This window comes from Zophobas morio, unplaced genomic scaffold (assembly GCF_036711695.1).
Source record: "Zophobas morio isolate AGI-343-1 ecotype UQ-CSIRO unplaced genomic scaffold, CSIRO_AGI_Zmor_V1 ptg000029l, whole genome shotgun sequence".
NCBI lineage: Eukaryota > Metazoa > Arthropoda > Insecta > Coleoptera > Tenebrionidae > Zophobas > Zophobas morio.
In genome coordinates, this window is record NW_026972134.1 from 1,049,409 (window position 1) to 1,121,497 (window position 72,089).

General features: G+C 34.2%; 3 protein-coding genes and 3 long non-coding RNA genes across 14 annotated transcripts; 3 read left to right on the top strand and 3 right to left on the bottom strand.

Annotated features, from left to right (window-relative positions):
* The first annotated feature begins 7,344 nt into the window (after window positions 1-7,344).
* On the top strand, window positions 7,345-10,564 carry LOC135137754 (uncharacterized). Its single transcript, XM_064067485.1, has 2 exons — window positions 7,345-7,720; window positions 10,267-10,564. Exons 1-2 carry the CDS (start codon window positions 7,357-7,359, stop codon window positions 10,509-10,511), a joined length of 609 nt encoding a protein of 202 aa, XP_063923555.1. The 5' UTR covers window positions 7,345-7,356; the 3' UTR covers window positions 10,512-10,564.
* Window positions 10,565-22,449: 11,885 nt separating this feature from the next.
* Window positions 22,450-27,645, bottom strand: LOC135137755 (uncharacterized). Of its 9 annotated transcripts, XR_010281924.1 has the most exons (5): window positions 27,543-27,645; window positions 26,116-26,905; window positions 24,922-25,518; window positions 24,795-24,839; window positions 22,450-24,730 (listed from the first exon to the last, which is right to left on the bottom strand). XR_010281924.1 is itself a non-coding variant. In XM_064067487.1 (3 exons), the coding sequence occupies exon 2, from the start codon at window positions 26,619-26,621 to the stop codon at window positions 26,133-26,135; it is 489 nt and encodes a 162-aa protein (XP_063923557.1). In that variant the 5' UTR covers window positions 26,622-26,905; window positions 27,543-27,645; the 3' UTR covers window positions 22,450-25,527; window positions 26,116-26,132. The 9 variants fall into 9 exon arrangements, 1 of the variants encoding a protein (XP_063923557.1); XR_010281928.1 differs by having other exon boundaries at window positions 22,450-25,006; window positions 25,253-25,518; XR_010281927.1 differs by having other exon boundaries at window positions 22,450-25,011; window positions 25,253-25,518.
* A 23-nt stretch (window positions 27,646-27,668) lies between these two features.
* Window positions 27,669-28,180, top strand: LOC135137758 (uncharacterized). Its single transcript, XR_010281931.1, has 2 exons — window positions 27,669-27,837; window positions 27,913-28,180. It is a non-coding gene; the product is annotated as an uncharacterized LOC135137758 (long non-coding RNA).
* Window positions 28,181-40,714: 12,534 nt separating this feature from the next.
* On the bottom strand, window positions 40,715-41,240 carry LOC135137756 (uncharacterized). Its single transcript, XR_010281929.1, has 2 exons — window positions 41,095-41,240; window positions 40,715-41,027 (listed from the first exon to the last, which is right to left on the bottom strand). It is a non-coding gene; the product is annotated as an uncharacterized LOC135137756 (long non-coding RNA).
* A 9,436-nt stretch (window positions 41,241-50,676) lies between these two features.
* On the bottom strand, window positions 50,677-51,186 carry LOC135137757 (uncharacterized). Its single transcript, XR_010281930.1, has 2 exons — window positions 51,057-51,186; window positions 50,677-50,990 (listed from the first exon to the last, which is right to left on the bottom strand). It is a non-coding gene; the product is annotated as an uncharacterized LOC135137757 (long non-coding RNA).
* Window positions 51,187-66,330: 15,144 nt separating this feature from the next.
* LOC135137753 (chondroitin proteoglycan-2-like) lies at window positions 66,331-68,822 on the top strand. Its single transcript, XM_064067484.1, has 7 exons — window positions 66,331-66,454; window positions 66,505-66,822; window positions 66,880-67,221; window positions 67,285-67,626; window positions 67,690-68,031; window positions 68,095-68,460; window positions 68,510-68,822. The coding sequence occupies exons 1-7, from the start codon at window positions 66,400-66,402 to the stop codon at window positions 68,719-68,721; spliced, it is 1,977 nt and encodes a 658-aa protein (XP_063923554.1). The 5' UTR covers window positions 66,331-66,399; the 3' UTR covers window positions 68,722-68,822.
* Window positions 68,823-72,089: the final 3,267 nt, after the last annotated feature.

A 72,089-nucleotide genomic window follows, 5' to 3' on the forward strand; every position in this document is an offset into this window, starting at 1 on the left:
AGGAAGATGACTTAGTGTGGCTGTATAACCCCCGACGGAAGAAGGGACGTTGCCCAAAACTGGCTCCTGACTGGGAAGGTCCATACACTATCGTCACTAGAATAAATGACGTAGTTTATCGGATCCAACGTGGACCAAAGACGAAGATGAAGATCGTTCATCTCGATCGACTAAAACGGTACGAAGGAAACAACGAAGACGCTTCCGATCGGGACGATCGGATTTGAAGAGGGGGGCAGTGTTACGAAATACGCCCTTACGCCGCCCCAGTACGACGCCTATGGCGGTCGAGAGCCTTCTGGACGTACGCACGGCGCTGATGGGTGAATCATCGCTGTTGTCGACGGCCGAGAGGCGGGCGCATAAAGACAGGTCTGGAGCGTCTCGAAGCGGCGTCCAGGGGAGTCTCGAAGCGGAGTCGCGATGGATGTTCGTGAAGGATCTCGATCAGAGACTATGGGTTTAAATAGAGGCGACCGTAGGTAATGGATTCATTCATCCAGTGAAGACAGTCGAGAGCGCCGGAATAATTTCTGTACATATTCGTCGCAATAGATAGTGTTGTAATTCGACCTGAAGAAATAAATTTTTTGAGTTTTACCAACACCCGATTTATTCGTCCGTCAATCGTAACAATATAAATAAGCGTGCTACGCCTATGTTTCAAACGAGTTTTTATTACTTTACAAAATTTTGTGTCCATCAAATTGGGTTGGTGCAATGTAACACTAATAATAACAGTGTTGTATCTCCAAATTTTCGGAAAAATGGGGTGAGTTATTCCTGATTTAATCAAGAAAATAAATTGACACCTTAGATCATATAATAAATAGATACCACCATGCCGTGTTCTTTCCCTAGGACAGCCTGAGACGACATCCTCCCGTCACACATCTCTCTCGTGCATGGAGGGATTACAATGAAGCTATCCTTGCCTGATCACTATTTGAATTTTGCGCGCCTAAATTTTAGGAAGTATGTCTGAACTAACTTCGGATGAAAGATGTTGACAGCTTGATTTTATAAATAATTCACAGTAGATAATGAAAGGAAAAGTAAATTATTGGGCAGCAATTGTGATCCTTTATGACTACATCACTTAAAATAGGATCTTTGTTCTAAATTCTAAAATTGTTTTTTGTACAACAACTCGAAAGAGGGGTTAGAAGAAACATCTGTCAAAAGCGATTTGTTGCGCTGGTGCGGTACAAGGATGGAAGTGAAATAGACATATACAGATGAAATGCATATAACAAAGATGAAGATGTGGTGATCACACAAGGATAGCATTATACTACTCCCCTTGGCGTAGAAAATGACAACAGATAGCTTCATGTCTAGTCACACTTTCAGTTTGAGTATTGGTATATATTTATTATATGATCTAAGATTGACACATTCATTAATTTTTATGAGCCACCTGTTAAGCAAATCTAAAAAATATGAATGGAATGATAAACCAGAATCACAATTGCAGAGTCATTATATTTTGTACATTTTAGATAGGACTTTTTCAGCAAAATTTTGGGGTGACGTCATCAATTTTTAGAGGGGATGCGCAAATACATTTTGATTAAACATTTACCATGCTTATGATAACTGTGTGGGGATGATTAGAAAAATTTTGGTTAGCATTTTACCATCTACATGATATTCCTAATATAAATACAAAATTTGACAATAATTGGCCCAGTACTTTCGGAGATTATCTGTCTAATATAAATCCGGGACGGCAGACAGACGGACAGACAGACAGACAGGCAGACGGACAGACAGACGGAAACGGGGGATCTATTTCTTCGCCCTTTAGGGGTCATCAAAGGTCGAGAAAATGTAAAAGTAGAGAGTCGGCCGACGGAGTCGATTACAGTACTTCCTTTGCTTACGCTCGGGAAGGAAAAATGTACAGCAAATTTTACAGCTTTTCTCAGAATCTACGAAACGAATTTTGTAGGAATGTGGACAAGATATTAACACTGATTTAATTATTACTGAACAATGATTAATAGTGTTATTTATTATATAAGCGGTTAAACTGAATGTTTAATGAGCAGTCAGTTTAAGGCGAGAGCTCATTAAACAGTCACTTTAACCGCTTTTATAATAAATAACTATTATTCAACCTATCTACAAAGTATTAACTTTGGTAGGTTGAATACTAGTTATTTATTATAAACACGGTTGAATAGGTTGAAAAGGATACTTTATTGCAAAAATGTATTAAGTAAATGTTTGAAAAGAATGTTTCGAGATGTAATGGAGTGTAATGAACAAACACCAAGAGGAAGGTCAGTGATTTATTCTCGATTGTTTACAAACTGTCATAAAACGATTTTGATTAGGTGAGATAAACAGGTGAACATAATTATCAATGTAGGTATAAAGAATGTTTGTTAAAAATATATTTGAAAAGTTTGACAGTGTGGATGTTTAAAAACATAAACATAAATCAGTTCCCGTTTCTAGAAAGAGATTAATTCTAGCTTTTTTTTTGCAAAACTTATGAAAAGCATGGGTTTTCGAAACAAGATAATGACAGCAACTCAGGCCAGACAGCTACATAAACTGTTATACAGTTTGTAATAAAGATGGATACTATTTACTATTTTGTTCAACATTTTCCCATAAGAATTACATGCTTCAGTGCCTATCTATTTAAATTTTTAATACATTATTACTCTTATAAATTTTTTAAAGTGAATAAAGTACACACTGTTTCTCGTTCTGATCCATTTGCATCTAGGGTAATTCCTTATTTTAATTATTTGTTTAAAATTAGGAGAAAGTAATGGCAAACAATTTCATCGGAGAACAGCGAAGAAATGAAGATAATAATAATAATTTTCTCCATACCTATCATGCAAATTGCCTTTTTAAAACGAAATTTAAAAAGTAGTAGGGTTTACAAATAATGTGCCGTTTCTATGGTTACGTCGGGGCTGTAGTATTACTTACACGACCTAGAAATTAAAATTTTGAAATTTTACAGCATTTTACTTATGGAAATATAAAACGTACAATTTGACATGTTATTAACATTTAAAATGTTAGGAAACATAGATGGAGTGCGTGTTCGGCGGTAGTCTGCGCGACTGCGCCAGCGATGACGTAGCCATGACGAAGACGAACGTCACACTAATGGCTGGTAGGTTGTCCGCGCGCGGGTGTCTAAGTTCACTGTAATGTATATTTACTTGTGTTTGTATAATAAATATGTTAACTGTTGTTCGTGTTTTCGTTCCACGTGCCTCATATAACTAACATAAAACTGAAGAAAGGTTTTTGTCATTCAGATCCTTGGTCCCGTTATTTCCAATTAGTGGTTCTTTTTCCATGATGTTGTTACGAAAATTTTCTGCTGTATGAGCTAAACTGACGTCTTGAGTTTTGTGGTATAAAATTTTACTGGCTATGTCTATCTTATTCGCCAAAGATTCTGTTACATTTGATTTGGCAGTTGATGAGGAGTGCTACCCTCGGTATCTTTTTAGCTCAAGAACGTTCACTCCAGTGTCAGCCAGAAGAGTAGCTCAGGTTCTACGAAATGAGTGTCCTGTACAGGGTGAGTAAATAGCGGGACCCTGACCAAATTTCAATGCAACACAAAGTGCATATCTCATATGTAACTCTTTTTATATTTTATTTTTCCAAAATGTACTGTAGGAACAACCGTTTCCACAAAATTAGGTGTTCTATCTGAGCCCATTCATAATCTTTGTACAAATGTAAATACGTGCTATCTTTCGTCTACCTGACCTACGCTCCTACATACTTTCTCTTCCAGTTTCTAGAATTTTCTAAACTCTTTTTTTACCTACTTCCACCTCTTTGAAACCGAGCCTACCTGTCGACCATTCAAACACCTTTCGATCTTCTTCTCCCTGGCACTCTCAAACAGTAAGGAACTAAATAAAATCTGAAAACCGTAACCGTCGCTTTTTCTAAAAATCACCAACGATACCCACAGTACAAACATAATTACCTAGTAGTTAATTTTGACTTTTTAACTCTATTTGTCAATTTTGAGCTTCGATAAGTTTTTAGTCTTCGCGAGAAGATGAGGGTTAAATACGCGAACGATGAAAAGGTTGATAAGATTTATAGCACGACAGGTAGGAATCTCTCAATCTTCCGTTTCAAAAATTTTGAGAGCGAATAAGTTCCACCCCTACCACACATAGTAGATCTTGTACTAATGTCACAACATTAGTACAAGATCTAAAGGAAGAAGACTTTCCCAGAAGAATACAATTTTGCAATTTTATGCAACATCAACTCGAGTTGGACAACAATTTTTTATTCAAAGTTTTGTTCAGCCATGAATCAAGATTTGGCAATAACTGGGTTGCTAATCGGCACAACTGTCACTATTACTCCAAAAATAACCCACACTGGATCAGAACAGCTCATTTTCAAAATGTTTATTCCATAAATGTGTGGGCTGGTATTATTGCAGATTACGTAATTGGCCCATACTTCTTCGAAGGCAAGTTAACAGGACACAGGTATAGACAATTTTTGGAAAATGATTTTCCGGTGTTATTAGAAAATGTTCTTCTCAACCTCCGACAAGAGCTGTGCAGGACGGGGCACCACCTCATTATCACAGAGTCGTTAAGGACTATCTTAATGAGACGTTTGCAAATAGGTGGATTGGCAGAGGTGGTGTGAATGCTTGTAGTCCCGACTAACACCTTTAGATTTCTTCCTTTGGGGGTTTGTAAAAGAACAAGTTTACCAAAGTCCTATTCGTAATTGTGAAGATTTAAAAACCAGCATTATAAATGCATGTGCTGCTGAAGTTAGGCTTTTTGAACAGTACTTACTCGTGTACTTATAAATAATTATACCAGAAAAAGTGTATTGTTACTAATTACGTACCTTTTTCATCAGGTTAAGTATGGTCAGATGCTTCAGTTTTCTTTGGATGATGTCCCGTATTTTTACGTTTTAGGAATGCTTTTAATTTTGGATATTTAGAAATGTCGATATCTTCATTTAAACAAATAGTTGATTGTAACATGGAATATTCGCACCATAGACTTGCTGACGACTGATATTTCTTTGTTTAATCCAGAAAATACGCCAGGGGGACCGTTTCGGTACTTGAAATGTCCCCTTGTTTCGAATTACATAATTCCTGGACTGTCTTGTAAGCTGTTTCATACCGTTTTTTTTATTTCTCCGGAATAACCGAAGCACAAGCAAGATTCTATTTCCACATCCGTTGTAGACGATGGTACTTCAAAAAATACGGCGCACAATATGGGTTTAGAAAATTTCAAAGTTTTGATATTCAATTTGTGTCCATAGTAACAAAAAAAAAGCTTACTTGCTTTATTCGAAGATCCAATCGCGCAATTATTCTTGAAGGATTTGTTATTTTTTTTTTAAATTAGCTGCTTCAGGTATGGCAAAAAATACTGTATGCACCGTGGAATATTTAGTGTCTTTCGTGGTCTCGAAACGTTTAGAAAATCTCGGGCTTTGCGGCCCTTGATTTCCCAAATTTCATTTCTCGACCATAAAAGTGACACGTGGTATGTACATGATATACTTACTATGTAACGGTAATTCAAGGTAATAATAGTAACTACTACTTATACACCAGTTTTCTGTTAGTTTATATTTTTTGTTTTCTTATTTCCCAGTTATGATTTAGTCAATTAACTTATATCTTTAATTAAATTTTACTTTAATCTCTTGTGGATTATGTTTTTGATGAAATAAGCTCCTAAAAAATTCCACTTAATAAGCTGTTTATAATTTTCGAAGAATCGGTTTCTGTGGTAATATTGCTGGTAACTTTAAACCGCTTGTAACAATATGACGTTTGTTGTTTAGTTTTGCCAATTTAATTAAATACATATGAAGGGATCAAGTAAAGCTTATTTAATAATATGATTTACCCACAAAGCGAAACGTGCTTCCCTTCTGTGCTGTCATCATCAATCATGATATTCATAATCTTAAGAAAAGGGATTACGATTTTTTTAACTAGGTATTGCTTTCCCTATATATTGTTCCGTGCACCAGTATTAAAAAGATTAGTCACAAAAGTGATTTGTTAATGTCAAAATGAAAACAATTATTCTGACGAGTGTTGTGCTTTGTCTGTGTAGTACCATTTGGGTAACTATATCAGGTAATAAAACTAAAAGTATATTTGAATAAGCCAGATTGCATTTCAATATTGTAGAACCCGTGTCTGACTGTCCCGCAGTAGAAGGCCAATTTCCTACTTTCATCACTGATCGAAGTAACTGTAGTGTATTTTACATGTGTGCACATGGAATTCCCGTCTTGAAGGTGTGTCCTAATGGACTATTCTTTAATCCAGCGCTGGAGGTTTGTGATTGGCCTCAGAACGCAGGATGTGAACCAGAACTAGAAGAGTGTTTGGCAGGTTAACATGGATCTATATTTTCACTCTGTTTCTGCATCTTAAGCTTGTATTCGGTTAAACTTTTTGATTAAATATGATAACTTGTTAGAATATTCAAAAAAATAGGTTGTTTCACTAAAAATATCTCTCTGTCTGTGTGTCTGCTCCCTTAACATTGACTTATGCTCTAGGATTCGTAAATTTCGGCCGATTTAACAGAATATGATTAATGGTAAGTGGACAGTTACATTTTGAACACGTGAAGGAGTTGACCTCTCAAGAAGATAATTATTGTGCGTTACAACAGTGCGCCTAGTACTGCTACTCGGTGGGTTAGATTGGAGAAGATCTTTTGTTGTTATAGCAGCAGCAGTATGGAATTTGATAGTATGATGATATCCAAGTGTAGCTATATCTTTTCAATACTGCGAATGACACAGTGCGAAAGTACTCATATCGTAGAGGTAACTGTTTTCCTTAATTCTTGACGTTCGTAGAGAATTATTTGGAGTTCACATAGCACGTGATTTTTTGAGGTGATGTGTGTTGTATAGCTCGACGAGAACTGAGAAAATCAGTGCAAAAGAGGAGGGCATATACTTATTTCGGCATTGAAGGCGAAACTGTGTTATCACTGTGATGGTTGTAGGGGAGTAATGCGTATCTATTGGGCCGTATGAATAAAAAGAAGCAGTTGCTCGTGAGCATGAGTACGAAGTATGAGCACATGCTTAGAGTAAAAAGTACGAGTATGAGCACATACTTCAATCAGTATGAATAAACTAAACCTTTTACTTAAGAGCATTTGCTTCTTACTCTGGAGCAAACGCTCATATTCGTTATCTTCATAAAAACACTCATCGATAGCTTATTTCCTATAAGAACGACGACCATGAAGAGATTATTTAAAAAACCACAATTCGCTATCCATGATTTTCATTTAGTTCGGTTATAATCAGTGCATTGTATAGATGAGTTCGTCAAGTGGCTGTGAATCGCCGGGGTCCGGTGCTGGGAAAACTGCAAATTCCCAATTATTTATAGTCCGAGAAATCGAAAAACGACCTGAATTACTATCAAAATCTCAGTTACCAAATGAAAAAGCAAAAAAAGAAAAATCCTTACTGGAGGTGGTGGAATTGTATGAAGTCCACTTAGGGCTTCGCATCAGCCAACAACAGTTGAAGAAAAAAATTAACAATATGAAATCGCGGCTCAAGAAAAAGACCGACAAACAGAAGACCGGAAACAAACGCATTACTTTGCATGAGTGGGAGAAGATCTTGTATAAGATACTTGAAGGAGATGATAATCCAACAATCAACAAAATTCCGGGTAGGTACCTATCGCATCTGTGTTTAATACACAATATCTGGTTGACCGAGTTTCACTCGGCTCGTTTGGTAGTATTAGATCAGATTAGGACAGATAAATATGCGTATAGTATGCATTTTGAAGTACACGCGCTACTTAAAAATACACATTAAAAAAGAAATTCCATAAGCAGAAGCAGTCTTTGTTTTAAACACTGATAAGTGACATGTAGAGATTAAAGAACAGAAAACTGGAATTATTGTTTGACATCTCATTTGTTACCCAAATTTTCTCTGTCGTTTTTTTTTCCTAGTTCTCTCTCGACTCTAGAAAAAGGTCACAACCACATTCTTACTGCCAGAAGAGTTTCGCCTCTGGTGTGGTTAATATACTGAGTTACCGTGCTCTTTTGTGTTATTCCTAATTTCTCAATCTCAACCCTGCTCCCGAAGATGCCATTTACGAAAGTGTGCGAAACGTTGAGCCCAAAAACTCAAATAACACGGTCCCATCCCCGAAAACGATCACATGTTGACACTGACCGTGGAACCTCTGAAATGAATGCTTGACAAAATAATCTCAATTCAACACACTTTCGTGTGCCTTTTATCCGCTCACTGTTTAGTTTTTGGTAAATTTTCTCACCTCAGGAGGTGAATTTCAACGTCCTCTATACAGTGGAGTATGTTTCGGTACGTACAATTGAAGATAAAAAGGTACGTCAAACGTACTGTCAGACTGTCACCCAAACTTCTCATATAAAACAATCTCGTGTTCGTGTAGTGTCATCTGATGTTGCCTAGCAACAAATATAATTCATTGCCTGAAAATTGCTGAAAATGCATGAAGCTGTAATTTTCAGAAGTTAAAACTATGATCAATCGATTTCTTGACCCAAAAAACCCCTAACCTGTAAATTTCATCGAAATCGTTAGAGCCGTTTTCGAGAAACCCATTACATATATATATATATATATAAATATATACCGGGCATTTTTTTTTAAACTGAACATAGGCCTATGTTCAGTTTTAAAACGACGCTGTCAATGCAGGAACATTGTTGGTTGCATAACCACGAGAAATCATTTGAGTAAAGCAGAGCTTTTTCACCGAAACTACAGCGTGTTATGCACATGTTCAACAATAAACAAAACCATAAATACGACAAAAATTTTATAAAACAAAAACTAAATTTTATAACAAATATTCGAAATGACCGCCTCCCTGTTCCAAGCAATAACCAAGTCTGTGATGGAATCCTTGCACTGCATTTCGTACGAAATTTGGATTCAACTCTTGGCAAGCTCTGACTATTCGTTCCTGTAACTCCTGAATTGTTTGAATTTCTACGTGATCATAAATTGTATTATGTAGGTGTCCCCAGAGAAAAAAATCATTTGGCGAAAGATCTGGTGATCGTGCAGGCCAAGCTACAGGACCAAATCTGCCTATCCACCGTTCACCAAATACGTCATTTAAATAATTCGTAACTATTCTACACGAATGTGCTGGTGCACCATCCATCTGGAACCAAATATTCTCAATATTTAGTGGTTCAATTTCAGGAATAATATGGTCCCTTAAAAGTCTAAGAAATTTATTTGCATTTAAATTGCCATCAATAAAAAATGGTCCAATGAGCCTATTGTTTATTAAGCCAGCCCACACATTTAGTCTTTCTTGTACTTGATGGCGAATTAAATTTTGCACATGAGGATTTGTGCGGGCCCAGTATCTGTAATAAGAACATTTTGGCATAAATAGCATTGAATAATAAAATTGTAGAAAACTGACCGATAATTTTGTGAATTAACTTCGCCATTCCTACTAAATGATGCCTCGTCTGTAAACATAATGTTTTCTAAAAGTTGTTCATTAGTGTTCAGTGAGTAACATCAATTCACAAAAATCCGTCCTCCTAATTTTATCCTCTTCAGTGAGGTATTGATGATTCCTAAATTTATATGGTTTAAATCGACATTCCTTCAACACTTTTCGAATTGAGAATCTGGAAATACCGAAGTAGTTACTCATTTGCGTTATGGTTGATATTGGTTCCTCTTCAGCGTAGCATAATACGTTTAATTTCATCTCTTCGGTTAAAATGTGTCATCTCCTATTTCTTTGATGATGGCTATTGACGACACATCCTCTTGCATTAAAATTTTTAATTATGTTCCAAATTGTTGCCAGAGACGGAATTGGCCTTGTAGGGTACTGTATGGAAAATAAGTCCCTTACATTGCGCATGCTACTACCAGCTTGGTACCATTGCAGTATTTGAATTTTTTCTTGTGTTGAATACATTTTGTGTAAGCAGTTTTGACATTTTAGAAAACATTTCAAAGCATTCTATTTAATTCTACTTTTTTAAACGATGGAGTTGTTGTAATGTTGGTTGCATTACAGTTGCAATTGACTGCGTCGTTTTAAAACTGAACATAGGCATATGTTCAGTTTTAAAAAAAATGCCCGGTATATACAAACTTTGCTCGTTTAATAGTATTAGATAATATACCCTTTTACATAATAAACTCTATAATTCTATAAAATAACACTTTTTGTAGAACCTGCTGTAGCAGGTATGGCGAAAAGGGCACAAGAATGTGAGCCCAAACACAGAGAGGAAAAGAATTGTGAAAAGAGTAGACGTTCTCCCGAGCCCAAGAAGTCAAAACTTTACAACTACGAGACTGAGGAAACACACAGTTTAACCACAACGGAACTACAAAGACTTGTGTTGTTGGAGCAACTAAAAACCGCAAGGATGCAAAGAGAGTATATTTTGAAGAAAATGGAACGACTGGAATAAACTGACAGTGATAATATGTGTATTATACCAAATAAACGATATTTAACAATGCATATTCAACTCTTTTTGTTTGTTTTAATTAAGAAACGTCTTCTAATAAAGGTGACGTCTTGGGCGTTGCAAGTCGCTTGTACATTGATACTGGGCCATCCTTTTCTAGTGATATATTCATCCCCATGACGCCCTGGTTTTTCAATTCTAATATGGGTACAATCAATGACCCCAATAACCCCCGGAAAGTGATTGACATTTTGCCAGTCTTCTAAAGCCTGCAAAATATTTTGTTCAGTGTGAGGAAATTTGATCTATGATGAAACTTTTGCTGTGACCCTTGTTGTGACAAATGTAACTACTTTTGATACTGTCGATTGATGAACGCCTAATTCTTCTGCTATTCCTGACTGAAAACCGGAATTGGCCAAACACCTCAAAAAAATTTTCATTTTCATTTTTGGCGACTAAGCACCTCCCCTGGTTTCAGTACAATAATTTAAAAAGTAATCTGCTAACCAAGTAACATTTTCTGCAGAAAATCTGCAATACGTGCTATTAATCGTAATATACTTATAATGACAAATGTTCTACGCTTACCTATACAAGGTTTTACAGTCACCTATGTTGGTTTCCCTACGCTCCTTATAATGTTTAGTTTTTCGTAGAACAACCATATCTGCCATTTTCCGAAATACTGTTCCATCCAACAGAAGTTGCGTCTCCTTTATAGCAGACGCATCAATTTGTGAGCAAGTGCTCCATAATGTAAGTAAACGCTCTCTTTTATTCATATCATTTGCTCAAGTGTAAGCAGCTACTTCAAATTTAGAGCACTTGCTCAAGCTCCAACACCAAAGTATGAGCAAAACCGTTTGCTCACTGTTTTATTCATATATAGCGAAGGATATGCTCCAAAAACAACGAGTACGAGCAAATGCTCACTTTTAATCATACGGCCCATTGTCTTCAGATGTTTTGGAGGCGTCAGTTTAGATGTATCGTTGTATCGAAGAGGTGGTTAAACAGGACAATAAGAAATGCTTGTTGTACAACTGCAGTTGATTTGACCCCTTGGGGTATGTTAATAAATGTAGACCCAAGGAGGATGCGGTAATGTTCCATGGTTGGAAAGAAGTTATTGGTGTAGGAAATTTACGGATGATATTAAAAATGAAAGTGGGGTCGAAGAGGATGATAAAAAAAAAAATAAAAAAAGTTAAGAGTTTCCCGGTTGCTTTTTATGGATTAGTGGAGTAGGTGGTGTTGAATTGTTGTGATTTTAGTTTTGTATCACAGGAGTAGTTTTTGACGTTGAAGATGTCTTGTATTCAAGGCTTCAAGAGCGAATCTTAAGTCGGTTGTGATAACCCAAACAAATTTGGGTGATAATATATGTAAACATTTTTAAAAACCGCGACAATTTAAAAAATTGGCTTTGAACTGTGATCGCCACAAATTGGAGCCCTATGTTGTGACTATGTGTGTTTTTTATGGCGGAATGCGTTTAAATGCAAAGTAAGGTACCCTAAAGTTGGAAAAGTGCCCTTAAATTAAATACAAAATATGAAGGACACAAATCGCTTATTCCTTACATCCTGGCGAAAAAAAAAAGAAGTGCACTTCCCCCGTCGAGGTTATGGTTATCTCTCCTTTACAAAAAGGAGAGTTGGCAAATATTTTTGGACGGTAGTTGGCCATGTCTATCTATTCTATATTTATTTATTTTTCAAATGCCGAACATATACAGGGTGTTATTGAAACAAAATTGACAGTTCTTCGCGAAGTCTAAGAAGTCTGAAAAACTTATTTTGTGTTATCAAAATTATAAGGGGGAAAAACCCTTATCCAACCTTTTTAGACGCTACTGAAGGATAAATAGGTAAAATTAATTGATTTTAGTAAATCCTAACAACTGTAACAATAAAACTTTTGTCAACACTAAATGTTGCTATAGAAACGAGAGATGATCTTTTTATCAAAGGTGTATAACGAATTTGGACATAAATTTTAATAATTTTTATCTCTAAAAGGAAAACACTTTTACCTGAACTTTTTTTACCTTTCAATAACACGCTGTATAAACGAAAGACTTTACATAAACGTGGATTATGGTCCTAAGAAGCTCTGATGCAAGCAATGAAGGGCGTAAATGAAGGTCGAATGGCTGTGCGACGTACCTCTATTGAATATGACATTTCGAGTAAGACATTAGAACGAAGTTTAAAAACAAATCTTTCAAGTAAAAGTAGGTTGGGACCTAGCGGTCACATTGGTTTTAAGTTTGCTCAGAAATGCAAAATTTAACAACGATATCTGCGTAGGTAACTTTGGCCTCAACTATTTCTACGCAGGTACCCCGAGATTAGAATTCGTATATCGGAAAATGTATCAGTTCGCATGATCATTATCATAAGAAATACAAAGAGAACATCCAGAATAATCGGAAAGGTTCCAGAGAATTTGTGCTTCCGTGTCCAGTAGTTTTAATTATTTCTTGACAACTTATACCAACTTGTGAAAGTTCACCCACAGCTGTGGATCGATTTGAGTAGTTGGAAATCTTTACTTTTTTGGTGTCAATGCCAATGGCAGACGCAGCTGATTTGGTCCATTTTCCCAATTTATTTGGGCTTGCAATTTTTTCCGTTTTTCTGGGATGTTTTGAAGAATTTTGCGTGTTGCATTTCTGGGTTTTCGTGTCTGGTCAGATATGATACTTTTGAAAGGGTCTATATTTCGTCCAAATTCCTCACAATACATATTTCAGTTGGATGTGTTTTGCCGTTAAGTTTCAAATTATTTTGACCACAGCTTCTTTATATCATCTATCATCATTTTTTTTTGCTGTAATATTATCCTGTAATGAGTTGTAATCACTGTTAGATAATAAACGATTAATGTTATTATTGTTAATATTATTATCATCTAATTTACGCATGTTAAATGTCCAGTCTTCGAGAATTTTGGAAATATATATACCATCATTTTTTTTATTTTTGTTAAAACGTAACTTCGTTCGACAAAGAACTGTTCGAACTGACGAACTACCTATTTTTCTGTTTTCACAGTATTAGCTGGCTTATTTGATGAAATTGCTTGTTCAATTTCTTACTTAGAATTCTCGTCGGATCGATTCATTTTCTTTATACACAGAACTTGTTGAAAAGTTATCAAAATTTTAATTTGTCAACAACGAATACCTACCCTAGGCAGCATTAAGGCTTACTAAAAATTGGTGAAAATATAGACATTCTGAAAATCGCTAGATAGGTATTTTCGAGAAACACCGCACGTGACGAGGATTCATGCTACAATATATCGTAACTAAAGGAATTTAATTATTGCGATTGGTTTATAATGTTACTAAAGTTGTATAGTCTAATTAATCATTATCACGATCATTATTTATTAATATCTCAGAAGATTTTACTTATTGCAGTACATAGATCATGTCTGGGTAATGGTTAGACAGTGGCGTAACAATCAAAGTGCGGGCCTGTGTTCTACAACACTGTGGGGCCCCTAATGAACAGCGAAATAAAAATATTTAAAAATACGAGTATAATGAGTAAAGTATGAGTAGATTGCAATTAGGGCTTACGTTTTATTAAAATCATTCTATCTGAAACAATGAATTATAAAAACAAAATACAATAATTACCTGAATACATATAATTAAAATATACCACGTGTTTCTTTTATTTGATACAACCCCCGTAATTTTTTTATTTAAAAAAATAAACATATAGTTCTTTGACCAAATTTGTATCATTTTAAAAGATCACCTATGTGAATAAATGACATGAGTGTCAATTTTCCAAGCTACTAGATTGTCATCAATTAATATGAATTTTTCGTGTATGTATTTTATTTAATAATTTTTTAAGTATTGATTTTAGAAATATTGCTTGCCTTTGATTTTTAGAAAACATCCGTCTTTCCATTTATGAAAAAATATACCTAGTGTTCCATAAAAAAAAATAAAGTTAATGTCATTTCCGGTTCTACCGGAAATGATAATATAAATGTGAGGTTGCCATCACATAGATCTTTTAAAATAATACATTTGTTCAAAGAACTACAGGTTTATCTTTAAGAATAAAACAGTTACCGGGGTTGTATCAAATAAAAGAAACACCCTGTATACAATTATATGTAGGTACATATTAGAAACTAACCGACCCGGCAAACGCTGTTTTGGCATTTCTAATGAATATTTTGGTAGTTAAATAAAAAATTAAATTAAAATAAATACATATAAATATAATTAAATTAAATTATAAATTATACATAAAAATGTATCGTACCACAATGATTATATTCAACAGCCATCTTGCAACCCTATTGCGCATCTGTGGATGAAAGCAAAGATACTCATATCGTTATTAAAAAATGGGGGTTGGTGGTAGAAGGGTGAACATTTAGGGTTATATGTATTTTTTGATGCCAAATCTTAAAAAAATAAAAATAAAAAAATGTTGCCTAAAAAATAAAAAAAAAAAATTGGTGGGCCATCCTAAGGGGGTATAAAAAATAGTTTACTAGACCTACCGAATATGCACAAAAAATTTCATAAAAATCGATCAAGCCGTTTCCGAACAGTTTGGTTACAAACACTGTGACACCAGAATTTTATATTAGATTATTTTAGAACAAATTTCATTACCATAAATAAGGTTATACTGAGTCGACCTTGAAAGATAGACATATGCTGTCGCGGACTTTTTTTTAGAACTTTTAGAAGGGAGCAACTCCATCATATATGATTTTTATGTAACTTTAACCGCAGCGTAAGCAACGGAAGCTGTCAAAGGAATAATAAATAATATAATTTACGATATTTTTCATTATTGCTCCGCTCCTATTGATCCTAGAGTGATGTTATATGGTCTATAGCCTTTCTGCATAAATGGACTATTCAACACAAAAAGATTTTTTGAATTGGAACCAGTAGTTTCTGAGATTAGCGCCTTCAACAAAACAAACTCTTCAGCTTTTTAATATAAGTTAGTAAGTATAGAAATATAGATAAAAATACCCATTTTTTTTCTTAATCTCAAAATTGTTTTCTTCTTGCTTTCCAATGGGCACAAGTTGATACAAAATTTGACACATCTAAGCTTCTGGCAATTTGATTTCCAATTGAGAGATTCAGTGAAGATAATTTGCATTGGCCCATTGTGTTTCTTAAAAAAATTTTAGTCATTTTTTCGCGGTCCAGTTTTTTCTTCTTAAAAAATTAGTTGTAACATTGATTAAATTTTATTATTCCAAAAAATCACCACAAGTACAAAATTAAAATAGCTTTGAAAATACGAAAGTTTTCATAAAACACAACTGAAACTGAATTTTTTTTTCACGTCTTATTACAGCATGAAGTTTCACTGTAGATCTGAGGACAAAATTTAAGTATTTTGTTGTCTTGCATCATAAATTAGTCATACTTTTGTCGGATAAAGATTGGTAATTTACTACAAGGGGTGTTAGATTTGCCACAATGGGATTGCGACACTGCGACAGGTTTATTAGAAACAGATGCTGCTGCATTTTCGACCGCCGTGCCGGTCGCTAAGACCCGAGTTTATTGAGTCTATGATATTGAGATGCCGCCAAAAATCCAGCCCTTTGCAGCAAAAAATTCGTAAATAGCAATGACCGATCGATCTGGGATTACCGCACATTTTCGAATTTTTTATTTGGGTATGTAATTTGGGCAATAATATAAAAAAATCTAATAAAAAAAAAATGTTCGTGTGACCGGATCGGGCCCCTTGAAGCAGCGGGCCCGTGTTCCGGCGAACACATGGAACACCGGTAGTTACGCCACTGTGGTTAGATATTCCTAGAAAAATTTGAACAGCTTTTAAATGTTATATCGGACCAAAAAAAAGAGTTACAATAGTGAATGATTTTAATATTAATTTTGAGAAAAAATCTGAATTCTTGACTAGCTTTAAGGTGTTTTATTAAATCGTTTGGAATTAGGGTCACTATTTCTCACTTTACGGGATCTACTGGGTGTACTACATTTTAACTAATATAGTAAACTCTTTATACATGTGTGGTTGATCTTGGTCTCGCGGATAGAGTGGACAAATTATCAGTATTAAAGTCAACATTCCCAAAAATAAAAAAATCTTAAAAAGGAAAATCGCACAACAGACTACAAAAAAACTGCGAGTCTTGCTATAATTGACTGGACTAAACGTACGACCTTTTATGAGGCAGTATATGTTCATAATGCGGCGTTTTTCATGGTTCAAGTATGTAACACCCTGATAGACAAAACATTGCAATTGAAAAAGAATATGCTTTCCATCTTAGAGGCATTAAAGCAGTGGCGGCTCCTCAGAAGAGGCAGGGGAGGCTAAGCCTCCTCTACTTTTTAGAGCTGAGCTTCCTCTAATTTTTTTCGATAAAAGAATTTATATTTTTGTAGACATTTGTTATTTTTCAGAATATTTTCTTGGATTTCATTTACTTTCATCATATATCAGGTTAAAATGTCGGAAAAATTTATATTTGCGCCCTCACAATCATAATTCACATTCACACCACTCCGCGTTTGGTTTCAGCGGCAGAGGCTTGCTAGCCGCTAGCCTCCGAACGACGATGCATCTGAATAATGAGACCGTAACCTTGACGCACCGTCAGTGTGTATTGCATTGGCTAAAACGTCGATCGGACTGCCGCTCCAAGCCGCTAGCCTCCGGCTAGTTCATCTCTTTTCAGATCAAGTCGTACAGATAACTTTATCTCTTTCTTATTAGTTGGAGCAATCGGGTGTAAGTAGGAAAAACATTGAGGTGGTTTCGCGAGCTCCCTGTTCAGTGGTGGTGGTGTTTAGGCTTTACGTAGGTAAGGGTATAAAAGGGAAGACCAACACCATCACTCCCATTAATGGTATTGACAGTTACAATTAGAAACAAAACAGAGCATTTCATGAAAATAATTATAATAAAACTAAATAGCTAACGGCTTCGGTTTTAAGAAACAAATTATACTGTTGGAATTGTGTATTATTTATAAGTGATAAACTGATAAATCTTCCGCTTGGGGTAAAACAAGCTATAATAATTTACAAAATTTGTCACGAGCTATAGAAAGGCATGAAAAATCACAGGAACACATATTTTCTTCGATTAAATTAGAAATGCTTGGTAAGCAAAACATTGCCAATAATTTAGATTCGGCTCATAAAAGGGAGAACTATTACGAGAAAGTTGGTGAAAATTGGGCAATTTTGAAAAGACTAATCGATGCAATATAATTTATCTGTCAACGCAAGAGTGTTCTTTTCGTGGGCATGACGAAAAAAATTATTCAGATAATAAAAGATATAAAAAGTAGTGCTTTTCAAATTTGAGCCTCCTCTGAAGAAAACTTCACGAGCCGCCACTGCATTAAAGATATTATACAGTTGCACAATTTCTGTGCTTGACGAAGCAAATTTCAATAGTATCGCGACGTGTACGGGTATACCAATACTCAAACTAAAGTACAGGTATATGACAGCTGATTTTTAACAGAATCGACTAATAAATCTAGGACGCGTGGAAAACTGTAAATGAGGAACGTCCTACGGTTGCTAAAAATTAATACAAGAACATTTTAATAGGCCATGATAAATTTGTAAACTTTTTCACTGATACTGCTGCATACCTAAATTGTCAACCAGTTACAGTTCAGTGCGACCAATATGGAAACATTTTTTGTGAAAGTTCCTACATGTAAAAACAACTTTTATTTATATCCCATTACCCCGGACAAGGTTTTTAGAATGATACGTTTCCTGAAAAATACTAATTCGTTTGATGCATACTCGGTGAATGTCAATATACTTAAAAAGACTGTTGATATTATAATTGACCCATTATACTCAGTTGACAAATATGATTTTCAGTTTTCCCGTCTTTCCAGATGTCTACAAATTAAGTAGAGTGGTGCCTGTTTTTAAAAAAATGAAAAATATTAAAGATAACTATCGTCTAATATCTATTGTAAAGTTATCGAAATCTTATTAAAAAATCGTCTACTTTTTTTGAGAAATTTTCTTTATTTCATAAATCACAATTGGGGTTTACGAAGTAATCTATCCACGATAGATGCTGTCTAGGAGGTAGTAAGAATTAAGAGTTATTGAACGGATTTGAAAATAGGGAATTTACAACCATTACGCTTTTGGATTTCAATAAAGCGTTTGACTATGTTTCTCATTCACTGTTGTTAAATAAATTTGAACACTATGCGGTAAGAGGAATACCATTAAAACTATTCAAGACGTATTTAAGTGGAAGAAAACATTAGGTACGTCAGTATAAATCACACGAATTCGATAACCCCTAAAATTACACATGGTATGTCCCAAGGCCCTGTTCTGGAATCATTACCTCAGCTGAAAAATGGTATCATTTTAATTCTTTAAAGGTAAACACAAATAAAACTCAAGAATTAACGTGGTCGTCTAATGCTTCATATATGGTAACTGTGTTGAACTTTTGGGGATTATCTTAGACGATAATTTAAACTGGAAATTGCATGTGGATGTGTTAACAAAAAATTATCTTCTTCCATCTTTTTACTTCGTAGGTTACGTGGCTACTGCAGTATAAATATTCTTTTGTATACTTTTTCAGAGTCATGTAAATTATATGGTATACCTAAAGTGACCATTTATTTTTTCTCAAAACGGTATACCGTATACCTTTATGGGGTAATTCTGTAAATGCTAACAAAATATTCGTCTTGCAAGAAAAAGCGATTCGAATTATTACAAACCGGTACCTTGCTTGATACGAAAACGGAAAGCTAGTTACTTTTCTGATTCGCAAATACACAGTCACGACACCAGAAACAAAAATCTGCTAGTCTTACCATTTCGTAGAATTAACAACTCTAAAAGAAACTTTTTAAATTTGCATCTTTACAATAAGCTACCTAGCAGTACTCAGCATTATCCTTTAAATAAATTTAAATCTACTGTTAAGAATCTTCAACTCAAAAATTGCTTTTATTATATCGAAGAATTCTTGGATGCTCCGTTTTAATTAATTTCATAAATGAGACACATCTGTTTCATTGTTTTTGTTGTCTATGGTTTGTCTTATTTTTTCTTCTACATATATTGCTTCATTAGATATTGTCTATATTTTTTATGTGTATTATTGTTATTGTATTTGGTTTTGACTTGCCATACATGATTGTATTTATAACATGGTGAATAAACCTATATTTATTTATTTATTTATCTAGGAACCGGGAGGAGGTAAATATCTAGTTTGGATTATTGTTGACAACATTAGAAGAAAATGGACTTCTTGAAACTCCTGGAAAATTATTTAAAATGGACGAGTCGAGCGTTCAATTTAATAGCAAGGCCAACGAAAGGTTCTAAAAATGTCAGCACAGTAGTTTGAACAGAGAAAGGGGAAACTCTGACTCTTGTGGCCTGCTACAATGCAGAAGGCATTTTTTTCTCTTCGGCCTTCATCATGAAAGGTAAAAATAAGAAACCAGAACTGGAAGATGGCATTCTACCTGGTTCAATTAATCAATTTTATAGATAAATCAAAAGTCAGCTTATATGATTTCAAATATGTTTTTGAAGTGGATGAAAGATGTGTTTATTACACGAAAACCTACGGGTAAGGTATTATTTTAACGTGATGGCCACACCTCTCATTCTTCTAGCGTTGAGATGTTATAATTTATTGAAGCAAGTAATGTTATTTTGTTCAGTTTTCCTAGTTATACGGCTCGTTGCCTGCAGCTGCTCAACAGATTCATATTTAAACCATTCAAAGGCTATTTCTATGAAATCTGTAGATTATGGACTCGAGCCCATTCTTAGAGACGCATCACGCGTTTATAATTTTGCTGAATTGTTTCTTCAAGCTTGGGCCAAGACCACGGTTGTAGAATATATAGGTTTGTACACTAACGGCTTGGGATGGCAATGTTTCATGCCGATCGTTATATTCATGGAAAGAACACGTACAGTTGGCGCCTCTACCTTGTCGAGCGGAAGTCATTCTAGTTATAGTTTTGGAAATTTCATACTGTCCTATAAAACTTTATTGGAAATAACGAGACGGACAGTAGTACAATAGCAAGAGATATTTACAACTGAAGTTGTCGCGTGCCGGTAATCCCCAGATGTTAGAAAGTAGAATAATACACGTCCGGACTATCTGGACCAGTTCTCCGACAAATTCGGGTGAACTGGTGTGAGTCATAAATATTTCTTACCATTGTACAACTACTGTCCGTGTCGTTATTGTCAATAAAATTTTATAGGGTAGAATGGAATTTACAAAACTATACGTTCGGGATTTTCGTTGACACTGCTTTGTGAATGACAATTAACAATACAAAATTTTTAGATGACATTTCATCGGAGTCGATAAGTAGATTTCTTTTATTAACAGATGGCCATATCATTTGTAGTGCCTTGGCCCTCTCTCTCGGCAATTAGCGTCGCTGACCAGGGATATATTGATATATGCTAGTGAATGCTATTCTATGTACAATCGTGGCCAAGCCTGAAAATGCTATTTCTGGTTTTAGAGCCACCGACTTAATTGTCTATAATCTCGGTGCAATACCAGTTTCCGGGTACATCGGTTGGAAAATCACCCGATTTCAAAAGGGTCGTGATCTCAGGTTCAATGCGGGAAGTTGGGTCGCGGGAAAGAATAGTATTCTCATGGGATCCCCCCTTTCACCAATCGTCGCCAATATTTTCATGGACGCTTTTGAAGGGACAGCCATTGAATCCGCCCAGCTCAAACCTAAAGTCTGGTTCCGCTACATGGACGACACATTTATCACAAACGCCCTTCAGTCTTTCACGATCATCTCACCAGTCAACACCCTGACATTCAGTTTACCATGGAAGTGGAAACCAACAATTGTCTTCCTTTTCTTGACGTTATGGTAACCAGGTTACCCGAAGGTCCCCTTGGTCATTTAGTCTATCGAAAACTTACCCATACCGACCAATGCTGCATCTCATTACCACCCCACCCAAAAATGGTCTGTCATTGACTCCCTAATTCATCGAGCTACTACCATTTGTCAACCGGACAAACTCCAAAAAGAATTAGAACATCTCCAAACATCTCTTCAACAAAATGGATACGACCACCACACTATTAAGTCTGCCATTCAACGTCGGCTTAATCCCAATTCTGACAATACTTCAAATCGCCCAACTGATTTCGTATCGACTGCATATCTTCCATTCATTCCCCAGGTCACCGACCGTCTGTCCAAAATACTCCAAAGGCAAAAAGTTAAAACAATCTTCAAACCTGCAACTAAAGTTGCACAAATTTTTCCTTCCGTCAAAGATTCTCGCTAAGCTCTAGACTGTAGAGGAATCTACAGAATTCTCTGCTTCTGTGGTGTAAATTATATAGGAGAAACTGGTCGATCCATAAAAATTCGAATTCAAGAGCACAAACGTTGTCGTAGAACTGGTCTTTTGTCCCACTGTGCCGTAGCTGAATACCAACATGAAACCGGTCACACCACTCTGTTTGAAAATTCCCAAGTTCTGTCTAAAGCAACACATTTCTATGGCCGGAAAATCCGTGAAGCTACTAAAATCCATAAATATACTCATAATCTCAATCGAGACAATGGTTATTATTTGTTAAATATCTGGAAGCCCACACTGGATGCAGTTGCTCGTTTATCTCCCCCGACTCCGCTCGGAGCCGTCCAATCAGCTTCAACTACGACGGTTTGCCCCACCACGTCTCTAGAAATAGGTCACAACCACATTCTTTTCTGCCAGAAGAGTTTCGCCTCTGGTATGGTTCACATACTGAGTTCCCATGCTCTTTTGCCTTCTTCTAAATTTCTCAACTCTGCTCCTGAAGATGCCACCTACGAAAGTGTGCGAAATGTCGAGCCCAAAAACTCAAGTGACACGATCCCAACCCAGAAAACGATCATATATTATCACAGTATATTGACTTGACAGTGGAAACTTCCGAAATTATCATATAGATGGTTCAACTCTAACCAAAATGTATCTAATCATCCTCACCAACAAGGTGGTGCCATCGCCTGAAAATTTTTAATATAAATATTTTTTAAATTGCATAAAATTATATACTAATTAACAATTAGGTATATATGTAGTTTAAAATTCCCATTTAGTGTTAACCACAATTACTTTACAAAAATGTGTCTGCAATATTCGCTACATGTTGTATATAAATATAATCGATTTCCCGCGCGCATGCTAACAACTGCGTTATAGCTGCTTGGCCTGGGCCCCCAGGAGGTGACTAATTTCTGCTTTCCAAGCGTTCGAATAAGGTCTGCACTAGTGAGGTTCGAATCTCCTCACATTTTTTTTTAATTCAATTCATTTAGTCGAAAACTGAAGTAATGTTACATGGCAAATAATTTTTATTGCGGTGTGTATATTCAGTAACAGCTGCTCATCCAAAATAATTTTCGGACCATTTGGCTGTATTTATCAGTCCACTCCTCTGTTTTAAGGAGACAAAATCAATTAAATTTCATTTCCTGTTATGCGGCCGCTGATGATTGTACGTGATTATAGTCGAATTCTCTCGAAGTATAGACATAAATACTCGAAGTTAACCACGAGTTCATTTTCCGTTGGTTATATGGTTTAAATATATTTTCTATCGTTCACAGTTTTGCGGACCACGATATATCTTGCAATTTACGCCCCCGCGGCGCAGGAGCTGCGGGGATGTTCTTTATGCCATTGGTTTTTACTTTATAGAAGTTACCACAAAACAAAAATCGCAAAATCAAATTTTATAAATTAAATTAAAGAAGCGGTGTGGGAAGTTCGGTTGAAATAAACTTAAACCAACTTTTTACCCATTAAATTGACAGCAGCTGCAACTGTATAGCTGAAAACTTGAGTGTAGAATGAAACTTTCATTTTATTTATTCTCTTTGGAATGACGTGCTGGTCAGTTAGTTTTGGCATAGCAGAAAATTCACCACTCCTTCCATCTATCATATACATACCTAAGCATTTTCAATATCTTGTTATTTTGCAGTATACACTTTTTCTTGTTCCCATATTAAATTTTAATTGAGAAGGTTGTTTCGAATGCCGTTTATCAGATGGATAGAATTCTATAAAGGTATAATTTGTTCGTTGTTTATTATTATTATATGTCGTTTAGAGCCCATACTTAATTCTTTCACTAAAGTGTTAATAGCAGCTCGATTGGATGAACCCTGATCACAAACTACTGCCACTACACTAAGATTCGTTTTAGTTCCTGAATTTGTAAAGGTGGAGGTTAAACTTTGTTGCCATCTAGAAAATACACCGCGTAATTTAAATACAAGTTCATGATTCTCTATTTCCAGAGTTTCCCTGTGACCAAAATCTTCAAATCCTATAAGTATACAGAATGTGCCTTTTTTCCTCATTTTAGCAGAACATTCCTTTCAGTATTCAAGAAGCATATTATTTATAACCGCATTTATAGGGATTGTATTAATTATTTTTATTATCGTTTGTCGACTTGGTGATGCAAATATCCTTCCCAAAAAACTGTACCATTTTCTAGAGTATTTGTACATAGATAATGCCATAAGCTTTTCATCTTCGCTGTATCTGCGACCATATAGTTGTTTTATTTTGTTGTCTCAATTGTAAGAAAAAATATGATTAGCTTCTTGACTCTATATTACATTGAAAACTTTTGCAAGACGTAATCATCTTAATGTTTTTATTTCTTGGGGAAATCTCATTGCCTTCAAACATCGTTTTCCGCTATGTTCTCGGTGTTTATCTATACCATATAGCGATGCATTATTTTGTTCAATTTTTGAACTGCTATTTGGATCTTGCGATGAAACCAGAAATAAATATACTTGGTTTTGGTAATCATGGACAAACACAGTACCACTTTGTATGTCGAATCTAGTGTAGGATCGAAAATATAGTTTTGAAACACCTTTGTGTAAAACAGCAACCTTTATCTGTGATAGATTGAAAGCTTTCACGGCTGTTCTCATTAGTTATTTACTTTTTGAAGCAGACTCCTTAAGACAGCTGTGCTAGTTAACCTTCCATTACAACTAAGACCCTTTTCTTCAAAATGATTTTCACATATCGATAATTTTTATAAATTTGATTTTCTTTGCGGTCTGCAATATACGGGTTCTTAAAAAGACTTTCCATTTATGGATATGTATGAGATCCTTTTTGGAATCTGAAAACCGAGACCTCGTAGAATTCTTATCAAAACACTTAAAAACCAATGACGAAACCGACACCTTTTTCCGTGTCCTTTTCGGTGACACCTTTTAGTTAAATTCCCCCTAAAAATAGTATTTAATAAAAATGAACACCTGTTATATATATATATATATATATATATATAAAAACATGTTGGGAACATACCAAATAATGCCTTTTGTAGTTCTGTATCACAGAAAATCTCTTTGGTGTTTGTTTCATTCCATCAAATTTTATTGGCCACTTCTAACTACACTAAAAGCATCATGAAATTAACTAATATCAATATCGCCGGATATAATTATGTGTGGTATACACTAAAATCTTGAAAAGAGATATTTCTAAATACTCTCCGATTATCAAATAAGTTTTCATTTGGAGGTAGTGCCGGATAACTTTCTAAATTATTATTGTTCTCATGATGTTTCGATTCTGATTCTGATTCCAATTCTGATTCACTCATCATTTTTGATATATTTTTTTCGTTTACCTTTACCTTTGTCATCAGCATCACCCATCAAGTCAGTCTGACCTATAAACACTATTATGCCCAACGATATACGTCAGAATATTCCAACCATATATTTTTTGATTCCCTAGGAGTCTCACTCCAAAAACTACCAATTTCCATCAGGTTCTGTACATTTGAAACCCAATTTCCTAAGATTTGGAACTGGCGGCCAACAACATAATGTATTATTTTGCATTAACCAACACTACAGCACGGAGTTCTCTTTTCGGAACAAAACGATGACCCACATCCTGCAACACCTAAAAAAGTATAGATTGCGCAGACTAAAAATTATTGAGCATAGTTTTATAGACAAAGTGAATAGTTTGTCGCTGGAAGCGAATTAGACTTTTGAAAGTAATCAAAATATATAAATAAACCATTATGAAATCATAGTAATTAATAATAATTTATGAAAACAAATTAGTATAGTAGAATTACGGTTATCCGTAACTTTGTTTTATTTGCAACAGCAGACTTTCTCAATTTCTTTGCTTTTTAGATACTGTCAGTACTTCGCTTTCATTTGGTGTGAAACAACGAAAGTCTAAAAAGTATAAAGTGAAAAAAACAACACAACAGTTGCTTCTTAGTTGTATTATAAATTATAACTTTTATCATCAAGTGTATGTTTTCAAATATGGTTTCAAAAAAATTAAGAAGTCATGGAAGTTTTTCAGTTCTCTGAATGATCTCGACATTTATTCATTCGGATTGGAATGGGTTTGCCCCCCATTGTTTCCGATAATCGAACTTCTACTGTACATGTGTTTTTTTTTTATTTGTACATTTGGTCGCATCGACAGCTAGGTCATTAGCAACCTTACATGGTAGGAAAACACACTTACTAAAAAGAAAAACCCTTCTATATGCATTCAAACAGCTGAATATGTTTAAGGAACAGAAGGATGTTGACCATGTTCGGGATGGTACTTCCTAGAGCTTCGGCGAGGTTGGGTGATATTTGGAAATGGTTGCGTTGGGTTTGCCAGTGGGGACAATCGCAGATGAGATGCTGGACAGTTTGACCGCATCCGCATTGCTGGCAAGTAGCTGGGGAGGTGCGGTTGAGCAGGTATGCATGGGTGAGCCGAGTGTGTCCTAATCGCAACCGCGTTAAAACGACTTGATCACGACGATCTGGCGGAAGTGGAAGTATACAGTTAACTTCTGGCTTAATCTGCTGCAATGCTGTAGGCGTAGAGGTCCAGTCTGTTTGCCACTTTTGAATGATAGCCTGTTTAAATAAACTTTTGGCGTCAGGTGATGGGACTAACAAAATTTCTTCGGCAGATTCCGATTCGACTGCTTCTTTAGCAGCCCTGTCAGCTTCTTCGTTTCCCGATACATACATTTCGGCGATTCATTTTTATTTATATAGATAGAAGGTATGAATTTTCTAAGAAATATGACTGATCAATTGTGTGGGGAAGAAAGTTATCTTCATCAGTAAAATCAGATTCAAAACATGACCAGACTATCAGTTTCCGCAAAAAAATGATCAACATCGTCGTTAAATTGTATTTCATGATCAAATTGACCTCTTAAAACTGAACAAGTATCATCTTCAACCAGGCGCGTAATCAGCCTTTTATTTTGGAGGGGCCCAGCCCGGGCACTAATTTCAAATAAGGGGGCCTTTAAAAAAAGTCTTCATTAGTATAAATCAACATTTTACTTGGATCACAACCAGTATATAAACTTAATGGGGTGCAAATAGCTGAAGTTGATTAACACCATGAGAATTCATTTAAACCCTGCGTGCCAATCTGCATAGTGTGTAAAAGGTATATCAATTGTATCGGTTACTTGCTTAAAAAAGTTATCGACAAACCTGTTCACAGCAGTATCGCTTTACTCAGAGAATTATATTACAAAATAGGAACATAAGATTACTCATAGCTAAAATTTACTGTTGATCTGAAATTTAGAATTTGCTTTACTTTTAAAATTTAAACTTAATTTTAGGGGGCAGCAGGGGTGGCATAGGGTTTTGCTGGGGTGGCCTGTGCCCCCCTAGCCCCCCCCTTAGTGACGTGCCTGTCTTCAACTGCCTGAAGCAAGAATTTTTATCTTGGGTATTTGCAGTTTCTTGGTGAAAATTTTCACTATTTGGCGAAAGTACAAATGAAGATAATTTTCTAACATTCCAGTAAAACGTGAATTTTGAGCGAGCTTTAGGCATTATGAGAATAAAGTTAATTCAACAAGCAGCTATTTACTTTAGAACTTACAACACAAGAAATTTTAATTACTTATTCTTATTTCTTCCTACCTGTTCGAACCTGTTAGTTGAATACTGTGGAAAGGTGAAAACCTCGGTGAATAGCATTCATTTACTGTCACAGTGTAAACAAAGGAGCACACTTGTTTATTATCAGTACTTATCAGTATCATCACATTTATTAATAGCAGATACATACACAAGTACGTACCCATAACGTATAATCACAGACTACACAGACAAGCCACTGCCCCACCGCTGACAAACGAATATAGTCTTTAATTCAAGAGTCCAAACAGCCGATTTCAATTATTTTGCCCTTGAACACAGGAAAATGACGGTTTAGGTGAGAATGACCTTGATTCCGCTTAAAAATTTTCAAAATACTGTAGTGGCTACCCTGTTTAGTGGAAACTTTTAGGAGAATGTAACTAGAAAAACCAGAATTTTGACACTTCGGGTCAGAGATATTGAACATAAGTACATATAGACATTTAAACCTCCTTGCTTTGGGTTGACAACATAACCACATATTACCTTAAAATGGGTCCGACAAAGACGTGTGAAGTGCAACGCACTCCTGCGAGTCCTGCGGCGACAGAATACACAATACAATACAATATAATCATTCACTCACTTTTAAAAAATGTATAAATTTAATTAATAGCATTCATAAATTTTTTAGCTTGTTCATGTTTTTTTTTTTACTATGAACGTACGTACGAACGCCTTTCTTATTTTAGTAAGTTAAACACAATTAATATGACTTCTGTTGATGTATTTTTTTAACATTATGTTGGCTTTTATCCGAGATTGTGTGGAAAGTGGCAGTATATTTATACAAAATTTTCTCGAATGACTTTGCAAAGTTATTACTAGAGAGCGGATTTCTGTCGGGCTAGGCAAGGCCAAACACGGTACGGCTCGTACGGGATGGGAATTCATTGCAGTTACGGGCTGCACTTCGTTTATTTGAGATTAGAATAACGCTGCTTAGTTGCACTCTGCTGTTAATTCCCGTTCTCATTTACGTAGCCGTTTGATTAATAAATCGTTAATTGTATTTATGGAATAAGTGACGATTAAATTTAGTGATTATGTATCACCCGCTACTGAGTCCCAACGATCCAGCGCGTCCCCACCTATAATCGTGACGTAGCCCGACAGAAATCCGCTGTCTAGTTATTACACATTCGGGAGATGGGCCTATAGTTCCTTACGTCAGCTATATCACCTTTTTTAAAAACCGGGCAGATAATTTCAGTTTTCCAGATAGTTGGAAATGTGGATGTCTTAAAGATGAGGTTATAGATAAAAAGCAGAGGTTGAACGAAAAGAGAGGCACAGTCCTTCAACAGGAAGCTGGGAATTCCATGACGACCCATAGTGAGAGAGTTCTTGGAGTTTCTTAGCGCTTCACTAACATCCTTTTCTGAAATTTGTGTAAGAGTAACACAGGTAGACATACTGAAATTGTGCTCACCCCCTTGGAAACTTAAACGGAATTGAAATATTGAGCAAATGTATCCACAATAAGGTCTGGACTGTCTAGGACGCGATTGTCATAGTGCATAGTACCAGGAATTCTCGACGTACCTCTCCTACTTTGGATAAATCCCCAGAACCGTTTAGGTTCACCTTGGATACTATTCTCAAAATTTAAGACATATTTTTTATATGCATTATTTATGAGACTATTAGTGTAGGAACGAAGAGCCTTAAACCTTGCATATGATTCAGTGGTTCTAAGTTTTTTATGTTTCTTAAATGCACTCCATTTCTGCCGTACTAAAACTTTAATTTCAGCAGTAATCCACGGCGGATAATGACGCTTTCAACTAAGACGAGATTTTGGAAATTTAGAAACAGTCTCTTGAAATATCTCATGCAACAGATCATAAAATGTCTCATATGCTTCATCAATATCAACCATTTTATTTAACCCAGACCAGTCCGTATTACAGAATCTTTCATACATAAGCATAAAGTTAGCTTTTTTGAAGTTGAATGATTGGAATTGATGGTTCATGGCAAAATGTGAATAAGCTTTTGTTCGCAAATCAAACGTAATAAACAGCGGCGGGTGATGGATGTCCTGTTTAACAAATCGGTGGAAAAAATTATTATCAATGTTACATGAGAAATTTGCGAAGACTAAATCTAAAATATGATTATTAAGATTGCATATACTATTATACTGCTGAAAATTATTTAAACGACTGAAACAATCCTTAGTGCCGCTCATAAACTGAGGCAGGTTGAAATCACCAAGAACGACAACATTGTCATAAGTAGATAATTGAAGGAAAGAATTAAGTTCCTCGATAAACACGTCCATATTTTTAAAACTTGTTGTTGGGGGGAATATACAACACTATTATCAAGAGTGTTTTTTGATCTAGACTAAGCAGTTTAACACCTACGATATCAATAGTAGGAACAGAACACGTGATTCAAGAAAAATCTAACACTGAAAACTATGGAAGAGTTCAAGCTCCTCCTCAAGCTGTACCATTTAATCTGAAGTAGCGGTCCTTACGTACTACAACATAATTATCAGGAAATAATTCTGTACTAAATAAATCTGTAGATACCCATGTCTCAGATATTGCTATGATATCAAAATTACAAGATGAAACATTGTTAAAAAAATTAACAGTTTTGGTCCTATAAGACCACGAACATTTTGATAAGCACAGTTTAAATGATTGTTATTATCACGGGAGACAACACTAGAATTCGAGGACTCAGGGGAATTAATTTCACTCATAGAAAATAATAAACTCCTAGAAAGATTCACTGCAGTAGAGCCAACAATTTCAGAATTGATATTTCCATTAGATTCATTAATAAAATTCTCAGTGCAGAGAGTTTCATTAGTTACGAAAAAGATTTCTGTGAGGGGATACATCACGAAATAAGTCCTTTTTGAAACGTTGCAACGCCAATTTATATGATTCACATACATTATAATATTGCACATTTACAGTAGCGGTCATTTCTACGGAACCACTCAAAAAGTCAAGTTGATAGCCCTGTCATCTAGTACTTTACGCCGAACGCGGTTGGTAGCGGTGGTTGAAATGGCAATCGAAACTAGCACAACACGAATGTTTCGTTTGCCCTCAGCTATGCCACACTGTATCCCGTGCAGACTGTATGTTCTGTTCATCTATTTATTAAAATAAAATATCTACATTGACAATGGGGCCATCTAACCTGTCAAATTTTTGACACATATGTTTTCCCCCAGAAACCCGTCAAGGTCACTTACACCAAACAAATTTTGAAAATTTACACTAGGGAGTGGCTCTATAGAAAAGATCGCGACTTTATATAAATAAATTTTTAGTTTGAACACCCACTAAATTAAATAAAATAATTTACAACAATATTAAGTGTAGAAGATATTATGCGATTTTAGATTGACACTTATGTATTAAAAACACTGTATGTAATTCTGTATCTATTTTCACAAGGATCTTGAACGGAGTAATTTGATAAAATCCTGATTGGATGTCTTTGGACAAGCCTGTATGAAACTCCCATGGAGGATCCAGTGGTCATAGATAAGGATGTCCCTGTTCATCCTGCGAGAAAAGAGCAGGAAAGCAAATACCATCTGGGGTAGATCACGCATGTCTTTTCCATATTAGGTATTATTCACGGACGACCAATCAGACCACCCAGACCAATAAAAATCACCGGAATTCAAGGTTGTCTTGTTTATTTGTAACCCATTTAACTTAACGGCGGAAGAGTGTAGGGAATTATCTTCCCACGGTCCGAAACTCTAATAAATAGGACAAATAATAATAATTAATAATTTATTTTCATGTTTATACACTACATTGAATATATACGCTTGTCAATACAGAAGTATTATACAAAATTCATATATACCAGATACCTACATTACAATCCGTGTGTGATATCTATGGATATCTTTTTGTTTTATAACTGAACCTTCATTTTTCAAGCATAAGATGCACTCATATTATGTAAGTAGAGTAAGGTAGAGGTAAAATCTTGAAATTTTTTATAAAATTTTACAATGTGCTGTTTGTGACAGTGGCAAATAGTCCGGATCGCCTTTTTTGTAGTTTGAATATTTTGTTTAAATGTGCAAACCATATAACATCCTCCAGTAGAAAAGAAAAAAATAAATCATGCGTCTATATTCATCGTCGATCAGAGGGCATAGTTGTTTGAGGATGAACACAGAGGCTGACAGTTGTTTCGCTAAGTTTTGAATGTGTACGTTCCATGTTAATAAGTTGTCAAACGTAATAAGTACCTAATATTTTTATGTTTTGCTTTTCATTTAAGTATCTATTCCATGCTAGGGTTGAAAAGCGTAGTATTTGTAATTTTTCATCGTTTACACATAAAAAATTGTTACTGAACCATTTATTGAGGTGTTCATCTGCCAGTAACATGTTGCCGTTTAATTCCTCCTGCGTTTTATGATGAAATAACAAACTTCATCGGCATAGACGAGAGGGAGTTGTCTTGAAAAATAATCGGTAGGTCGTTTACATAAAGAATCAGTCCAAGAATGGACCCCGGTGGAACCCCACATACCACATCACTACAAGATGAGCAACCATCAATCCACTTTACTATTTGTTTTAAATTTTTTTAGTACGACTTAAGAATGCTCAATCCATTATTTCTACTGCCCATCTGTTCTAATTTGTCTATTAAGACCCTATAATTAACGTCGTCAAAAGCTTAACTTAGGTCATAGAATTTACATGTGCAGAGCTCGGGGCATTCTAAGCTCTAGTCTCATAAGTACAAAAATTTTAAAGCAGATACTGTAGATCTTCCCCAATGATACGCGTGCTGATGGTTCCCTAAAACACTATATTTATCTAAAAAACTTATCAACCTGTCTTGACTCTAAAATTTTGCTTATTGTTGGAACAGTGGAGATCGTTCTAAAATTGCTTATGATATTTGTATCGCTTTTTTTTTGCACCGGAGTTACTTGCGAGAGCTTAAGCAAGTCTGGAAATACACCACTCCCAAAGTAATAATTATATGATCCAATTAATATAAGATAGGCAAGTTTAAGAGTTATGCTGTTGATACCATAAACATCAACGCTATTTGAATTTTTTATTCTTGAGACATGTTTCATGATTTCATCAGAACTAGCAGGATACACGTAAATACTGTTGGAAACACGTGTAATGTTGTTTAAACTGTCCTTATAACTTAAGTTTTTGTGATCAAAACGACTCGCAAGATTTTTTTCGGATTCTTCAAAATAAGTAGACAATTCTTCGCAACTAATACCATTTGTGGTGTGGAGATTTTACCTTCGACCTCAAGATTTTTGGAAAAAATCAACATTTTCCAATTTATAGTTATTGGGAGCATATTAAGTCGTTAGTCAAAATTTATCCATATTAAGTCGTTAGTCAAAATTTATCCGTTCATGCCTCCCCAGGAATTGATGATGCCATCTTACAATTTTGTGGAATAAATGTTATTTAAATGTTAAAAAGTAGCATAGTCCTGAACTTTTGGCTTATAAATACGCTATTGAGATTTTTCCGATTTTCGATTTTTCGTTTTTCAAGTTTTAGATTTCTAGATTTTTTTATTTTTCGATTTCTCAATTTTCCGATGTTTTAATGATACGATTTCTCAATTTTTGTCCTCTTCAATTTTATGGTTTTTAAATATTTCGTTTTTTCAATTTTTCAAATTTTGACGTTTCTAAATTTTCAGTTTTCCGATTTCTGATTTCATTTTTTTTTATTTTCCCATTTGTTGACTTCCCAAAGTTTCGATCTTTCACTTCTTCAATTCTTCGATTTTTCGATTTTTCAATTTTTCGATTTTTTAAGCTTAGGTACAATATGTCGACTTTGTTTTTTTAGTTTTTCGAATTCTCAAATTTCCAATTTTTTAATTTCTCAATTTTTTGGATATTTATTTCAGTTATGGGATTTTTCAATGTTTAGATTTTTCGAATTTTCGATTTTTGGAATCTTGGATTTTTTTTCGAGAAATCACCTCGATTTTTTCCTTTTTGGATTTACAGTTTTTCGTTAAACTTTAGTTTTTCAATTTTTCGACTGTTATAAATTTTCAATATTTAAAATTCTAGGTTTTTCGATTTCTCGGTCCGAAATGTGATTTTTTGAATATTTCTAAAAATGTCGATAATTCAACGGTCGATTCTGGAAAAACTGTTGCAGTTATCAAAGAAGCGAGGCCGGAAGTGAGATTTAGAGCTCGAAATCTACAACAAAATGTATTTAGTTAGCTTTCGAAAATGTCAAAAATTGGCCGAAATTTGAAAAAATATCACTTTTAAAAAAGTTGTCTAAAAATTCTGAAAAAAAAATATATTTTGTTTTTGTTTTTCTTAATAAAAATAGTTTTTTCACTACAAGAAACATAAAAATAACTACACTTTCCTGAATGCTAATTTAGGACTATTTGTTATTATCCACAATTAAAGTATTAATTCTTAGTTAAACAAAAAAAAAAAAAAACACGCACGATGAGATGTGACATTATGTTTGTAAATAAAAGAATCTAAATAATAACTATTTCACGCACAAATTTTGAACGCTTACAGTCGACATTGCCCTGAGCGCGCTCCGGTCTGTGGATCAAACAAGTTCTCAGGCGACGATGTGAGGTTCACCAACTCGCACCCCCGCGTCTGCAATACAAGAGAAACAATTGTCAGTTCTGGAACTGGACGTTGGAGTTACACATGTATCCTCTACCACTCTTCCTGTCAAATTTTATGATATACATAAGTTGGTGCACATTAATTTGTACACAATGCTCATTCACATTTTTAAAATTTAGGTTGAAGGCTCCTACACAAATAATATTTTTATGTATTGGTAATGTATCGACTAAAGATTCGAATGCTTTGAAGAAGACATCTATCCTACCTTTAGGGGATCTGTATAATGTGGTGTGATAATTACGGTCTTACTTTTACCTAGATCTACAGCACAGAATTCGCCACCAACATCGGAAAACATTCCATGCGTATCCATGTCCTTATATTCCTCTCCGTCTTTAACATAGATACAAACACCGCCATGCTGTTTAACATTTCTACAATAATAAGAAGCAAGTGTGAAACCATTTAGAGTGACGGTTTTCAATTCGTCCTCAGTGACCCAAGTTTCAGAAAAGCACATTAAATTAAATCGATGTACACATCAGAAACTGTGAATTAAATCAATTTTATTTGTTATACATTGCGTATTTACGTAGAATAGATTTACTACTACGTACAATCTACATTGTGATTTGACATACCTACGTGAATTAAGTGGTTTAAGTATTATTTGGCCTGAATACTCCTCGTTCTAAAAAAAATAGGAATCTCTTAATTAGCAAACCTCTTGGTCAATTGGAAGGATAGTATAGAGACTTCAGCAGGTCGTTATCCGCATCGGTGCTGATTCTAAAAGATGCATCATTGTCCTTTGTCGTCAATTTGAGTATACCAATGGTGTGGCCACTCCAGTTTGTATGCATATGTTCTTTAATTTCATCTGTTGTTGTGTTGGGAGCACATCTCCAAACATATAACCAAATTTTCGGCGTGGGTGCCTTTAACGCAGTTGTTAATTTATCAGATGTCCCTTAAAAAATGGAAACAAATTCACAAAAAAAAACACCGGTTTATAGGAAGTGAGTTAAATATTCAATCGTCAATTAATTTAACACATGATTAAAATTCAGAATATGAGCCCGTGATTGGTTAAAGTATGCACTTTGTTTAGCAACGGACCACAATTAAAAGTTAATCGTGAATTAACTTTAATTCGCTTTCTATGTCTAAATCGGGTCTAGGACAAGTGTGAATGTTTTCTATCAGTAGAAATAAACATGATGATAATTTCTGAAAGTAGTTTTTATTCTGCTTTAGAAAATGTCAAAAAAATCTGGGTGTACCGTTAAAAAAAAATTAGGCGGCCCTGTCTGTCAAACCGAGAGCCATAAAAAGGAAAAATGTTTTAATCAAATCGTGATATTTAACTATATATTCAAAGCAAATTTCAGAAAAAAAAAATCAAATAACAAAGTTGTTTGACCGTTTCCGGATACTATACTAACCCTGTACGGTTAGGGACACGGAATTTCAAACGACAACCAACTTTCTGACATTTCAAAAACATTGTAGTCTTATATCTTATTGTCATTATGATTGACAGGTCGTTTGAAACATGGTAGAAGGAGACATGGTATAGGCATCCGATGTACCAATTTAAAAATGGTCTGCGCATCCATTTGTGACGTTAGGTGGCATCAACGACCTTGTGACTCTTGTGAGCTTCGCTAGGGAAGTCTAGGGAATTTCAGCTTGAGTTGTCAGTGCTCTTTCCAATACGTCAATTAGTTGTCGGATAACGAATTGTATTTTAAATTTCGCGCTAATTTCACCCCACTTGACGTCACAGCCGATGCGTATGCCTATACCATGTCTCCTTCTACCATGGTTTGAAATTCCGTGTCCCAAACTGTAGATACAATTACATACAAGTTGGGCAGACAACCAACTATACATGTATCATAAAGTGTTACTGTCAATGTGACGGAGTATGCAATTTTTAGAAAATAAGTTGCTATATAAAAGTAAGATATAATTGATGACAAATTTCTTGGTAGGAGGATAAAAACTTACATATTTCTATAAACACTAAATTACATTTTAATGTTTTATTTTTAATCATGGGAACTAAATACTTTGGTAGTAAGCGGAAATTTTTTACTAAATAAACCTTGACTGGTTAACGAGAGAAATCATGGCTAAGATATAAACAAATTAAATTCCGGTGATTATTAATTATTGTGAATTTTTTGTGAGAGGTTGGCGACATGTTAAAAGTTTATGGTGGTATAACTGATTGTCAAAATGAATAGACTAGTAAAGTGAACGTCGCGGGAAATTTGAACTTAGTTTCATAACACGAGAGCCGTATTTCAGTTCCCCGCGTAATTCTTATGGGCGGAATCGCGACGTCACTTTAACGCGTAAATTCTACCATTAAAGTAATTTTCCTATATATCCCACCATCAGCACTATTAAGACTGGTGTTTTTACTGTTGATTTGGATACCAAACAAAAATAGAACCGGTGGTGTTTAATAAATATTTAAATTCAACTTTTGCTACTGCAATTGTTCTGAACGTATATCGTTACAGTCAAATGACTTCCCTTATGCTTAAATAGTTTTGATTTTGAATAATATAATAAATAAATGACAAAGTATTTTCTGCGCCTCCGTCATTTTTCATAGCGTTTGTCGTACTCAATTGCGGGAAGAAAATCATCTTTTGGAAATCTAGGCAATCAAACGTGACATTTAAAATAGTTAGATTTATTTTGCCGGTTGGCATCACTGAATCAATGTCAGTTGTGTCAAATGTGTTTGGAATTTGCAAGTGGAACTATTAAGTGTGCTGTTTGGGAGTATGAGACTGCATTATTATGCTAAAGGAAAAACTAAAATAAAATTTGGGCAAGGACAAGGCGTGTGAAGCATTAATTGATTAATTGAATTTGCGTGAACGTATTAATTTTTACAACAGCAAGCAACATGAAGATTATGTCTACTCCCCAATGTTTGTAAGTTTTCAGCAAATGTGAAATTCTGTGGACATCGCGCATATTTTCTAAATGATAAAATTTTCCTAAAAAGATTTTTGTTTTTTATTTCAAACACAAGTCAAAATAAATAATCAATAGTAATACCACTAGGGATGGAAATATTATCGATAATTTTTTTATGAAGCACGAGTGTCTGCTGTTGTAATAATTCCCGACTGCGAAGCAGGAGGGAATTAAACAGCAGACACGAGTGCTTCAGAAGAAAAATTATCTGAGAATATTTCCATCGCGTGTGGTATTTTATATGAGAATTTGCCGAAGGAACCACCGTTGATGAACGGCACTTTATTATATTCAACAGTTCTATCAAGTTGCCAATATAGTTAGTATCGATGGCAATGACACGTAAACAATAATTTTATTAAAAGTAAAATAATTTACGTACGAGAAAAATGTGCACTTCTAAGAGATTTGGAAGTTCCTGTTTTCAAACTATTGATGAAGCAATTATTAATTCTATCCCAGAAAATACAAAAAAAATCAAAAAAATCTGCGTGGAAACAGTTTAATGCCTTTTGTCAGGAGAAAAATTATGTACTGGACCATCAAAGATCCATTGAAGAAATCGCTAACATTTTGAAAGATTGGGGCTACAATATGAGGCGTAAGAATGGTGAGGAATATAAGGAGTGTGTCGTAAAGACGCTTTGGAATGTAGTTGCCAAAGAAGTCCAAGAAATGTACGACTACAAGTACAATATTAAGTTCAACCCTTTTTCTGACTCAACGTTTAACGAAGCAAGAAGGGCTCGAGATGCTAAACGAAAAACTTTGCAAAGTTCATTAAAAAAAAGAAGAAGTAGTTCAACAGTTCTTTCTGGTGATGAAATACGAAAAATGGTGACAGCTTGGAACGAGGACACACCAGCCGGTTTACAAAAGAAATTCTACCAAATTTCAGCGTATGAACTTGCATGGCATGGTGGGGAGGCGGCTAATTGTCTACTCCATTACTTTAAAATTGAAAAAAATAATAAGGGAGAGGAAACTGGCAGAATAGAATACAATTCGGTGTTTTCAAAAACTACACAAGGAGGTGCAAAACCCTTGGCCAACAGTAAATGGTTAATTGCTAACAAGGACGACCTAAATATTTGTCCTGTAAGGTAGGTTTCATACAGCCAAACAACTCCAGTTGCGGTTTTCATGGTATCTATTTTTTATTTAGATTGTTCAAGAAACTTTCGTCAAAACGGACCACAAATATTACTACGGAGAGATTTTTTTTAACTCCGAATCCGCAATGGCAAAACGACAACTCCCCATGGTACAAAAATTGTCCTGTAGGCAAGAACGAAATAGGAAAATGGACCAAATTGGCAGCAGAAAAAATTGGTTTAGACGTATGTAACATCAATATAACCAACCACTCCAACAGAGCTACGGCTGTGTCACACCTGGCAAAATCTGGACTTGACGAACAACAAATTATAAAAATTACAGGTCATGCTAGTACTAGTTCACTGGCGCCTTATTTGGAAATTGACACAGAACACCATGAACAAATCATTAAGAAAATACGTTTGCAAGAAAAGGAATCGAACACTGTCGTATCTGCAACCAATGAGCTGCAAGCGAAGGCGTCTTCTAATAGTACCTATAATTATAATAAGTGTACTTTTATATTTAATTCTGACAGTTCAAAATAAATTAACAATGTTTTGAGTTATTTGACTTATTGACATAAAAAAATTATCGCGATAATTTTTTACGCCAAAAAAATTTTCGAAATAATTTTTTTTCTATGAATCTGATTGGTCGAATTTTTAAAAATAAAGCGTTTTTATTGGCTAAAACTACCTGAGGTAAATTCTCATAATAAATTGTCGACGGATAATATGTTGTGTTTTACACGTCTAGAAAATTTTTTGTGAATGCTCGTAAATTGCAAGCCTCGCCATCCGGGCTCGGCTTCCAACCATTTCGTCGCATTTCCAAAACCTCATTTTCCAGCCTTGTTAAACAAATAACTATTATTTTCACCGATTTTTGCTTTAAAAGGAAAAATTTGGTAGGTATCACTTCCATTTTAGCACAAACTGGGTCTGAAAGACCAATTAAAAAAACCTAATTTAAAAAACATACCTAATTTATTCCAGCACAAAATAATAATAATAATCTACAACAAAAGTTACACTTCCTAATGCAAAATTGGCAAAAAATTACTAATTTTCAGTTTTTCATTTAGAAACAGTTTCTTTTTTGGGGCATTTAAATATAATAGTCCTAGGAGATAACAGTTCTTCGACACTGTGAACTAGATGTTCTTCTGAACTTTGTGGTTCAGGTACAGCCAAAGCAGTCTTTTACTCCCATCAACTTGTTGCAAACTTTCCTGAAGTTGTTCCTCAACATTTGCCGTGTTTGGCCTTAATTGGGGATTAGAAGGATTTTCAAAGACACAACTTTGGTCTCAGCAGATTCACTTTTGTTCAGATCTACGCCCCAAGAGCGTGAAATGTGGGTCCGAAATAAGGTCATTATAATTTCCGCGTGGGACAAGTGCAACCATTATGGTGACATACAAATGCACCTCTTGAGCATTCACAGCTTGTCTTTTCTACCCGAATAAAGAAATATCTGCCTACGTGGGGTATTTCGTCTGTAAATCTACTTTCCATAAGAAATCATAGTAGAATTTTTGAATTGTGAATTGGCGCGCAGTGGTTGATTCTAACCTTACTTGAGTGGTCTATGTAGGATACCAACATGGAGGTAGAATGAGAGGAGGGAAGATATTTTGACAACGTGACTAATACCGCGCTTTCGAATAGGATCATAAATGGTTCTTCCAGTTTCTTCAAGAAACCGATTGTTTCAGTGGCGTGCTGGAAAGCGTTTGCCGCGTCCTGGGTATAAAATACAAAAATAATTAATTTATTAAGATAGAATATAAAATCAGTAGCAGTAAAATTTACTTGAGTTTTTATGTTGTTAGAAATATATCTTTGTTTTTATGCAATAATTACATAAACAGTAAGATATTTTTACACCCTATGAACCTATTTTAAACTAAACGGTACCGCCTCCGATCTCCTCTAGACAACCGATCACTCCCCATATGGTTCGGAAAGGGTCACACAGCATGTGAGGGGCTGTCTTGTTGGTGTTTCTTTAATATTAATCAAATGAGGTATGCTCCCTCCTGTCATCCTACCTCCATTGATACCAACTAATTACAAAGTCATGTTCTCATCGAAGTCATTTAACAAACCTTGGTTTTTATCACGTTTGCAAGACGCGTTAGGCTGTCAGAGTTGACAGCTGTGAACTGCCGTGCAAATAATTCAGAACTACCAACACAAAAATTTGCTTTAATAGTTAATAATCACTCCTATATATTCTTATTCTTTCTCTACACCACAGACTTACGATAACATAACTAAGGTTACTACGTTATGTATCGTTATAGTTTTAATATCAGTCCTGGTAAAAATCGAAATTGATACTTTCTTTACCAAGTATGCGAAATATTTAATATTAATAATAATCTATTGAACCAAAGTTTTCACACAGTATTACACACATAATCATTTTTAATAAATAAAAACGACGGGGGTACATTTTCAGATGCTTTATTAATTCAAAAATATGTTACAGTCGTTTTTTCATTATTCATGGAATCCCTTTTCAGTCGTCTTCATTAGATTCTGAACTCGAAGACGAAGAAGATGAACTTCCTGAAGAACTATCACTGTCATCGCATCCTGCTTGATCTGGCCAGTCACAGACATTTAATTTTGGATTGAAGTGTAAATTTGCGGGGCAATCAAACAAGTGGGGAGTGCCATTAGAACATTCCCAGAATTTGGTGCAATCTTCATGTGGTATGTAAACAGGATATTTGCCATCTTTTTGTGGACAAGTGGGACCTAAGAACAATTTTGCAAATAATGGAATATGTTAAATAAAGTTAATATATGAGAATTTTTTAATTACCTGCTTGAACGTTGAGTGCAGTTGTAACCAAAACTACCAACAATATCGGAAAAATCATTGTTTAACTTGTTTGGTATAGTTTATGATCCAAACACCAACCGAAACTGATCTACATGCATGTATATTCCATGTATTTATACCTACTATCTTCTTCGTCTTAGGACTATGACATTATTAATCCTCTTTGATGAATGAGTAAATCAGAGTGTCATTTAATTATTGCACAACAATAAAAATAAAATATTTCAGTATATAAGTCATTAATTACAAACCAATCAATCATTAATTGCTTATTGTACGAATGCCATTTAAGAAAAAATCATAGGTTATAAATCAATAACAAGGTCCACGTCCAGATTTTCTTTTTTCTATTATTATTTGTTGAAATTCAATTCAATGATAATTGCATTTCGTGAAAAACAAGGCGCATGTAATTGAAAAAATAATGGTAGATTGTATTCATTTGTCATATTCATTTTTGAAATAATAATATTTTACCTATGGCTATACCTGTTAGTAATTACACAACAATTGTTACCTAAATACTCCATTAAATTCCATTAACCTGAACTTGACGAACAGCACTACGAGCCTTCTGCGGTTACCTGCAAATTTAAAGAAATTACAAGTAGGATCAAACCCTTACAAAAATTATTACATTCTAATTTAAAACTATGATGTTTAGTGAGATAAACATCACTACTGTTATAGATTTTCAGTTGCTTGAATACATTTCGCTTAGGTTATTGTTTGATAATTTTCTTCCTCAAATCATATTTAAAAATATATGATTTTACGCATGGAAAACTCAAGGATACCGTGAGGGATACAAATGATAATTATTATTATATATATTATATATTTATTAAAGTTGGCTGCTAGGAAAGCCATAACTGCATCCTGTATGTAAAATCGGTAGGGTCATATATTACTTTACCGAAATGTCAATTGTCAACATTTGTCAAGGAATTGAAAAACAATAATGTAAGTAACTTTTTCCAATTTCTACAAATAAAATGCTGATTTTGTATATTAAATCTCGCTATTAAAACAACAGTTTAATCGAAAGGATGAATAAAATGTTGATAGCAACACTTTATTCACACTGTCATTGACAACACGAATAAAGTAAAAAAAACTAAAAATTCGCACTACCACTGAAATTTTCGTTGCTATGGATGTGTAAACATTATTCAACTAAAATTTGCAGCGCTTGATGGTCCACCTCCTGTAAAACAATCCTAATGAAAGGCCAGGAACATCCTTTGAATTTGACCGTGACGGAAATACAGGCAACTTGGGCAATTTACCTTCTTTAAATGTTCATCACATTAGTAATAGTACAATAATTAATATTTACGTAAATGGATTACCTAAGCAATAATTTTTTTTTTAATTTTGCGAAATTGGAAAAAATCTTGTATGATACATGTGAATAAACGAATTTTATCCACTCGAAAACATTATCACACTCGGTTTCGCCTGTGGTAAACTGTTTTTTCGTTGGATAAAATTCGTTTTTATTCACTTATACCATAAATAGCTATTATCGATTTTATTTAAACTGTTTAATGCTTGACTGGCTACATTTTTAACATTTGCGGGCAATACGTCACCTAAATCCATCATTTTTCTGATTCTGTCTACAACATTTTTCTGAGTATACAACAAAATGTACGAGGACTGTATGATAACTACCCGTGTTTGAGGACTGTGTGTACCACTAACTCAAAATTTGTATACCATGGTCTAGTACCATCTTTCAAACGACGCTTGTCAAAATTTCAGTCAAATTTGTCAAGTAGTTTTGTTATAGCATTTATTGAAACTTGACAATTTCGTGTTTTGTGCAAAAATGGAAAAAGAGCAGTATAGATCAGTGATTCGATTTCTTTTTTGGAGCGGAAAACATGTGAAGAAATCAAAATCAAGTTGAAGGCAGTTTATAAGGACCAAGCACCTTCGATGACTACCATCAGATATTGGTTCAACGAATTCAAATGTGACAGAACATCTGTTTTGGATGAAGAGCTCCCAGGTCGTTCGATTGTAGTAACTACTGAGGAAATGGTCAACAAAGTCCACGATATTGTCTTAGCAGACCGTCGGGTGAAGATCAAAGAGATTGTTGAGATTGCAAACATCTCAACCGAACGTGTGCACAACATTCTTCACGAAAAACTGGGCATGAGAAAGCTATCCACACGATGGGTGCTGCGTTTGCTCACATGCAGTGGAAGAAAAACGGAATCGCGTTACAACTTAATTTATCAAATTTATCCTAGGTAAAAATTATTGTTTCTTTTTATTAAAAATTTAGAAAAATGTCAAGTTAGAGGTCCGTTAGCCAGAAATTATCGATTGAAAATTGATAATTGAAAATCGATAATTTCTGTTTACCATCTGGAACCACGAGGAGGTGGACCTAATTCCAGACTTCCCCAACGGTGATGGGGCGAGCTCAAAGTTCCTTTTAAATTTGTTGGCATAAGAAATATGAATAAAATTTTGTTAACGCGTGTCCATAATAATAATTTTTTTGTTTCTGAAAATACGTTTAATAAATTGTTTTCATACATAAACTTCAAGAATGTTAAGGCACCGTTTGCTGTTGAAAAATCGGGATGATTATAAATAACATTTAACTCATTTTTTAACACATTAAAATTTAAATCATATTTTGTAGCACATAATTCAACTTGTTTTGATGGAAAATTTAGCTGAAAATATGAAAGTAAGCTAGTCTGAAACAAATTTGCTGCTGTATATCTGCTTCTAAAAATCGATCATCTACACTAAATTTAATATTATCACAAATTTCTTTAGCAATTGCAATTCTATTGTCATTAAAACGAGACCGCTTTTTTGAAGATTCATCCTCTTCGTTTTCTTCTCGGTAATAATCATAGTCGATAGAATCTGTTACATGTTGTATGGCAAGTTTAAAAGAAGTAATGTTTTTTTGAAGTTTAATTAATCCCATTTCGCGAATTTGAAGCTGGTTGAAAAGTACCTAAGTACTAGGCATGATTCTGTGAAAGAAGTATAACCAAAAATTAAAATCGTAATCTTCTAATGTTTTCCGTAAACTACTTGCCTTGGCAATTGTTAATTTATCACTATTTTTATCTTCCATTATAATTTGAAAGCAGTTAATCAAATCATTTTTAAAACTATGTACAGTATTAACTATTCTTGACTTAAAGTTCCATCTAGTGGGACAATTTCTTGGTAATATTTTAGAAACGATATCATCAAGTATTTTTATACGTTTAGGAGATCTTGAAAAAAACGAGGAAAATGATTTTAAATTAAAAAAAAAATTCTTACTTGGCTGTGTGCTGGTGCCGCTTTTTCTATAATTAAATTCAACTGGTGAGCATAGCAATGAATAAACTGAGCTTTAGGGTAATGTTCCTTGCACCATCATAAGACTGAGATATAAGTTTTTTAGGATTTTGATTAATTTCAAGTTTTTCGAGCTCATTTAAAATAATATTAGAAATACAATCAGCTGTGTGATCTGTTGGATTAATGAATCCTAAAAATCTTTCAAATATTTTACCTTTCAATTCATATCTAACGACAAAAATCAGCTAAAATAGATATATAGTGCACTCCCAAAATCTCATCTTTGATTAAATTAATACAAACAACATAAATTGAATCAAGTAGTTCGTTTTGTATGGTTTTTGAAAGACCCATAAAAACGCGATTGTTCGTTTTTTCTATATGAGATTTTAATATAGTGTCAAGCTCTGCCATTAAATTAATTAAACCTCTGAAAATTCCCGGATTTGTAGAATCATGCGTTTCATCATACCCCCTTAAAGCCAACTCAAAGATTCCACAAAATTTTATAGCGTCAATCAGTTTACTTAAAATGTATCTATGCTGTTTTACCTGATCGTTATGTTTTTCGACGTTCTCTCTATAAGCACTATTTAACTGATTTCTTATGTCTACTTTACCTAACACTGCGAACGATACATTGAGATTTAAGTGTTTTTACTTCCCGAGCGTCAGCAAAGGAAGTATTGTAATCGAGTCCATCGGCCGACTCTCTACTTTTACGTTTTCTGGATCTCTCATGACCCCTAGAAGACGAAGAAATAGGTCTGCCATTTCCGTCTGTCTGTCCGTCTGTCCGTCTGTCTGCCGTCCCGGATTTTTATTAGACAGATAATCTCCGAAAGTACTGGACCGATTGTTGTGAAATTTTGTACTTATATTAGGAATATCATGTAGATGGTAAAACGCTAACCAAAATTTGTCTAATCATCCCCACCACTAATGCGATGACGTCACTTCAAAATTGTACATAGTAAATGGGTTTTAAATTGTATAAAATAACATAGTCCTACACATGTAGTTTACAACTCCGAATTGAGTTTTCATCCGAAATGTCCAGATTTTTGGAAAAAAATTCAAAATTATAAAACAACATTTTGCAATCTAATTTTGAATCTGCAAAAGCGAATGCTTTAAAATGTTGCAGATGTTTTAAGGCTATAAATCTTTAGTCAAAAAATATTTGCTTATCCCCTCCAAAAACTTGATGACGTCAGCTCCAAAGTTTGCCGAATAAATCATATCTAAAATGTACAAAATATGATGAGTCTGTACTTGTGATCTATCACTCCATTCATATTTTTTGGATTTGCAGATACAGGGTGACTCAAAAAAATTAATGAATGCGTAAATTTATTTTACTGATTTACTCAGAAACTACAAAACCGAATGCTTTGAAATCTTGCAGATATTTTAAAGTTATAAAGAGCATAATAAATGTTTAGTCAAAATATACTTGCTTATCCCCTCCAAAAAATTGATGACGTCAGCTCGAAAGTTTGCCGAATAAATCCTATCTAAACTGTACAAAATATGATGAGTCTGTACTTGTGATTTATCACTCCATTCATATTTTTTGGATTTGCATATACAGGGTGAAAAAAAATATGAATGTGTACATTTATTTTATTGATTTACTCAGGAACTACAAAACCGAATTCTTTGAAATCTTGAAGATGTTTTAAAGTTATCATAAGCATGGTAATTTTTGATCAAAATGTATTTGCTCATCCCCCTAAAAAATTTATTACGTCACCACAAAATTTTGATGAATAGATCCGATCTAAAATGTACAAAATATCATGAATCTCTTCTCGTTATTTATCATTCCATTCATATTTTTTGGATTTGCATATACAGGGTGACCCAAAAAAATTAATGAATGCGTAAATGTATTTTATTGATTTAATCAGGAACTACAAAATCGAATGTTTTGAAATCTTGCAGATGTTTTAAGGTTATAAAGAGCATAATAAATTTTTTGTCAAAATATATTTGGTTATCTTCTCCAAAAACTGATGACGTCAGCTCAAAAGTTTGCCGAATAAATCCTATCTAGAATGTACAAAATATGATGAGTCTGTACTTGTAATTTATCATTCCATTCATATTATATGAATTTGCATATACCAGGTGACTCAAAAAAAATAATGAATGCGTAAATTTATTTTATTGATTTATTCAGGAACTATAAAACCGAATGATTTGAAATCTACTGCGAAAAAAAAACATAATAGGCATGCAGTCGTCGCGTTTCCGAAAGCGAGGGAAGTACTGTCTAAACTCTTTAGACCAATTTTTTCTTCGAGCGATGCTTTTTCACTTTTTTCCCCAAATGTTTAAATCTGTGATTCCGGTTTCAGTCCAAGCTTTATCAACTTCTCCGTTACTCATAAGGATACATACAAAACAGAAAAGGGCGTTTTTCACGTTGCAACCACATAACCACCACTCATTTTGATACATAGTCTTATTAAATTTTCGATGCACGATTTTGTCTTTAACTTTAGACGACACTGCAATGTCCAAATCGGGTCTTGGCGGTCCAACGTTTTTTGTTAATAGTTTTTCATCATGGCTTAATTTATTTTCAGATTGTAGCTGCAAAATTCTTTCAATTGAATTCATATTGATATTATCGACAACTGTACAACACAGCTTTTTAAGTTTCTTCAAATCACTGCAAACGCACAGAAAACTAAAACTGACAAAGTCAGCAAATTTCACTCGACCGTTTTGTTTCAAAATCGATGACTAAATCGATAAAAGTGTACGCAATCGTATATACATTTCAATACTTAAGTTGCAGTATATAATTAAGAAGAAGCGATTACTATGCCCTGCCGAGATGTTACAATATCGTGCATTTGTGCATATAATCGCGAAGATTGCCAAGTACGGGTCAATGAAAATATTCACAATTTGGCAACATGCAGGACGGGCAAAGGTGTATGATACCCTGCCGAGATGTCAGATTGTGATCTGAACATAGGCAACTTGTAGGTTTCGTAATTAAATGCATTTTGATATTTTTAATAGCGCGAAGTTGTCACATTTAAAAATGTGCTTTCATTTTGGTGGGGCATTGCCCGTTTGCCCTTCCTGCACCAGCAGCCACTGGTTTAAACATAATTCGAAGGAGTTTCTAAGGAGTTACGTGACCACTGTTGACGAAACGTGGCTACCCCACTACACTCCAGACACTAAAGAACAGTCAAAACAATGGACCCTATCCGGCGAACGTGCTCCAGAGAAGGGGAAAACGGTTCCTTCGGCCGGAAAAGCTATGGCAAGAAAATGTATTCAGTAAGGTTTCGAAACTGTCAGAAATTGGCCGAAATTTGAAGAAGGGGGGACCACTGCAAAAATTTCGCTTTTATCTAAAAATTGTGAAGAAATTCAGAGACGTAGATCTCCACAGGCTGATTCCACAAATATAGCGTGTTGATGGTCACGGAGTAACATTTTCGAAAGAATCGGTACGAAAAACGAATTTTTGAAAATTTCAAAAATTTCGATTCTGGAAAAACGGTTGCAGTTATCAAAGAAACGAGCCGGAAGTGAGTTTTAGGGCTCGAAATCTACCAGAAAATGTATTTAGTTAAGTTTCAAAGTGTCAATTTTTTCAACATAATCAATTTTGGGAACTTTTCAATTTTGGTTTTTTCAAATCTTCGATTTTTAAAATTTTTGTTTCTTCGATTATTCAATTTTTCAATTTTTGGCTTTTCATTGAACATAATTTTGTAAGAACATGATGGTTATTTCTTTTAGAAAAATAAGGATTTTGCAATTAAGCTCCGCCTTCTGGCTCACGACAATTAAAAAAAAACGTCAGAATGGAGATAGGGTGGGTGGGCGGGGCATATATTTTGTTCGTCCTCAGTGACCCAAGTTTCAGAAAAGCACATTAAATTAAATCGCTGTATACATCAGAAACTGTCAATTAAATCAATTTTATTTGTTATACATTGCGTATTTACGTAGAATAGATTTACTACTACGTACAATCGACATTGTGATTTCATACCTACTTGAATTGAGTGGTTTAAGTATTATTTGGCCTGAATACTCCTCGTTCTAAAAGAAATAGGAATCTCTTTATTAGCAAACCTCTTGGTCAATTGGAAGGTTCGTATACAGACTTCAGCAGGTCGTTATCCGTATCGGTGCTGATTCTAAAAGATGCATCATTGTCCTTTGTCGTCAATTTGAGTATACCAAAGGTGTGGCCACTCCAGTTTGTATGCATATGTTCTTTAATTTCATCAGTTGTGTTGGGAGCACATCTCCAAACATATAACCAAATTTTCGGCGTGGGTGCCTTTAAGCCAGTTGTTAATTTATCAGATGTCCCTATAAAAGTGGAAACAAATTCACAAAAAAACAACACCAGTTTATAGGAAGTGAGTTAAATATTCAATCGTCAATTAATTTAACACAGGATTAAAATGCAGAATATGAAGATTTAAATTCAACTTTTGCCACTGCAGTTGTCCTGAACCTATGTCGTACAGTCAAATGACTTCCCTACTGCTTAAATAGTTTTGATTTTGAGACGGTACAGATTCGGTGGTAAACGAAAAATAAATGACAAAGTTTTTTCCTTTCACCGATTTTTGCTGGAAAACGAAAAATTTGGTAGATATCACTTCCATTTTAGCATAAACTGTGTCTGAAAGACCAATTAAAAAAACCTAATTTAAAAAACATACATAATTTGTTCCAATACAAAATAATAATAATAATATTCTACAATAAAAGTTGCACTTCCTAATGCACAATTGGCACAAAATTGAAAAAAAACTAATTTTCAGTTTTTCATCTAGAAACAGTTTCGTTTTTGGGGCATTTAAATATAGTAGTCCTCGGAAACTGCAGTTCTTCGACACTGTGAACTAGATGTTCTTCAAAACTTTGTGGTTCAGCTCCCAACAGCCAAAGCAGTCTTTTACTCCCATTAACTTGTCATAAACTTTCATGAAGTTGTTCCTCAACATTTGCCGTCTTTTGGCCTTACTTGGGGACTAAAAGGGTTTTAAAAGGATTTTCAAAGACAACAACTCTGGTCTCAGCTGATTCACCTTTGGTCAGACCTACGCCGCAAGAACGTGAAAATATGGGACATTATAATTTCCGTGTGGGACAAGTGCAACCATTATGGTGACATACAAATGCACTTCTTGAGCATTCACAGGTTGCCGTTTCTACTCGAATAAAGAAATATCTGCCTACGTGGCGTATTTTGTTTGTAAAATCAACTTTCCATAAGAAACCCATAGTAGAATTTTTGAATTGTGAACTGGCGCGCAGTGGTTGATTCTAACCTTACTTGAGTGGCCTGTTTAGGATACCAACATGGAGGTAGAATGAGAGAGGGAAGATATTTTGACAACGTGACTGATACCGCGTTTTCGAATAGTATCATAAATGGTTTTTCCAGCTCTTTCGAGAAACCGATTGTTTCGGTGGCATGCTGGAAAGCGTTTGTCGGGTCCTGGGCATAAAATACAATATTAATTAATTTATTAAGATAGAATATAAAATAAGTAGCAGTAAAATTTACTTGAATTTTTATGTTGTTAGAAATATATCTTTGTTTTTATGCAATAATTACACAAACAATAAGACGTTTTTACCCCCTATGAATCTATTTTAAACTAATCGGTACCACCTCCGATCTTCTGATGACAACCGATCACTCTCCATATGGTTCGGAAAGGGTCATGCACGTCCTCATGTGAGGAGCTGTCTTGTTGACGTTTCTTTAACATTGATTAAATGACGTATGCTCCCTCCTGTCATCCTACCATCATGGATACCAACTAATTACAAAGTCCTGTTCTCATCAAAGTCATTTAATAGATAGTCTCTATTAACTAACCTTGGTTTTTATCACGTTTGTAAGGCACGTTAGGCTGTCAGAGTTGACAGTTGTGAACTGCCATGCTAATAATTCAGAATTACCAACACAAAAATTTGCTTTAATGGTTAATAATCACTCCTATATCCTATATTTTTATTCTTTCTCTTCACCACAGACTTATGATAACACAACGAATGTTACTGTGTTATGTATCGGTATAGTTTTAATATGAGTCTTGATAAAAATCGAAATTGATACTTTCTTTACCAAGTATGCGGAAGATTTAATTTTAATAATAATCTATTGAATCAAAGTTTTCACAGTGTTGCACACACAATTATTTTTAATAAATAAAAACGACGGGGTACATTTTCAGATGCTTTATTAAATTCAAAAATATGTTACAGTAGTTTTTTCATTATTCATGGAATCCCCTTTTAGTCGTCTTCATTAGATTCTGAACTCGAAGACGAAGAAGATGAACTTCCTGAAGAATCATCACTGTCATTGCATCCTGCTTGATCTGGCCAGTCACAGACATTTAATTTTGGATTGAAGTGTAAATTTGCGGGGCAATCAAATAAGTGCGGAGTGCCATTAGAACATTCCCAGAATTTGGTGCAATCTTCATGTGGTATGTAAACAGGATATTTGCCATCTTTTTGTGGACAAGAGGGACCTAAGAACAATTTTGCAAGTAATGGAATACGTAAATAAAGTTAATATATGAGAACTTTTTAATTACCTGCTTGAACGTTGAGCGTAGTTGCAACCAAAACTACCAACAATATCGGAAAAATCATTGTTTAACTTGTTTGGTATACTTTATGCTCCAAAATACCAACTGAAACTGATCTACATGCATGTATATTCCATGCATTTATACCTACTATCTACTTCGTCTTAGGACTGTGACATTATTAATCCTCTTTGATGAGTGAGTAAATGAGAGTGTCATTTAATTATTGCACAACAAGAAAAATAAAATATTTCAGTATAGAATTGATTAATTAACAAACCAATCAATCAGTAATTGCTTATTGTACGAACACCATTTAAGAAAAAATCATAGGTTATAAATTAGTAACAAGGTCCTCGTCCAGATTTTCTTTTTTCTATTATTATTTGTCGAAATTCAATTCAATGCTAATTGCATTTCCCAAAAAACAAGGCGCTTTAACTGTACTCACAATGTAACTGAAAAAATAATGGTGGATTGGGTTCATTAGTCATATTTATTTTTGAAATAATAATATTTTGCCTGAGGCTAGACCTTTAAGTAATTGTACAACAAAATTTTACCTAAATATTCCATTAAATTCCACTAATCTCTGCTGTTACCCGCAAATTTAAAGAAATTATAACTGGGATCAAACAAAGCTTACCACTTTCTAATTTAAAACTATGACGTTTAGTGAGACAAACGCCATTACTTTTACAGATTTTCAATTGCTTGAATACATTTCGCTTAGATTATATTGTTTATTGTTTGATAATGTTCTTCCTCAAATCATTTTCAAAAATATATTGTTACGAAAGAAACTCATACGCCGCCCCGGTACGACGCCTATGGGTTCTAGTATGTACGGCGATGATGACTCATTGTCGGTGACGGCGGCCGGAGAAAAGCCTGGAAACGGAAGTCGCGATGGACAATTCAGAAAGAACTCGACTGTGGAACTTCTAGAAGGGAGGTATGGCTTTAAATAGATTCAAGTTGCACCACGGAGTCATTCTGCACATAATCGCTGTAATAGGCAGTCGTGTAAATATTAGTTTACGCATGTAAAACTCAACGATGTTGTGAAGGATTTAAATAATATTTATTAACATACCAAGAATGTAATCAATGTCACAACAGCCGCTAATGCTGGTTTGAAATCCAACCGAACGTTACCGATATTTTAGATAAGTAACTGTTATGATGATAAGTCATATTTCATTATTATTAACAATATACGTGGGACGTAACATTGCTATTTTCTAAAGTTTGCGAGAAAAGGCGGTGAATCGTTCTTGATTTGATCAATAAAAGTTTTGTCCTATGAGTTAATCAGTTAATTATAAGTTACTAGGGAGTTCTCCACCCGTCAGTGCTCTTATAATTAATAGATATAAAATGTGATTATGTAATTTGCATTTTTTTACGAAAATATGGATGCCGGAGATAAAAAGTCAAGGCAGATTCATAAAACACAAGTATAGGAGTGTATTATTAAAAAAAATGGTGTTTACCAAAAAAAAAAAAATTAAGGGTTGTCACTAAATTGTTTATGGAATGATTAGCCAAATTTTGGTTGATGTTTTACCATCTGTACGATATTCCTAAACAACGTATAAACAACAATTAGCCTGATAATTTCAAATATTAACTGCCTAATAAAAATGTATTTAAGCTCACAACAGACGACAGACAGACCGAAATGTGATACCTACTTTTCCTTCTCTAGGGGTTATAAAACGCCGAGAAGACATTAAAGTCGGTCTAGGACAATTCGGCGCGGCCGACTTGGCGCGGCCAACTTGGCGCGGCCGACTTGGCGCGAGACATTTTGGCGCAGGGACACTTTGGCGCAAGCCATCTTGGCGCGAGCCACCTTGGCGCGAATGAACTTGCACCAAGAAAAATAGATATAAATATACAAAAATTGCACCCGTTGTTAGCATAACCTAATTTTTATAGTCTCCAACGCGGGGAGGGATAATGTCGACTTTTTAATGGACACACGGGCGCTTCGCGCCCTGCACCCCATTATAAACATACTCCTAAACGTGGAACTTCTTGCTCCGTGGATCATTTAGTTATTAGAATTTGTGTGAATGAAAATGTGTATTTGGTTGCCTACACTTAGCATAAATAACAGGGTGCCAACCAAAGTACGAGCAATAAATATTTTTTATATTATATACCGACGTACTCGCGCCAAGATGGCTCGCGCCAAGATGGCTTGCGCCAAAGTGTCCCTGCGCCAAGTTGGCTTTGCGCCAAAATGGCTCGCGCTAAGTCGGCCGCGCCAAGTTGGCCGCGCCAAGTCGGCCGCGCCAAATAGTCCCATTCCGCATTAAAGTAGCTATTTACTTGAAGGACCTTATTACAATACTTTCTTAGCTTACGCTCGGGAAATAAAAGGGGAAAACATTTTGGCCATTAGATGAATGCACTTCACTTATGTGTACCGGAAAAATAGTCTCAGTAATTGTATTTAAGTCTGAATTAGAAACTGATTCTAACAACAAAATTTTCGTACTGCAATGTCCCTGAATCTGCGATACTAGCCTTAAATATATTACACGAAAATTCCAGATTTTCATTGACAATGTGAGTACCTACTGAAAATCATCAATAACGATCACCCAGATCAAAGCGTTTGTAAAAAAAAATCATATGTTTATTTAAGATATAAAGGAGACTTTAAGAGTTAACCTAAAAGAATACATTTGTATTTAAGGATTCAGTAGTAATAAATTATTATTAGTCATTTACGCATTGGTACATATTTTATAAATGCGCTGTTTTTAATTATATTTATATCTTTTATGAAATGATAGATTGCACGACTATGTATTCAATAAGAAATAAATCATGTACTTATTAACTGCTTCATTTATCAATAGGATTTAAAATTGTCACAAAAATGATGCAAGTACGTCAAGTGTAGATGCAAAATTTCATTATAATACTTCGCCATGCATTAAATAAAGAAATTGGTCGAAGGTTATTTCGCCCCAGAAGTAAAGTAAACATATCCAACTTTTTCGAAAAATTGCAAAATTTGATTTTGAAAAATTTATTTTTTATGAGATTACTAAGTCAAAATAAGGATTTTTATACATGTATATGTGTTAAAGTAAATGTAAAAAAAAGCGTGTTATGCGTACGTTTTACCTTTGCAAAATTTTGTGAGGACGTCATCAACATTTTTGCAAGGAGACATATGTTAATTTGGATAGGTACAGTGTAATTCTAATTACAGTAAATATAAACATGCGTGCTACGCGTATGTTTTGAATGACTTTTTACTTTACAACATTTTTGCAAAAATACCTATATCAACTTGTAATAATGACAGTATTATATTCACACATTTTCCGGAAAATGGAGTTCCTAATTTCATCCATAAAATAAAATGACACATCCAAAAATTTTTTTAGTCATCTGTATAAGTAAATCTAAAAAACATGAATGCATTGATAAATCACAAGTAAAAACTCATCATATTTTGCACATTTAGGATTTATTAGGCAAAATTTTGAAATAACGTCATTGAGTTTTGACTACATGGAAGTATTTTTTTAAAGTCCTAGGCTGCAAGGTTGTTTTGGTGGTAGTTGTTAAGGGTTGCTAGAAAAAAGCCGAAATTTTGCATCAACACTTCTCTCATCCATAAACAAGCAAATGTTGAATTTCAACCTCCAGTTTGCAAGTCTGTGTTGGTGGTAGTTTTTAAGTGTTCTTTCAAATAGACTAAAATTTAGTATCAGCAGTTCTGGTGTAGAGAAAAAAACTTGAAATTGGGATGCGGTTCGAACATTTTCAAGTGCCTGCAAGATAAACTGTGATTTGCAAATAAAACAGGAATTCATGCGATAACAATACTTAACCTAAAATGGCCTGGTTATTATTAGTTGATCACACAATAATAATAAGACTATTGCTGTTACTAGAATCCAATTAAATGGAAAAAAAAGTAAGGGAGCTGAAAATTTTGTTCCTTTGTTTTCATCGTTATTATTAAAAAATTTTCTTTCTAACATGCTGTTTGAACTACATTTCCTATTCAGAGATCTTTAAATATGACGCTGAAATGGTTTATGACGCAAAAATCGTGTGTCTGACTTAGAAATTAATATTTTCTGTCAGATAGACATATGATCCTAGATTACCTATGATGTCAAACGTCAGGATCAAAGTTTAAAAGTTCCACTAAGCCACGAGATATAGATAGGTGTGTAGAGTACGATTTTTTTATTCAATTTACAAGATGTAGTATCCGTACTGAGTTTGGCTTATCATGTTTTTCTTTTCAAGTTTGTGGCAATTTAATATGATTGATTGATCCTCGGAAGTGACAATTTTTGATATCCGCTTTTGTGTTATTTATTGCTTGACATCGAAATTAAATGATCACCCAATAAATAAATTATTTGATCTAATCTTTCAATATTTATTTATTTATTTATTTATTTATTTATTTATTAATAATGGGTACCTAATAAAATAACATAAGTTAATGGCACAAGTCAGTTAAAACGGAATAGGCACAACCAGTTATCAATTAAATATTTTTACGCTAGTTCACAAAAGTCGCATCAGATGAACTCACCAAAATATTAGAAACATTTTTTAACCAAAAAAGACTTATTAATCTCACACTTAAAACGAAATAAGGGATGAACACGAAAGGTAATAAGATAACACATTAAAAAAGCTGATTGCGTAGTGATTGATGCACGATCGGTTTTTTGTTTGGTTTATAGAGCAATATTCGTTTTATTTCTCGTATTATGTCGATGAATCTCACAATGTTTCGTATAATCATCACTATCCCGTTTTATATTATATCAAACAAACATGTATTGTGAAGACACCGTCTTAACACTATAAGATTCCTAAAAGAAGAACTGCAGTCAGCTTTGAATTCTAAATCAAGCATCGCTCTCACCGTCTTGCATTGTGTTGAAAAAAATTGGTCTAAAGAGTTTAGACAGTACTTCCCTCGCTGTCGGAAACTTGACGACTGCATGGCTATTGTGTTTTTTTTCTCATTATTTTTGTAGTGGGAATTTAAAAAAAAATTGCGATGACGTCATCAACATTTTTGCAAGGATACGTATATCAGTTGAGATAGATGTAGTGTAATACTAAGAATAAAATTATTGTATTCCCATATTTTCGGGAAAATGAATTGGGTCGTTTTGAATATTGATTTGTTATAATCAATAAAATAACGAAACAATTTACTCACGTATACGGCGCCGGTGAGAGGCAACTGAAAATCGTTTATGTATAAACATTCTTAATTTAAGATGACAAGCGTAACAGCATACGTGAGAATCAAACAGAGAAACTGTAAACAAAACGACCATCGGTTTTATTGCTTCGACTTCCGCTTATTATATAAAACATTGGGTTTTATTTTAATTTTTGACGGTGGAATTCACAATTGGTTGATTACAAACATGTCTATTCCACATTCGCGGAACCTAGACAGCGCACAAAACAAATGCACGTCTGTATGTTAAAGTCGATGTAAATAAGCGTGCTACCCTTATGTTTCAACCGAGTTTTTACTTTAAAAAATTTTGTGTCTACCGAATTGGGTTGATCCAATGTAATACTAATAATAAGTGTTGCCTTTAATTTAATCAATAAAATAAATTGACTTCATTAATTTTTTTGAGCCACCTCTTAAGAAAATCTAAAAAATATGAATGGAATGATAAATCACAAGTACAGACTCATCATATTTTGTACATTTTAGATAGGATTTATTCAGCAAAATTTTGGGGTGACGTCATCAATTTTTTAGGGGGGATGAGCAAATACATTTTTATAAAAAATTTACCATGCTTATAATAACTTTAAAACATCTCCAAGATTTCAAAGCATTCGGTTCTGTAAATCCTGATTAAACCAATAAAATAAATTCATGCATTCATTAATTTTTTTCAGTCACCCTGTATATGCAAATCGAAAAAATATGAATGGAATGATAAATCACAAGTACAGACTCATCATATTTTTCACATTTTAGATAGGATTTATTTACCAAATTTTAGGGTGACGTCATCAATTTTTTTAGGGGGGGACGAGCAAATAAATTTTGATAAAAAATTTACCATGCTTATGATAACTTTAAAATATCTCCAAGATTTCACAGCATTCGGTTCTGTAATTCCTGATTAAATCAATAAAATAAATTGACGCATTCATTAATTTTTTTGAGTCACTATATATGCAAATCCAAAAAATATGATTGGAATGATAAATCACAAGTACAGACTCATCATATTTTGTACATTTTAGATTGGATTTATTCAGTAAAATTTTGGAGTGACGTCATCAAGTTTTTGGAGGGGATAACCAAATATATTTTGACTAAAGATTTATGATGCTCTTTATAGTCTTAAAACATCTGCAACATTTCAAAACATTCGGGTTAGCAGATTCAAAATGAAATTGCAAAATGTTGTTTTATAATTTTGATTTTTTTTTTCCAAAAATCTGGACGTTTCGGGTAAAAACTGAATTCGGAGTCGTAAACTACATGTGTAGAACTATGTTATTTTATACAATTTAAGACCCATTTACTATGTACAATTTTGAAGTGACGTCATCGCATTAGTGGTGGGGATGATTAGACAAATTTTGGTTAGCGTTTTACCATCTACATGATATTCCTAATATAAGTACAAAATTTCACAACAATCGGTCCAGTACTTTCGGAGATTATCTGTCTAATAAAAATCCGGGACGGCAGACAGACGGACAGACGGACAGACGGACAGACGGACAGACGGACAGACGGACAGATGGACAGACGGACAGACGGACAGACAGACGGAAATGGGAGACCTATTTCTTCGTCTTCTAGGGGTCATGAAAGATCGAGAAAACGTAAAAGTAGAGAGTCGGCCGACGGACTCGATTACAATACTTCCTTTGCTTACGCTCGGGAAGTAAAAATTGGTTGAATTTCGACAGGACTTCCCTCGCCTCTGCAGTACAGTCCAACAAATGCCACTTCTTTGAAAAATTAAAAAGAAATGATTTTGGGAATTCTTCTTTGTGATAAGTGATAACCTCATACATTAAAATAAATGTAGATAAGCAATATCTGTAACCGCTTAAGAAGATAAATGACACCTTATAAATTCGTTTTGACACGCTATATTTTTTTTATTTTTCTACCACATACCACTTATTTTTTAATGACACGCAATACACTATATACATTGACCGGCAAAAAAACCGGCCAGCGTGAAATATTTCGACAAACCACTTTAAAAATGATATTATAATTAGGTAGTGGTTGTATTTATTTGCCTTTTTTTTGCTAACTTGTACATCCTATGTCAACAACGAATGGTTCTTTAAACAAAATAACAATCACTAGTTAAATTAACAATTTTTAAAGCGATTTTGGGAAATATTTCAGGGTGGCCGGTTTTTTGCCAGTCAGTATATTTTTTTAGAAATTCTTGTAGAGCTTGTTTTTCGGAATTTAGTCACCCATACCCTGCTACTGTCAGTGGAATTGAATATATATTGAAAGATTACTGTTAGCTTCGTTTAATTCATCTACGGATTAAACCCCTTTAGTCTTACTTTGTTGCTTACAATTTTTATAAATCTTAAGCAGTATGATATAACTGGCTGTTATTTTTCGAAACACAGTTGTCATTGGAACCACTCTGACGCCAGTTATTTGAAACCTGGTTTAATCAAGTTGGTCCGTGCACCACAGATTTTTATTAGACAGATAATCTTTTAAACTATTGGACGGATTGTTATAAAATTTTGTATGCATATTAGGGATATCATGTATATAGTAAAACGCTAACCGAAATTTGTCTGATCATCTCCGCCAATAATGATATGACGTCATCTCCAACTTTTACAATGGCAGTGACTATGTATTTAAACACATATTTAGTCACTACCATGTTTTGTTAAAATTCACTTTCACAACGATTTTACTCGGTTTCTAAGCTGCTTCACAAGCAACTCAGTTGTTTGCCACCCGGCTGTTCATTTTTAGAGTAAATACTCACAAAACACGTAGATGCTCAATTTGTTTCTGAGGAGGTACTATGTTTGCGAGTAAGTACATAGTTAAAGTAGATGCTCAGGTATCTAATAGCAAATATTCAAATATGTACTTTGTACTTCGAGTATGAGCCTCCAGTCAGGTTTATTCATATCACCTATTTTGAGTTGATACTCAAATAGACACTTCGTATTTCGAGTATGAGCATTTACTCAGTTTTATTTCATACCACCCAATATTTCATTGCCTTATACACTAAAATGCCGGCTCTTCATGTAAAGGTAAAGACGGCGTCAATTGATTTATTAATGATCCTAGTTATATTAGACGACGGCACTTCACGAACTGCCTGGAATTTTCGTGAAGTGACGGATTTCACTGGTCGACTACGACATATATAAATATTAGAAATATCATGTAGGTGGCAAAAGGTTGCACGTTTTGAATAAACCACATGTAGTACTATGTTATTTTATACAATTTAAAACCCACTTACTATGTACAATTTTGAAGTGACGTCATCACATTATTGGTAGGGATGATTAGACAAATTTTGGTTGAGTTTTTACCATCTACATGATATTCCTAATATAAATACAAATTTTGACAACAATCGGCCCAGTACTTACGTATATTAGATGTCTAATAAAAATCGGGACGATAGACAGATGGACAGATAGACAGACAGATAGACAGACAGACAAATGGAAACGGGAGACCCATTTCTTCGTTTTCTAGGGGTCATGAAAGGTTGAGAAAACGTAAAAATAGAAAGTCGCCCGACGGACTTATTACAATACTTCCTTCGCTTACGCTCGGGAAGTAAAATTCAAAATTATAAAACAACATTTTGCAATTTAATTTTGAATCTGCAAAACCGATTGGTTTCAAATCTTGCAGACGTTTTAAAGATATGATAAGCATAATAAATTTTTAATTAAAATATATGTGCTTATCCTCACCAAAAAACTGATTACGTCAGCTAAAAATTTTGCCGAATAAATTCTTTTGAAAATGTGCAAAATACGATGAGTCTATACTTGTGATTTATCATTCCATTCATATTTTTTTATTTGCTTATACAGAGTGACTCAAAAAAAAAATTAAAGAATGCGTGAATTTATTTTGTCGATTTAATCAGGAAAAAAAAACCGAATGCTTTGAAATCTTGGGGATGTTTTAAAGTTATGACAAGCATGGTAAATTTTTGATCAACATGTATTTGCTCATTTCCCTACAAAATTGATAACGGCCCCTCAGAATATTGCTAAATAAATCCTAACTTAAATGTGCAACATACGACGAATCTATACTTGATTTATCACTGGATTAATATTTTTATAAATGCTCCCTCAACGAAAATTTTGTCAATTATTTGCCCCAGTACGAAATTTTTAACTCACAGGTTAAATTTACATCTATGTAAGTATCCACACGCATACAAGCTATATATTGGTTTTAATGCCACTTTTTACGATGGATTATATTTTTCTTCATGTCCTTATGTATGTATGTAATAAATAAATATACACTTTCTGATCACATATAAGACATAAAAAGATTTTTTTTTTTCAAAGAAGCGGAATTTCTTGGACTGTATTTCTGTCGAAGTAACCTTGGATCAATTTTTACTTTCTGAGCTTAAGCAAAGGAAGTGTTGTAATCGAGTCCGTCGGCCGACTCTCTACTTTTACGTTTTCTCGACCTTTCATGACCCCTAGAGGAAAAAGAAATAGGTCTCCCGTTTCCGTCTGTCTGTCCGTCTGTCCGCCCGTCCGTCCGTCCGTCTGTCCGTTTGTGTGCCGTCCCGAATTCTTATTAGACAGATAATCTCCGAAAGTACTCGACCGATTGTTGTGAAATTTTGTATTTACATATGTTAGGAATATCATGTAAATGGTAAATCGCTAACCAAAATTTGTCTAATCATCCCCACCACTAATGCGATGACGTCACTTCAAAATTGTACATAGTAAATGGGTTTTAAATTGTATAAAGTAACATAGTCCTACACAGGTAGTTTATGACTTCGAATCGAGTTTTTACCCGAAGCATCCAGATTTTTGGAAAAAAAATCAAAATTATGAAACAACATTTTGCAATTTAATTTTAAATCTGCAAAACCGAATGCTTTGAAATCTTGCAGATGGTTTACAGTTATGATAAGCATGATAAATTTTTAATCAAAATATATTTACTTAGCCCCTCCAAAAAATTGATGACGTCACCTCAAAATTTTGTGGAATAAATCCTATCTTAAATGTATAAAATACGATGAGTCTGTAGTTGTGATTTATCAGCTCATTTATATTTTTTTGGATTTGACCAAAAAAATTCATGAATGTGTAAATTTATTTTATTTATTTACTCAGGAACTACAAAACCGAATGTTTTGAAATCTTGAAGGTGTTTTAAAGTTATCATAAGCATGGTAAGTTTTTGATCAAAATGTATTTACTCATCCCCCCTAAAAAATTTATGACCTCACCACAAAATTTTGCTAAATAAATTCTATCTAAAATGTACAAAATATGATGAGTCTTTTCTTGTGATTTATCATTCCATTCATAGTTTTTGGATTTGCATATACAGGGTGACCCAAAAAATTAATGAATGAGTAAATGTATTTTATTGATTTAATCAGGAACTGCAGAACCGAATGTTTTGAAATCTTGCAAATGTTTTAAGGTTATAAAGAGCATAATAAATTTTTAGTCAAAATATATTTGGTTATCTTCTACAAAAAACTGATGACTTCAGCTCAAAAGTTTGCCAAATAAATCCTATCTAGAATATACAAAATATGATGAGTCTGTACTTGTAATTTATCATTCCATTCATATTTTTTGAATTTGCATATACCGGGTGACTCAAAAAAAATAATGAAATCTACTGCGAAAAGAAAACATAATAGACATGCAGTCGTCACGTTTCCGACAGCGAGGGAAGTACTGTCTAAACTCTTTAGACCAATTTTTTAGATTTACTTAAACAGTCAATGAGGGAATTTATTTTATTGATTAAATCAGGAATGGCCTACTCCATTTTTTCGGAAAATTTTTGGAATACAATACTGCTATTTTTAGTGTTACACTGCACCAATCCACGTTGTTATACGTGTTCTTGCAAAAATGTTAATAACGTCATCACAAAATTGTGCAAAAGAAAAGACTTAACTCGAAAATGCTGGATATGGTTCATTGTACTTTAAGTGCGAGGGAAGTTCTGTCGAAACAACTTTTGCCCGTTTTTTTTAATCAAATCAAAAAGGGTTTATTAGATTTTATCGAATGTCATACATCAAATGATTATTTATTATTACAATAACAGCATCTAACCCAAAATAATATAAGCTTTTGCTGCCTTGTAGCTTAACTAATTAACCAGTCCTGTCGTCAATAAGGATAGAAAATTAATCAAATTTCATTTTCTTTTATGCGACCACTGATGCTTGTAATGCGAACGTGATTATTATAGTCGAAGTATCAACATAAACACCCGAAGTTAAATATGTAATTACTGAAAATACATTTTTCCCGTTGATTATCTGGTTTAAATATATTTTCTATTATTCCCTTGTAATTTGCGCCCCCGCAGGTAAAAATCTTTATAGATACAGTTTACTTTATAGAGGTTATTACAAAACAAATATTGCAAAATCAAATTTTATAAATTTTCTGTTAACTGTACAAGGTTTGACTAATTTTGTACATAGAGATTATTATATTTATAATTTGCGACAACGATCCAGTGGAATTTTTCCAAGCATTAAATAAATATGTCTGGATAAAAGGTTTAAATGGAAGTAAGACGTTTTTGACAATAAAATATTTTGTGTTTTATGCAAGCAATTCTAGAAATTATGAATGCACTACTTGACTCATAATATTTTGTATTTTTTAAATAGGATTTATCTAACAAAATTTTGAACAAATAAATTAGGATTAGTGATTTACTATGCTTACGATACCCTTAAAATATATATGTGCAAGATTTCAAAGCATTTAGGATGAAGTTTCTAAGTTAAATCGTAAAACGCTATTAAAGAATTTTGATTTTTTTTCTCAAAAATCTGGAGGTCCAAAATAAAAAGTAACAGAGATTTATAAATCACAGGTACGTTATTTCTTAAAGTTTATATTGTAATTATGGTAGATCACGCCATCGAATTGTTGGATAAATTTAGTTTTAATGTTTTACCGTGTACACGGCATTCGGAAAACATATAACAATAATTAGTCCAGTAGTTTCGGAAATTATCATATTACTAAAATAGCCAACCAACAGACGATAGTCAAACCATAGATGAGATAAAGAAAAACGGGAGGAAATTAGGCAGGGGAAGTAAAAATGAAACAGTTATTCAGATTGTGCTAAATTTGTGTGCAAAATATAACTGTTTACGGAAATAAAGTCTTGTATCTGTGTTGGATGTTGAAAACTGCCTTATAACGTGTAGGTGTGGCAACCTTAGATCATATAATAAATAGATACCACCATGCCGTGTTCTTTCCCTAGCAGAGCCTGTGACGACATCCTCCTGTCACACATCTCTCTCGTGCATGGAGGGATTACAATGAAGCTATCCTTGCCTGATCACTATTTGAATTTTGCGCGCCTAAATTTTAGGAAGTATGTCTGAGCTAACTTCGTACGAAAGATGTTGACAGCTTGATTTTATAAATAATTCACAGTAGATAACGAAAGGAATAGTAAATTATTGGGCAGCAATTGTGATCCTTTATGATTACATCACTTAAAATAGGATCTTTGTTCTCAATTCTAAAATTGTTTTTTGTACAACAACTCGAAAGAGAGGTTAGAAGAAACATCTGTCAAAAGCGATTTGTTGCGCTGGTGCGGTACAAGGATGGAAGTGAAATAGACATATACAGATGAAATGCATATAACAAAGATGAAGATGTGGTGATCACACAAGGATAGCATTATACTACTCCTCTTGACGTAGAAAACGACAACAGATAGCTTCATGTCTAGTCACAGCTTTCAGTTTGAGTATTGGTATCTATTTATTATATGATCTACGGTGGCAACAGTCACAAAATAACAAAAAAATAATTCAAAAAGTCCATTCTGTTTAAGTTAAAAACAATAATATGGTATATGCAGAATTTTAGTACCTTAATCTGTATTCAAATATAACTGTGACATTATATTACGTCCTCAAATTTTTTTTTAGTAATTCATACATTCAGAATTTTATTTTAAAGATTAGCGGATATTTTCCGTTGAGTGAGCTTATATATTTATTTTTTTAAATGAGTTTCCAGGTTTGTAATCTCAGAATTCTAAAAATTATCAAAATAAACAAAGGCATTTGAGAAAGGTTTACTTATAATCCCTTAAATCCCATTTCTTTGTATAAATTCAATAGAAAGAGTGATTTATTTTACCATAAATCAAAGTCTGTAATCTTATTATAATGGAGTAATCCCAGTGATAAAACTGTAAAGTAAAGCACGTGTAATTTTTATTCAAGTATTAACTACAAAGAAAAAGTTCTATTTTTGGTTTAAACCTTTTGTTATTTTGGACCGGTATTAGCATGACGCATTATGATTGCTTAACTTTTATTTTAAATAATTCCTAGTAAATGCAAGTAATTCATTTTTTCATATTTATTTTATGAGTATTATTTAATAATAAAGTATGCAAGCAACAGTGGCAGAATAAATCCATACCTTTTTTTTTAATACGAAAAGTTAACTTATTCACATTTCAAATTTATTTGGCACTATTGACTGTGATGTTTGTAAAAAGACGAGTTTCTTTTTTTTTTGTTGTACTTGCGGCAACTCCTACGCCAGTTTCTTTCATTGGTTTATCGTTCTATGCTTGTTATTGCGGGGATATACTTGGTGAATTAACTTTGTTTATAAAAATTTACTGAATTATTTTTAGATGTAAAAACTACAATAAAGGAAGATTATTTACGTTCAGTTTATTGTGACTTAATAGTGTAGATCATCAAAACTATTTGTTTTAAGTGTGGTTAAAACTCTCATCACCAAGGTCTGTTTTACAGAGACATTTGCTTTCTTTCATTATTTGCCTTTTTTTTGAGTTTCTAAAAATAGGCGAAGTTTTCTGGACTACTTGTAATTATTATAAACTGACCGGCAAAAGAACCCGGCCACCTTGCAATATTTGGCAAAATCGCTTTAAAAATTATTAATTTATTAATAATTAATTTTATTTAAAGACACATAAGGGACAATTCTGAATCAAAGTTGTTAAATTTAAAGGGTGTTAAATTGCAAATTTCCATAGTAACGAGTTAAATTCGTAAATCTGATTGGCTGTTTATTTTTTAACAACCTTTAAATTTTAACGGGTTTGATTCAGAATTGGGTCTATTGACTGAGCACACAGGATGTACAAATTAAATAAAAAAAGCGACAAATAAATACAGTCACTAGTTAAAATATAATTTTTACAGCGGTTTTGCAAAATATTTCGTGGTGGCCGTTTTTTTTTTGCAGGTCAGTGTATACTTGCCCAATTTAAAAAGAACTTTATCTACTAGTGTTTCATTTTATTTTTAATGCGGCTACAATATTCAGTAAATTCTTGAAGGATTAGTTCCAACTGATTTTCGTTTTTTTTTAGTTTTTGTATAAAACAATGATTGTTATTAAAGTATATATTTTATTCTCATATTATTATTTTTATACAGGGTGTTAATATATAATTTTACATCTAGTGGGCTATAAAATAATTTATTAATATTCCGCGTCATTTGAACTTTTTGCTGAATTAATTAATCTGTCAGTTAGTTATCAAATTTTAATTCAGATTTTAACGTTTATTTCTTTAAATCGCAAAGGATAGGGAAAAATGTGGACTCCAAAAGAAGATGAATTAATAATCGGAATCTATTTTTGACCTGGCGAAGAGATTGACGGAGAATGGCAATACTCAAATTCTATCCACAACAAATTGTATTTTTCGAAAGAGGCAAATTTTTGGTTAAGTCGTTTTCACGGTCATGTAAATGTAAATCATTTATTAACACCCTGTATTAGTTAATTCTACAAAGAATTAATTAAAAATATGCACTCTACAATTTGCGTCACTACACGACCGATTATTCATTTTCGATTAGACTTGATTTATAAACTTAATAAAAGCCATCAATTAACTGTTTCAAAATGGATCTAAGACAGATTGACTAATTCATCAAAAGGATTTTTATGTCATCGTTTTTACTATAAAACATCACTCGTAGGGCAGTCTTTCGTCAGTTGTGGGTTGTTCTCTCGTTATAACCAACATCAGAACGACTAAAAAGTAATAATGTTATTATTTATTTTCACGTTTGTGGCGCTAACTGCAATCCAAGCGAGTGGGGGTAAGTACAAAGAAATTTCATATTTTATATTCTCATTTCGTAAATGGTAGATCCTACATGCCCCAAAACTGATGGAAAAGATCCTGTCTATATTCCTCATGAAGACTGCACTAAATTCTGGGAATGTTCCAACGGCACTCCATATCTTTTCAATTGTTCTGCTAATTTACATTTCAATCCGACATTGAACGTTTGTGACTGGCCTGATCAAGCTGGATGTAAGGGTAGTGGTGGAGGTAGTGGTGAGAGCAGTGGTAGCAGTAGCAGCAGCAGTAGTGAAGAAGATACAAAGGAAAGCCAAGAAGATAGCAGTCAAACAGACGACGAAAGTAGCAACAGCAGTGGTAGCGGCAGTGGTGAAACAGACAGTATAATTTTGAGGAATAATTTGTAATGCTCCAACTTAACATATAATTGCATTTCAGGTTCCCAATGTCCTGCTCAAGATGGTGAAGATTCTGTTTACATACCCGATAAAGACTGTACTAAATTCTGGCAATGTTCCAATGGTGTTCCTATTCTGCAAAATTGCCCTGCCGGTTTACATTTCAATCCAAAACTGAATGTTTGCGACTGGCCCGATCAAGCCGGATGTAAGGGAAGCAGTAACAGTGAAGAGAACAGCAGTAGTGGCAGCAGTGGAAGCAGTGAAAGTGGTAACACAAGTGGTGACAGCGGTGATGGTGGTGACAGCGGTGATGGTGACGACGATAGCAGTAGCAGTGGCAGTGACAGCAGTAGTCAAGAAAACAGTGGAGAAAATGGAGGTGAATTACATAATATTATAATACGATAAATTCTTTATGCAATATATTTACTGTTACGATTAGGTGGCCAATGCCCTGCTCAAGATGGTGAAGATTCTGTTTACATACCTCACAAAGACTGTACTAAATTCTGGCAATGTTCCAATGGTGTTCCTATTCTACAAAATTGCCCTGCCGGCCTACATTTCAATCCAAAACTGAATGTTTGCGACTGGCCCGATCAAGCCGGATGTAAGGGAAACAGTAACAGTGAAGAGAATAGCAGTAGTGGCAGCAGTGGAAGCAGTGAAAGTGGTAACACAAGTGGTGACAGCGGTGATGGTGGTGACAGCGGTGATGGTGACGACGATAGCAGTAGCAGTGGCAGTGACAGCAGTAGTCAAGAAAACAGTGGAGAAAATGGAGGTGAATTACATAATATTATAATACGATAAATTCTTTATGCAATATATTTACTGTTACGATTAGGTGGCCAATGCCCTGCTCAAGATGGTGAAGATTCTGTTTACATACCTCACAAAGACTGTACTAAATTCTGGCAATGTTCCAATGGTGTTCCTATTCTACAAAATTGCCCTGCCGGTCTACATTTCAATCCAAAACTGAATGTTTGCGACTGGCCCGATCAAGCCGGATGTAAGGGAAACAGTAACAGTGAAGAGAATAGCAGTAGTGGCAGCAGTGGAAGCAGTGAAAGTGGTAACACAAGTGGTGACAGCGGTGATGGTGGTGACAGCGGTGATGGTGACGACGATAGCAGTAGCAGTGGTAGTGACAGCAGTAGTCAAGAAAACAGTGGAGAAAGTGGAGGTGAATTACATAATATTATAACACGATAAATTCTTTATGTAATATATTTACTGTTATGATTAGGTGGCCAATGCCCTGCTCAAGATGGTGAAGATTCTGTTTACATACCTGACAAAGACTGTACTAAATTCTGGCAATGTTCCAATGGTGTTCCTATTCTACAAAATTGCCCTGCCGGTCTACATTTCAATCCAAAATTGAACGTTTGCGATTGGCCAGATCAAGCTGGATGTAGTGGTAGCGGCAGCGGTGAAAGCGGCAGTAGCAGTAGTGACAGCGGCAGTAGCAGCAGTGACAGCGATGAAAACGACAGTAGTAACAATGACAATACTAGCGGAGGCGACAATAGCAACACAAGTGGCGATGATGATGATGATGATGATAGCAGTAGCAGTAGCAGCAGTGGTAGCAATAGCGGAGAGACTGACGGTAAATATATTTGAATTATACATTTTTTTGCATAATAAATTAACTTCAGGTGATCCAAAATGTCCTGCGAAAGACGGTAAAGACTCTGTTTATATTCCGCACGAAGATTGCACCAAATTTTGGCAATGTTCTAATGGAGTACCATATTTGTTTGATTGTCCTGCCAATTTACATTTTAACCCCACACTGAATGTTTGTGACTGGCCAGAACAAGCTGGCTGTACTGGTAATGGAGGAGAAAGCAATGAGAGTACTGACTAAGAAGTTATAATGTATATAAATAAACAACAGGAAAACGTAAATTTATTTAACTAAGTATTTATTGTAATTTCTGTATAAATATAAATTACCTCAGCAACTAATTTATTTCTGATTTCAAATTTTTAAATCAGGCCCTGATTTCTCAGTCTTAGATAGGGACATCGATCAAGATGTTGAAAACATGGAACTTGAAAATGTTCCCAGCAATTTCTCTTTCTGTTAAACTTCACCTCTTTCACTTATTAAGTTATTATTAGTTTGTTTTTGTATTTGCAGCACTTATTCACTTTCTCTTATTTTTTCATGACAAAAACATAAATACCAGAAAGTACATGTTATAAGTACCTCAGTGTTAGTATTAAACAACAAAATAAAGGTCAAAATGCCGATGATCAGCCGCTAAAGTACGCGAAATTTAAAAATCTGGAGTGAAGCCAGCCTGTAAAGTTTTTCTTTTAAACTAAGTGCTTTAAAGTGAACAAAATGACTTTTGACTTTTTCTGTGCTCCTCTCACATTGAATTCATCTATTGAAAGATCTTTTTTGTTAATTACACAATTCCATTGTCGGAAAAACTAAATCGCGTTCAAACAAACTTTTTTATGAATTTTTGATGCTTCAGTTTTCAAATTATAAATCTAAACTTATTTTTTTTCTTCACCCTACAAAAATCCTTTGTCATGTTGTCGCTTATATTTTTACAAACGAGTTGGTGGACCTTTAACAAAAAAACGCATTTTAATTTATCTAGAAAATTGGATTTTTTCGATTGATCATGCTCTGAGGACGACGTACTATATATCTTGTGGTGGCAGACTAAAGGTACGTGTCCACTTGAGAAGGCGCTTGCGAAAAATAATTACAAAATCAGCCTGTAAAGCCATAGTCGGGCCTACCCTCAATTGGGAAAGAGTATCGTTTTTACCTGGTTTCTCCGAGTTTGATTCGTGCTTCCGAGGTTTACGATGCGTAAGCATAGCAAGTATGATATAATTAAAAGTGAGATTGCAAGTCAAAGTAAATATGCATAAAAAAAAATAGTTTGTGAGCGACTCTCACAATACGAACGCATTTCGAAGTGCGACAGTGATCTCCGATAAGTCTGTTTTACCTGTATTTTTTTCGTAATAACTGAATTCATTGCAATAATAGACGTCTGAAATTTGAAGTGACAACTTAAGATGTTTCCTTCGCTTACCAAAATCTAAATAACTTTAGATAACTGCAATACAACAAATATTGGTGCCAAAATAATTCAAAAGGAGATTAACTGTAAATTATAGAATATTACCAAATAGTATACACAGTTGTTGTCACACTTATTATTGTTATCTCATTCATAATAAAAACGTTGTTCGCGTCATGGTCAGATAAAATCAAATAAAATTTTATCAGAATCGTGTCAAACACATTTCTAGGTTATTGACTTATAGGTGGGAATAATTCAGAAATTTATCTAAATCGTTTATACTTCTTGCAATCTTTTTGTTTCCCTTTTATCGTGACTTTCGATCGTAAGGTTTCTTTGAGAGAGAATAATTTAAATATGTGTATGAAATACGAAGAAATATTAAACAAAAACGCGAGCCAGGCATTATTAGCTATCAAAAAGTTATAAAAATGGGAATTCAAAAGTCTAAAACGTGATAAGGTGCTACTTTCGAAATGAGCTGTCAAAATGAATAAAAATTATTATACAGGGTGTCTCAGAAATAAGTACATTAATTTTAACCAGTAACAAAACTCGTGAAACGGAACAACTTTTTTATCTAGCATTTTTTCGAAAACTAAAGTCGAATTTCGAATTTTCCCACCCATATATTCACGAGCCGTCTATGTTCACCTTAAATAATAACTCAAATAATAACAACACTACAACAATGAAGAAGGTACCCTAGCAACCGTTTTGACACTGACAATCATTTTTATGTCAATGTTTTTATTAAACGTTGTCTCTTTAAAGTTTGTTTGGCACAGATTTCTAATTTATAGAAGAAATGTGTTGAAATGGCTTTGTTTTCAAATCTGGAATGCACCGATATCATTTTAACGTACGGTGAAGTTCGGGTAAACGGCACTCGCGCCCAACGAATTTTTTCAGAAAACCTCCCAAATCGTCGTCTGCCAAATGTGCGCAGTTTTAAGAACGTTGCAGCATTTTCGAGAGTACGGATCTTGTAAACCTGCACCTCAGGATCGGGGTAAGTTACGTAGTAATAGAATTGCTAATATTGAAGAGGCTGTTTTGAAGAGTGTCGAAGCTCGACCGGGCACTAGCACGTATCACTGTCTAGTGATGTATCGGAGAGTATTTGGAGGATACTCAGAGAACAAATGTACCCCTTTCAGGACCAGAAAGTTCAGTTATTGAAACTAACAAACTTACCTCGTATAGATGCTGTGACCATAGAATATATCAATATACATATGTTAATTATATATGTTACCGGCAATCTGTATAATTCAGGTATTCTATACAATACCTAGGCAATGTGTAGAAAACCGGGGGCGTCCAGGCAATGTATGAAATATTACGAATATGATTGTCCATTACATACTTTGCCTAGGTAATGTAGACAATTCCTAGGGATTGACTGGTGGTCCATCGGCAGTGTGTAAAATAATACAATCTTTACAAAAAGGTACGTATTTTTTTGCAGTAGAATTAAGAATTATTGCACAAAAAATATTTATTTATTCTTCGGTTACTAGATCCTACACAAAAAAATAATAAGTATTAGACATAAAGTTCGTCATCCGTTTTTTGTAAAACTACAACTAGTAGAATACATTGCGAGCATCACCGCGATCTCTGTCCACTTCCGGAACGGGGATTTCTTACAGTGGTACCCAATGGCACAGGGGGAAATTTTTTCCAGAAGTTTTAAGCACCTACTCTCATCTTTTACACACATTACCGGCTGCGCATTCGGTATTGTATAGGATACCTAGGCAAAGTATAAAATGAATAATATTTCATACATTACCTAAACGTTTGCAACAAAAGTGTAACCCAGTGAGTCAATACCGAAATCGCTTGGAAAAACAATCTTTGGCATACTGGACCTCTGAAATGTGCTCTACTCATGACTATGAGACTAATGGTAATCGTAACTGGAGTTACGGAGCTGGAGCTGGAGCTTTTCAATTAGTTGCCTAGCCTTTCAGTTTAAACGTTTTTAATGGTATCATTTAACTGAAACTGACGAATCCCACGCAGCCTGTAAATTATTGATACGGCAATAATTCTTTATATTTATATTTCGACAAAAAACTGAAAGTGTACGCTATACTTTAGAAAATTTAGCAAATTTAGAGTAAAGCTTATTCGACCAAAATTTCACGAGAATGTTGCTGTTAAATTCAGT

Excerpts from the sequence above, each read along its gene's own strand:
- LOC135137755 (XM_064067487.1), bottom strand. The coding sequence starts at position 26,621 with ATGTATGTATCGGGAAACGAAGAAGCTGACAGGGCTGCTAAAGAAGCA.
- LOC135137753 (XM_064067484.1), top strand. The coding sequence starts at position 66,400 with ATGTTATTATTTATTTTCACGTTTGTGGCGCTAACTGCAATCCAAGCG. Across the intron at positions 66,455-66,504 it reads TGCAATCCAAGCGAGTGGGG|ATCCTACATGCCCCAAAACT; the intron begins GTAAGTACAAAG and ends CGTAAATGGTAG. Across the intron at positions 67,222-67,284 it reads AAACAGTGGAGAAAATGGAG|GTGGCCAATGCCCTGCTCAA; the intron begins GTGAATTACATA and ends TGTTACGATTAG.
- LOC135137754 (XM_064067485.1), top strand. The coding sequence starts at position 7,357 with ATGAGTTCGTCAAGTGGCTGTGAATCGCCGGGGTCCGGTGCTGGGAAA. Across the intron at positions 7,721-10,266 it reads AACAATCAACAAAATTCCGG|AACCTGCTGTAGCAGGTATG; the intron begins GTAGGTACCTAT and ends CACTTTTTGTAG.